At 47.3% G+C, this 69,321-nt stretch overlaps 7 protein-coding genes and 1 pseudogene across 13 annotated transcripts; 2 read left to right on the forward strand and 6 right to left on the reverse strand.

Moving 5' to 3' along the window:
- Window positions 1-1,366: 1,366 nt before the first annotated feature.
- On the reverse strand, window positions 1,367-2,266 carry LOC112872376 (probable CCR4-associated factor 1 homolog 11). Its single transcript, XM_025935458.1, has one exon. It carries the CDS (start codon window positions 2,264-2,266, stop codon window positions 1,367-1,369), a length of 900 nt encoding a protein of 299 aa, XP_025791243.1.
- Window positions 2,267-11,505: 9,239 nt separating this feature from the next.
- LOC112902791 (nuclear pore complex protein NUP107) lies at window positions 11,506-21,762 on the reverse strand. 2 transcript variants are annotated; one of them, XM_025971968.1, is made up of 25 exons: window positions 21,552-21,762; window positions 20,411-20,784; window positions 19,774-19,843; window positions 18,802-18,917; window positions 18,634-18,665; window positions 18,393-18,518; window positions 17,821-17,979; window positions 17,391-17,483; window positions 17,138-17,305; window positions 16,903-17,001; window positions 16,620-16,828; window positions 16,490-16,547; window positions 16,009-16,097; window positions 15,792-15,923; window positions 15,307-15,429; window positions 14,962-15,060; window positions 14,667-14,858; window positions 14,334-14,505; window positions 13,466-13,622; window positions 13,127-13,326; window positions 12,814-12,955; window positions 12,579-12,739; window positions 12,351-12,467; window positions 12,160-12,257; window positions 11,506-11,819 (listed from the first exon to the last, which is right to left on the reverse strand). In XM_025971968.1, exons 1-24 carry the CDS (start codon window positions 21,656-21,658, stop codon window positions 12,177-12,179), a joined length of 3,276 nt encoding a protein of 1,091 aa, XP_025827753.1. In that variant the 5' UTR covers window positions 21,659-21,762; the 3' UTR covers window positions 11,506-11,819; window positions 12,160-12,176. The 2 variants fall into 2 exon arrangements, with proteins under 2 accessions (XP_025827753.1, XP_025827752.1); XM_025971967.1 differs by having other exon boundaries at window positions 13,127-13,329; window positions 21,552-21,761.
- Window positions 21,763-23,968: 2,206 nt separating this feature from the next.
- On the forward strand, window positions 23,969-24,535 carry LOC112872377 (glycine-rich protein 1-like). Its single transcript, XM_025935459.1, has one exon. It carries the CDS (start codon window positions 23,969-23,971, stop codon window positions 24,533-24,535), a length of 567 nt encoding a protein of 188 aa, XP_025791244.1.
- Window positions 24,536-29,522: 4,987 nt separating this feature from the next.
- Window positions 29,523-34,419, reverse strand: LOC112903410 (glutathione synthetase, chloroplastic-like). 2 transcript variants are annotated; one of them, XM_025972669.1, is made up of 13 exons: window positions 33,848-34,419; window positions 33,247-33,521; window positions 33,040-33,115; window positions 32,795-32,925; window positions 32,104-32,226; window positions 31,924-32,004; window positions 31,527-31,607; window positions 31,381-31,450; window positions 30,991-31,112; window positions 30,635-30,774; window positions 30,364-30,556; window positions 30,113-30,239; window positions 29,523-29,957 (listed from the first exon to the last, which is right to left on the reverse strand). In XM_025972669.1, exons 1-13 carry the CDS (start codon window positions 34,133-34,135, stop codon window positions 29,955-29,957), a joined length of 1,710 nt encoding a protein of 569 aa, XP_025828454.1. In that variant the 5' UTR covers window positions 34,136-34,419; the 3' UTR covers window positions 29,523-29,954. The 2 variants fall into 2 exon arrangements, with proteins under 2 accessions (XP_025828454.1, XP_025828455.1); XM_025972670.1 differs by having other exon boundaries at window positions 33,247-33,416; window positions 33,848-34,417.
- Window positions 34,420-36,692: 2,273 nt separating this feature from the next.
- On the forward strand, window positions 36,693-40,667 carry LOC112902198 (annotated as a pseudogene).
- Window positions 38,692-41,357, reverse strand: LOC112902199. Of its 5 annotated transcripts, none has more exons than XR_003230512.1 (3): window positions 40,661-40,795; window positions 38,950-39,036; window positions 38,692-38,836 (listed from the first exon to the last, which is right to left on the reverse strand). XR_003230512.1 is itself a non-coding variant. In XM_025971138.1 (2 exons), exons 1-2 carry the CDS (start codon window positions 41,231-41,233, stop codon window positions 38,822-38,824), a joined length of 588 nt encoding a protein of 195 aa, XP_025826923.1. In that variant the 5' UTR covers window positions 41,234-41,357; the 3' UTR covers window positions 38,692-38,821. The 5 variants fall into 5 exon arrangements, 3 of the variants coding, with proteins under 3 accessions (XP_025826923.1, XP_025826922.1, XP_025826921.1); XR_003230511.1 differs by having other exon boundaries at window positions 38,692-38,842; XM_025971138.1 differs by lacking the exon at window positions 38,950-39,036 and having other exon boundaries at window positions 40,661-41,357.
- Window positions 41,358-45,250: 3,893 nt separating this feature from the next.
- On the reverse strand, window positions 45,251-46,771 carry LOC112872379 (probable inactive leucine-rich repeat receptor kinase XIAO). Its single transcript, XM_025935460.1, has one exon. It carries the CDS (start codon window positions 46,769-46,771, stop codon window positions 45,539-45,541), a length of 1,233 nt encoding a protein of 410 aa, XP_025791245.1. The 3' UTR covers window positions 45,251-45,538.
- Window positions 46,772-50,680: 3,909 nt separating this feature from the next.
- Window positions 50,681-52,613, reverse strand: LOC112872380 (receptor-like cytosolic serine/threonine-protein kinase RBK2). Its single transcript, XM_025935461.1, has 4 exons — window positions 51,723-52,613; window positions 51,325-51,540; window positions 51,064-51,222; window positions 50,681-50,884 (listed from the first exon to the last, which is right to left on the reverse strand). Exons 1-4 carry the CDS (start codon window positions 52,611-52,613, stop codon window positions 50,681-50,683), a joined length of 1,470 nt encoding a protein of 489 aa, XP_025791246.1.
- Between the last annotated feature and the right edge of the window lie 16,708 nt (window positions 52,614-69,321).

The following is a 69,321-nucleotide window of genomic DNA, read 5'->3' on the forward strand; positions in this document are numbered from 1 at the left end:
GGAAGATGAATCCAACGCAAGCAAAACATACACAACTAACTTAAAGAACGTTAAAACACGGCAAGGGCCTTGTACTTGGTAACTGGTACCATCTGCACAATTCTGGTTATTATCATGTCATGTTGCTCCACAGCCATTAACGCTCATACATTGTGCACTAGCAACAAACATAAAACCCTAATCCTCAGCATGTACCTTTTCCTTCAGTTGGTTCTTATTATTGCATGCACTGCTGGTGGAGACGGCACCTTTGCCGAGTGCAAAAATTTTTGCCGAGAGCATTTCGTCGGGCACTCAGCGAATAAGACCTTTGCCGAGTGCCACACTCGGCAAAAAGAAACACTCGGTGAACAATAGATTTGCCGAGTGTCAAGCGCTCGGCAAACAATAACACTCGGTAAAATCAGTTTTGCCTAGTGCCCTACACTCGGCAAAGACAGACACTCGGTAAAGCTCCGTCAGCTGCGAACGACAGCAAACGGCCATTAGCTTTGCTGACTGTCGGTATCGCGGACACTCGGCAAATGTGTGATTTGCCGAGCACTTCTTCTGGGCACTCGGCAAAACATATTTATTTTTTTCCTTTTTCCACCCAAACTTTTTCTGTTGTGATTCTAGATTACCTTGAACTACATATGCAAGTTTGGCACATTACTCGAATTGTTTGCTATATTTAGTCAATTTATTTCATTTGATTGAATTTCTTGGAATAATTCAAATTTGAATTGCAAGTCATTCAAAGAGTGGAAAAAATGAATTGAAAAATAATATTCATATTACTGAGCCTACTTCGACACCTTATCCATGAACAGACAAGAATTTCAAACATATCATGTTCACGAAGCATGACCACAAACTTGGGGTCCGGTTGTTTTTAAATTGTAGAAAATGCAAATTTGGTCAGAAAATCATGAAACTTGCCCAGATGTCATGATATCATATGTGGAGGCTGTGATAAAAATTTGGCTAGGTTTCGTGAAAATTTGGCTAAGTTTTTAAATCGTATGCTGCTGTCATTTCCTCTTTGCCGAGTGCAACACTCGGCAAAGGGTTTGCCGAGTGCTTATGTTATTTTGCTGAGTGTGTTCGACACTCGGCAAATGAGGCTTCTCCCGTAGTGATGCTTGTACACTGATGGATTGCCATGTACGTGTGCTACGAGCACTTTGTCCTTGAAAATGGCAGCAGCGTACGATCGGCGCCAATGGATTTGTTCCATACTCGAGCAATGCAAAGAACACTGAATTTATTGTAACACAATAAAAGATAAAAACATCTCCAACATTTTGTTCATCCGGTACAGTTCAACTAGCTAGTGCGACAAGTACTGGTTGCGATCGACTGAGTGGCGCCCGTCAAACACTCCTCAGTGGAAGCCGTCGATGAGCCCGTCGAAGCAGGCGCCGTGGTCATGGTCCCGGAAGTGCCTCCTCATCGCCGTGTAGATGCCGCAGGCAGTGTGGCTCTTCGGGCCGGCAAGGCACGGTGGCGCCGGGTTGGGCAGCGGCACGCCGAGGCGGGCCGCCACGCTCCTCAGGCCGCCGCGGCACAGGTCCGGGCGCCCGGAGTGCTCCGCCATGTACTTGCCGTCGAACACCCGCCCGCCGAGGAGGGCCCTCGCCTGCGCTATGAATTCGTGCCAGGTCCCCGGCAGCGGCTGGCCGCCGGAGAGCATCTTCACCATGTAGGCGAAGTCGTACGCGCCGCCGAACGCCGCCCACGCCAGGTCCCCCCGCAGCTGCGCCGGGGCCAGGACGGCGGCGAGCCTGGCCGCGAACGCCGCGGAGCGCACGCCGCCCTCGCGCGCCTGGCGGAAGTCGACGCCGCGGGACCGCAGGAACGCCACGGACTCCGGCGCGTGGCGGTCGCGGAGGAGGTCGAAGTCGGAGAAGATGAACTCCCAGGCGCGCTGCTCGCAGGGGCGGCCGGCGACGAGCGGGACATTCCCGTCCGCGTCGCAGAGCGTGATGCCGAGCCGGACGACGGGGAGCTCGTCCACGTTGGCTTTCACGAGCGTGTAGCGCTCGTCCGGGGTGAGGCCGCCCTCGCGGCGCCCTGCGGGCGGGCGGTGCACCGTGCCCGGGTACTCCGCGTCGATGGCGATGACGGGGAACCGCCGCAGCAGGGCGGCGATGGTGTTGAGCTCCGCCTCGAAGTTGGCCGCGGTCACGACCTGGATCGAGAGGCCCATCTCGGGGGCGTACCCGCCGTAGTACGGGAAGAAGCCGTAAGGCTGCGGGAACTGGAGGAATGGCGGCGGGAACATGGCTGGGAGTCGGCGATCGATGCCTGCGCGGCGGCGTTCCTTGCGACGACGGTGGACGACCGGCCGTCCGGCGACGAAGGAAGCTTTGCTTCTTGCGGTCGACGACGGATCGATGCGGGAGAGAGGAAGGTTGCTTCGCGCTGCCTGCTGCTGGCAAAGGATGAATCGATATGGTGGGCGGTGGCCGACTTAAATAGAAGGGAAAGAGATTGTGACGCCGACTCCGACGAGGACGCCTGCGGCCTTGCGGCGGAGGATTATTCTGACGCCGAGTCGACGTCATCACACGATCGACGCAGGCACAAAAGAAAATCTCTACCACCAGAAAGCATCTATTTTTCGGTGCTATGGCTGCATCCGACTCCGAACTCCCAAGAGGAGAATTGAAGAGAGATGACCATGTAGACGTGGGCACATGGCCGGATCGGAATTGGGGTCGCTCTTGCACGCCTCCATGCGCCGCTCGTCGTCGAAGCCCAGGATTGCCAGGGCATGATGGTTGCAGCCGAGTTGGTGTAGGAGCAAATTAAACCAGTTTGTGGACCAGTGAACAACAGCATGTGAATTCAACTGGTGAAACTGAATTTCAGGTGATCGATAAAAAAGGTTACGGGATTATCGGATTTACCGATGTTTTATCGCCGATAACAGGATTCTCGGATTTATCGATGTTTATTGCCGATAAACAGGATTATCGAGTTTTTTGATATTTCATCGCCGATAAACAGGTTTATAAGATTTTTTTTTCTTTTTAAGAAAATTAATGAATTTTTAGAAACAGGTAACAAAACTGTGCTTCAGACGAAAATCAGAGAAGATTTATTCAAGATCAACTCAGTGTGTGGAATCGATGTTCCGCATTAGCATCATCGATATCATTCCGTGAACTGAATGTAGCTCAATTAGCAGTTAGGTTTCTTGTGGTGGAATCTGCTATCAGGGTTTGAGTCCTCGACTCAATACTGATACTCAGTATTTTTTTAGATTTATTTGAGAAATTAGTGGTGTTGTGCTTTTAAGTAGTAGGCGATGCGTCCATCAACGGCGAGTCGCTAGTGATGGCTTCGTTAATCTCAAGATTTGCTAGCCTAGTCTCTGTGCAGAAATATTAGTATCTATGTCTATATCGTGTGGTACGCAAAAAAGTTATTGTTGTCATTCGAGCCGTCAATTACAATAAAACTAGAGAAGAAAGCTCAACACGTGTATCTCCAAATAAATAAATTAATCCAACGAAACTGAACACTGGAAAATAAAAAAGTATATATGGAAACATAAATTATCTTCGTAAAAAAGTAGATGGCAATTTGCAGGCTAGCTATATTTTTGCTGGAAGCCTGGTTGATTCTACCTGTTACATGTAAATTATTTGGTGAACTCCACAGTCAAAAGGAGTCAAAAGCAAAAGGAAAAAGGGGCGGGATTTTTTCCGCCCATACGCGCGCGCCAGGACTTCATCCTCCCGCACGACGCGAGATTCTCGCGTTCGTGCAGGACTGGGCGACGACGCCCACGTCACCGGCTTCGCCGGCGGCGAACCTCCTTCTCGTTACCTATAAATATATACTGATAATATTACCAATAAAGATTTGCTCCATTCACTTTTACCTTCTTCGATGGATCACCGCTGCTGCATCGCGCCGCCGCGCGAGTCGTCGCCGGCGATGGCGGCGGACCGCCTGTCCGGCCTCCCCGACGACCTGCTGCGGCGCATCCTCTACTTCGCGCCGGCCAGGGAGGGGGCTTCCACCGCCGTCCTCTCCCGGCGGTGGCCCGGCCTGTGGGCCACGTCGGGCGCCGTCAACCTCGACACCCGCTGGCCGCGGCGGCCCGCGCCCAGGGCCCCGTCCGGAGGCTCGCCGTCGACGTGGTAGCGGAGAGCCCTTACGAAATCCACAACTTCCTGCACGTCCCCGGCTATTACTCCGCGGAGGAGTACGACATGCTTGCGGGCGTGCTCGCCAACCCGGCGGCGCAGCACGTCGAGGAGCTCCGCGTCGGCGCCGCCGGCTCTCGCTGCGACATCGGCGACACCCGCGGCAGCTTGTACAGGCTCAGCCTCGGCGCCCTGCCGTCCGAGGATCTCCGGCTGCTGCACATCACCAACTGCACGGAGCTGGCCCCGCCGCCGCCCGGCATGGCCTTCCCGCTGCTGGCCGAGCTGGTGCTGCTCGGGTGCACGACGTCGCTCGGGGGCCTCCAGGACACGATCGACGCCGCGCCGCACCGCGCCGTCCTGCACCTGGAGCACACCCGGCTCACCGGAGGCGTACAATCCGGCGGAGAAACCGACGACGGGGTTCGGATCTTGATCGAGCGCTACCGGCTCAGCTCCCCGACGGTGACCGCCCTTGTGCTAGCCAAGTGCGGCTGGCCGGAGTCATCGGAGGGCAGCGTGGAGCTCGACATGCCGATGCTACGGTGCTTCAAGTACCATGGGCTAGTTGACCGATTCTCACTGAAATCGAAGGCACCCAACATGACCCGAGCTGATCTGCACTTCATGGATGATGGCTTCCATGAGCACGAAACGGGCAAACGCCGCAAAGCCTTCTGGAGATTTGTTCAGAATTTCGGCAACGCAAAGATCTTGAAGCTGGAACTGGAGCACCCAATAGAGTACATTGCTGTTGTTACGGAGAAGAGCCGCCGGCAGCTCTTGGCAGGGAAGTTGTTCAGCAACCTCGATCACCTTGAGCTAGAAGGACGCTAAAAGCCTGCGACCAGGATCACGGCGGTGGCGATAGCCAACTTGCTCCACTGTTGCCCGGTGGTTGTTATCTTAGGATCAGGCTGAGAAAGTCAGCAACAGAGAGGAGCGGATCATACATTCAGTCTTTCACCGAAAGGAGAACTCGGTTGGAATTCGACAAGTCTGTCGACCACTTCAGGCGCCGTCGAATGGTTTCGTTTGGTGGAGGTACTGACGAGAACTATGAGGTATCTGACATTCCTAGCTTGAGTGACCAGTCATTCAACTGTCTGAAAACATGTCTAAGAAGAGTAAGTTTGCGATTTCCTTGGAAGATCGGAACTGCTCCGGGGTCCAGCTGACAAAATTCTTCGCTGAGAGCGCGCCTTGGTTCTTGAAGAAATGCATGTTGGCGATGGAAACCACAAAATGTGCGAGCACATGAATCGCAGGGTCCCAATTCATCGAAAAGGAGGGGGTCGGCCAGTATTGCAGGCTTTGCAGTCCTACCCCTTGAAACGTGAAACAAGATGGATCGATGCATTAGTCACACTCACATATTGAAGAATAAATTTTTTTTTTGATATATTATGTTTGGTGTATATGTGTATGAGCCATTTTTTGGTCATTTTTGTAATTTAGCTTCATGAGAACATGACATGAGACCCTAAGAGTAGATACTGGAGTGCTGCTTTCTGGTAATTATGTTTATCTTCTTATTCTTCTGTTTCATGGCGCTTTAGGTAATCTCTCTGGTAAAATTTATAATTTGGGAAAGCCATGTACAATTTTGTTCTCTGTAGACCATGGACCCAATTATCGCCAATAAATTTGTAATTCCGGTCGACAAATGTGGATCCGTGTGTGAAAATTGGCTGAAATTTAAAACTTTTATTGAAATTCGTTCAACCTTCACCAACGTATTACGGAATTATTAACCCTGAATAGAGATGATTCAGCCCAGTAAAGCCCAGCTCAGCCTCCCCCACGGACTCCTCCGCGACGCCGCGTCCGATCGCAAAGACTAGCTAGCTATTGGCGCACGGATCTCCATGGCTAAGCGCCGCCGCCAACCTCGAGATGCTGCGGCCGCCGAAGGCCTGTCCAGCCTCCCCGACGATCTCCTCCGGCGCATCCTCTTCTTCGCGCCCGCCAGGGAGGCCGCGTCCACCTGCGTGCTCTCGCGGCGGTGGCGCACGTCGGGCGCCGTCAACCTCGACTCCCGCTCCTACCGCCCCGACCCCCAAGCCGCCGCCGACGCCGTCGATGATGCCGGCCGCCTAACGCGCAGGCGGTTCCTCCGCGGCGCCGAGGCGGCGCTCGCCGTCGCGCACGGGCCCGTCACGAGGCTCACCGTGCACCTGGAGGGCGCCAGCAGCAAGCAGGAGCGCGGCGCCGTCGCGGCGCTCCTGAACCGCCGGCGGTTCCGCGCCCTGCTCCGCCACCCGACGGCCGGCCTCGTGGAGGAGCTCCGACTCCGCGTCGCGGTCGTGCCCGCAGGCGACGGCCCCGGGCCTCCTCAGCGAGGTCTCTACAGGCTCAGCTTCCGTAAGCTACCCTGCGAGGCTCTGCGGGTGCTGCATGTCACCAGCTTCACCGACCTGGAGCCGCCGCCGCGGTCCGGCCGAGCTGCGCCTGCAGGGGTGCGTCGTCACCTTCAGCCGTCTCCAGCGCATCGTCGACGCATCTCCGCAGCTCGCCACACTGCACCTTGAATCCTCCTCTTTCCCAGCAGTGGACAAGAAACCTGCCATTCAGGAACCGTGCCACCGGCTCGTCTGCCCGACGGTCACCACTCACCACTCTCATCTTCGCAATCTACACCGACAGAGCTCCGCACCTGGAAGGCGGTTTGGAGATCGAAGCGCCGAGGTTGCGGCACATCAGGTATCATGGGGTTCTTTGTAACACCCGGAAACTCCGGCCATTGGCCCGGATACTCCGGGCGTGGAGTTTCTATTTCCAAATTTGGTCATCTGGACCCCACAATCTTTGAATAGAAAAGATCACTCTCTCTCCCTCACTCTCACTCTCTCCCGTTACCTCTCTCTCTCCCTCACCTCCCTCACGAGCTCTCCCTCTCCCCTAAGCTCTAGATTCCGAAATCCTTCATTTCAACTTGATTCCAAGGCCAAGGGAGCTTCACTCGGTGTGGGGGATCATCTTCTACAAGTATTCCACCTTGGGGCGACATCGTTTTCGGGTTTTCTTGCAAGGGGAACTAGCTCAAGGTACTAGAAGCTAGGGCTCGCCGATTTAGTTGTTTTAGGATGTTCTAGGTGATTTCCTTTGTTCAATCATCTCTATATGCATCTTTCAACTAGGATTCAAGAGGGTTTCAAATTTGGTGGGGTGGTTTTGCCAAAAATCAAGATTTCAGTTTTTGGGGCGAAAATGCTGTCAAGCCCAGATACTCCGGGAAATAGCCCAGATACTCCGGGTTTGGGATACTCCGGGGGAAAACTTCGGGTATAAGCCCGGATACTCCGGATTTGGGATACTCCGGGGGAAACTCCGGGTATAGGTCCGGAAACTCCGGACGTTGGAGTCCGGATACTCCGGATATGAGTCCGGATATTCCGGGTTTTATTAGAACTGTTGGATATAGAATTGGGTAAATTTGTAGCGTTTCTACTTGGGCATTTCAACGATTTTTGTTGCATATCGCATTTGCATACATTCTCATGTCATGTGCATACGTGTAGACGCCGCCGCCGAGGGAGTCGTGTATGAAGTGATCGTGGAGGCGAAAGAGCACCCGGAGCAAGTCCCACAGGGGGTTCGCAAGGATCCGGCCCAAGGCCCGTCTGCCCCTGACTCTGAGCAACAGCCCAAAGGCAAGCCCCGGTGCACATCCTACTAATTTGTAAATTACGACACCTATATATATATGTAGTTATTGCTTATGCGTTACGTTTAGGAGTTGATTGAAACCCTAGTTGCATGAACCCTAGGTGTCCTTGAGTTGTACTAGTATGTATAGGATGATAGAAATGCTATGCTTAATAGAACTCGGTAGAAGTCGAGTAATTTTTGGTTACTCGCGAGATATAGGATAGCTTTATGTTTCCAGATATGAGTTACTAATTTATGGATGGAAGTCTTGAAATGAAAGAAAGAATAGAATCTGAGACCGGGCGGGAGAGGTGTAGTTCCGCCTGTGTCGGTTAAGGACCGAGCCGTTGTTGGCCCTGCTGATCATGTTTGAATTGTACTAACCGCATGCCGGGAGTAGGAGGTAGTCGAAACCGGTAAGCCGAGTACTGCCTTGCTTCGGAAGTACAGAACTTCTACCCACCCCTTAGGGCGAGTCGAGTGGCCGCGGAGAATTGGGATGCATGAGTTTACTTTTGGTGGTCTCTCGTAGGGCTCGGCTGACTATATGCAGGTGGGGCGGTTCTGTAGTTCGAGGCGGGGAGGGGAAAGGTTGGTGCGTGTGGTCCGACGGGGCATACGCGTGCCGTGTTGGTTAGGTCCACCTTGCAAGGTTAAATCGAATCGATTCGCCGTCAGTCGCTCTCGGATATGAGCACCTTGGTCACTGCGTCGCAGCGTAGTGTTATGTTGGGGATGATAAGAAATATAGATGAGGATCCATATATTGAATTAAGGTTAATGCTTCACATGTGTGCTATAGATAGGTTATGCCAATGATTAGATTATAGTTAAGTTAAATAGAATCTGGAGCTAAAATGATGAAAGTAAGGGATTACTTTAGTCGCTTTTTCTGCAAAATAACCACCAGCCAAATGCTTTGCATGTCTAGATATGTGGGCTAAGTTATACCCACTGGTCGGGTAAGCCTTGCTGAGTATTAGTAGGCTCAGGGTTTTGTTGGAAGAATATTTTCAGGTCCCGCACACGTAGACTTCTGTCCGTGTTGCGCCAAGTTCGTTCGGCTGGACGTGGAGGGGTGGAGTGTTGAGGATCCAGGCGCGTAACTTTAGATGTGCATGGGATTGCACACTCGTGGGCTGAGTGCGCAATTCTTATCTGTTTTTGGATGTGGTAATGGGTAGATTCCGTGTTATCCAAACTTTGTATAAAAGGCAGATACTCTTGTATAATATTATGTATTTCGAACTCGGTTTGTAAAACTCTTTGTTGTTATCGTGTTGTCACTCGTGTATTTTCAAGTTATGTCATGTTGTACCATCTGCGCCCACCTTCGTGTGGGACTACCAGTGTTGTTTCGATCGGGACGTGGGTTGAGAAAGGATCGCCAAATTAAGCCGTTAAGCTAATGCGCCCGATGTGTTCAAATGACGGCCATTACGCTTAATTAGAGTTTTAATTTGGCGGTTCCGTCACATTCTTCTCGTTGCAGGCCAGCTCTTTGCTGAAAGTAGTGGCGGCCTCCAACGTAATCCAAGCAGACCTGCACATCACAACCATAAACAGGTACGTGGGGCACGGTGTCCTAGTAGTGCCCTTCTGGCAGTTTGTTCATGATTTCAGCGCCACAAAGATCCTGAGGCTGAAGATGGACTTTATGATTGATGACATCGCCATTGACGACGAGAATGATCAGCAGGATGATGGTAGCGACAACCATGAGGTTTCCGATATCCCTGGCTTGAGCGAGTGTTCGTTCAACTGCTTGCAGAGTAGTCTAAGAAGAGTAAGCTTGCAATTTTGGATGGAGAAGCAGTTCAACTGCTTTGGAGTACAGCTGGTCAAATTCTTTGCCAACAACGTAGTGCTGCTTGAAGAAATGCAAATTGACGACGGAAACCACAAGTTGCATGAGCACATGAATAGTAAGGCTAGAAGATGGATATCCGGAGACGAGGAATCAATGGTGGTCCTGGCAACCTTGCTCCATGGTTGCCCTGCGGTCCGTGACCTCCGGCTCAAGTTGAGCAAGGATCTGGTGATGCAGAAGTTTTATTCGATAGACCAGGAGGCACGAGCGGATTTCGGCAGAACATGATGAACTACTTTTGTCATATGTACTGCCATGTACTCGCAGCACACCTCGTCGACGACCGGAGCGTTGCGGAGCAAGACCTTGGCGAGCATCCTCTGCGCCATGGCCCCCTGGTAGCCGCCGGCCTCCGGCGTCCGGCGTCCGCTCGTAGCCGCTGGAGGAGATGCATGGTCGAGAGGCTGCTGGTGCGAGGGCCTCCGCGTGGGGCTTTGCGCTTCCGGCGGGATGACTCCGGCCGCGGCGAACGGCCGAGAACATGAGCCTATCCAATCCAGGGTGTTTAGTGAAAAGTTACAGGGGGTTTTATGCAAATATTCGGATCGCGATCCGTAATCGAGATCCGATTTAGGGGGTATATGTAAATATTATGGGCTTATATATAAAATATTAGATCGAAATTAGGGGGCCTTTGCAAATTACAGGGCCGGCACGTTTCAGCCGGGACGCCGCCCCGCCCCCGCCGGCGGCGGCGGCCTTTGCTTTAGCCCTGGCATGCCCTAGGCCATCCCTAGAGTTAGTTGCATCCCACGACAGCCTCCGTCCACTCGCATGTCTCCTTTGCTGTGGATGCAGAGTTCCTCTCGCCGCCGACGAGGGAGCTGGGTGCCCACGCTGTGGCTCCGCGAGACGAAGCAGGAACGGTTAAGCGGAGAGCGGGCTTGACGGCCATTCGCTCCTTCGTGGTGCCCATCGCTGCAACCACGACCGCCGGCCGGCCGAAGGATGCCGCAGTTCAGACGGAGACGACGACGACGATGTGGTTCCTTGCATCACCGGTGTGTGCATGCCAAGTGCTCGACGCTTTGCCTGCATGGGGGCAAATCCTTTTCCTGGTTGAAGGATGGACAGGAGTCCTGAAGAAACGACCGGGCCTTCTCATCGCCTGCCTCTGCCTTCGTCCCCTTCTGAATCCCCTTCTCGCGAGGTAGGCTGAGCAACCACATGAGTTGCTGCAATGCGCATCCTCTCTGTTGGTGCCTGCTTGCTGCATGACTGCGCGAGTTTTGTGATGCACAGCATGGCATTGTTGATGCCTTGCATTGCATTTCGTCCACTCTGAAAGTTACATGCACAGGCTCCTTCTCCAGAGAGTATGACTGGATCAACAATCTGCATTGGGATTCCTGGGAACATGTTCTCAGCAGCATGCTTCTGCAAGGTCAACCGCTCTCTGAACATGCCTGTAAACAAGGGTGAAAATTCCGAAGCTGCATGTGTCCGCACATGGAAAAACTTGACCGCCTTCCCCGTATTCTACAATGCACACGCAAATTTCAGTGATCGCATCAGCTTTGTAGAAGCGGTGGGGCCCACGTCTAGGAAGGGCAAAATGGTCTTTTCGCATGGCATTTAACGATGAATGGATGACGGAATGTCAATTTGGAAATGAAAGTTGAAGTCGGTGCCAAATAGAAAACGAAAATTTTTCCAGTGTCAAGAAACAAATGGCTCATTTTCTCAGTGTCAAATAGGGAATTTTCTCAAATATATATGCAGTAATATGGACACGTATAAGTTGGGAAACAGGGGAGACAAACGGGTATACTGAATAACGAGGACAGATCACATGGTACATAAGAGCAGAGCATATATTTCAACAGACTTTCACCAAACAAGGGAGAAAAAAATCAGTCTTTCATTAACCATGTTGGGTATATGCAGCTGCCTCTTGTACCGCATTTGCCAACAAAATGTGCATTCTCTTACAGATAATGGGGGCTAAAGTGGGACGGTTTTACTATCCATGATGTTACTGAGCACCTATACACTGAATTTCAAAGTATCCCCAGCCTTTCTCTAATGGCATCGCAGTACATTACAACAGGCTCTTCAGTGTTCCTCAATCTTGACACCACGATGTCCAAATGCGTGGGTGATTCTGAAAGTGATTCGCCAGTCATCAAAGACGCCCGTGATTTGGGAGTGATCCTCTGCATTCATAAGAAAAACAATGAGAATGACATGAATCTACTGCAGCAGTAGGATGAGCACCAGTTGAAAGCAGTACATAGACAGAAAAGGCGACTGGTTACAGCACGGCTACACAAGCAAATATGTGGAAATAAAGGAAGAAAAAGCCTTGCAATCGAACATTTGGTATCAGTTTATTTTATTGAGCTAATTCCTCTAATCGCCTGAACCAAGTATTGCTTGGAGCATCATGCGGTCCAGTTTACCCTCCTAATCACGAGTACAAAATTATATATTTGCACAGCATTGATTTTATTGTTTTCCTTGCAAACTGGAGAAGACTACCACTGTGATTCGCACCTGAGAACATGAAAGACTTAGCCATCAGAAGATAACTGCTGCTCCTCCTCAAGCTCCATTTTAGATATCAAGCATTCCCTCTCGAAAATCAGGAATTCCTAACAAATATTGAAAAGCAATTTCGTCAACATACCACAAAAAAGAAACTAAGCACATGCTGGACGAATAAACCAAAGGTCACAAAATTAAACCTGCAACTGTTGCTGGCTGAACAAATGCAGCATTCTAGATTCAGACGAACCAACCAACTCAATAAGTTTATCACAATCATCTAGAGAATCACCTGCTGCCGAGAGCGAGATACATGCCTGCAAAATGTAAGCAACCAAGATTGATGTATCATTTACTAAAGAAGCATATTAACAGCCATTTATTGGTAGTGAAATGCAGTAGCTTGTCGAATTGATTTCCTAGATCACCTGCATGGATCGTAGAATCGTTTCAGGTAGGCAGCATCTTCGACACAGCCCTCGAATTATGTATGCAGCAGTGCTTTCCACAGAGCCATTCCCATCAGAGAACCAAGCATCAAGCCGTGAAATCGCCATCGAAACTCCAGGTTGAAATCGACTGAGTTCACCTGCCACAACAGATCATTTACAACTGCTGCGTAAAATATTTCCAATCACGGTCTCACTTCTTTAGTGAAGATACCTTTAAAACCAGCTGCCATGATTGCAGCAAGAAGGCCTCCATCACTGGCTTCATGAAGCCCATATCCATCACCTTCTGCTGCTAGGCAGCGAAGAGCAACCTCAATACAGCAAGGGTCTCTTGATGAGACCTGCACGTCTACCTGTTCAACGGGTTATATTTTCAGAACTAGAATTACTGGAAGCTGAAAGTCAAAGTTGTCCTCAAACAGTTCTTATTGTGCACTATAGCTATTTAGATTGACTAACAAGCAACAAGCTAGGCTTCACTTGTTTATGCTGGAAGCACAAAATCTGGAGGGAATGGACCCAACCTTCAACTGGCGATGCAGCACATCCTCTTCACTGGCAGTTGAATATAGTGCACTAGTCAAAGCTGTGCATGATGTTGCATCTGGTAACATGCATTCTCCAGAAGGTAGGCAGAGCATTGCAGATGCATGCAACTCAAGGAAAATAGGCTCTGAGGGTTCAAATGGACTGCTCTCGACAGCATCCAACCATGGTCTTTCATCTTCTGATTGCAACAGAAAAGAACATCAAAAACAGGGAAAACGAAGTCGAATACTTACATATACTATCAGAAATTTTGCAGCACAAGATATATATTTTCACACTGACACACCACATAATACAACCATTTATAAACTTACTCTTTAATAACAAGAATGCCAATTCCAGTGTTTCTTTTGCTGCAGCAACAGCTTGATCATTTTCCTCTGCTGAAAGCATGTCAGGAGAAACAGCAGCATTCTGCATCTCAACTTTAAGCCAGTTCCGGTAAGTCGCATCAAGGGAGTAATATTCATGCTGTTCAACCAAACAAAAGAGTATATTTGATCAAGACTCACGCATATACATAGAAATAAAAATATTTAGGAGTAAAATGCACCGCTGGTCCTTGAACTTGGCTCGGGGTGTCATCCCGGTCCCTAAATTTTCAAAATGCACATTCAGATCCATAAACTTGCTAATCATATCATGTGAGGTCCAAATCATAGTTGTTTAAGCTAAACTGAAAGTTATATAATTTGTTCAAATAAAAATTATATATGCACTAAAATAATTCATACCAATTGTATAAATATATTCAAATACAAAAGATCTGTATAAAAAAATTGTAAACCAAGAAACTCATATGATCAAACTTGTCAAAAAAAAAAGAAAATAAAAAGGACAAAATTTGGAGGGAATATTGGGAAAGAAAATATTCGGCATAAAGTTTTGAAACAAAATTTTGGAAAAAATTAGAAAATATAAGAGTTGAGCAGAAAATTTCAAAAATAAAATTTAGACCCACATGTAAGCTCCACATAAGTTGAACACCTCCACTTTATAACTTAAAAATGATGATTTGGACTTCACGTGATACGACTAGCAAGTTTGAGGACCTAAATGTGCACTTTGAAAGTTTGGGGACCGGGATGACACCCCGAGCCAAGTTCGAGTACCAGCAGTGTATTTTACTCAATATTTAGCATAAAGATAGGATGCACATCAAGATGTAAAATAGAGTCTTACCCAATCTTCAAACTCCTGTAAGTTATCAGATACCTCCTGATCTTCCAGCGAAATTAAATTTTCCTTTTGCTTTAATGGTTCAGCTAGGATGGCAAGCAACTTGTGCGGCCCTGCTGGTAGTTCAGGGACTCTCCTCATCGATATCAGGGAAAACTCTCTAAATAGTGTATTGCTGATGGATAAAGAAATCAAACATAAGTTCCATGACAACAAAGTTTTAGAAAATAAAATGAAACTATTTTGCATATACATTTGCAAAAATAAACATAGTAATAGCATGAAAAAGAGAAGATTTCAAGTTTCACTTGCACAACAACAAATAGAATCAATTACCTATGCATCAATGCCCGAATCAGAAGCTTCCCAGTTATCATTTGAAAGTCTGGAATCGAGGGTGGTGGTGTGAAACAAAGCCACTGAATAACCATTGCCTTTTGAAGTGACTGCAAGTGATGTTGATGTGCAACATCAGAGAAATCCTCATCATACTTGCTGGGTTTTGTTTGACGAGATCTTGAAAGCACCCTGCATTGAACTTAAAAAATTGTTTGAACATATCTACGAGAATGATAAAAAATATGAGGCTTGGTGAATTTCATTGCAACATATATCCCCAGGATCAACAAACCTCTCAATGATCTCTTCGAAACAAGCTTTGGATACATCTCCAGATGAGAATGGCAGATACTCCACAGCAGAGAGGAAGAGCTTGTACATAGTATGCAAACTGTTGCCAGAAAAAAAAAATGTGAGCTTGTAAAATGAATTCATTGAAAATTGCTGAACTCATACATCAAATGCTGCCCGATGACTTCTCAACAACCATAAAAAAAAAGATTGAACAACCGAAAATAATACTCATATAACATGTGTCTGCATAATTATGTCTGACAATGAACAACCAAAAATAATAATGATATACACAGATACTAAACTGCAGACAATTAGACAGATAAACATATGATAACAATACCTGCTATTTAACCTTAATTCCATCATTTCCACGAACAAATTAATGCAAAGGTCACGTTGAAGCTGAGAAGCATATACTCCAACCAACTCCTCTTGATCCTCTGAGAACAAATACCTCACATACCTGAAGTCATTGAATTTTTGCTGTTACGATGATAAATTAAACACGAAGAGAAGGTACACACAACATTTGGATTATGGGAGAACGTAAGATTCAAAAAAAAAAGGCTCAGTTTAATCTTTAGATAAGACAACAGTAGAGGTAAAGGATTAAGCCCTTGGTAGATCTGTTGGAAATTCATGCTACTTATGCAAACTCTGTCTTATGGAAATTATTATGTTATACTACCACCAAACACAACTGAAATTTGAAATCAACCAAATGGATATGAAGGACCAGAAATATTACTTGATTAAGGCCCAAGAAGTTAGACAAAAATGGATCTCATACAACGCCAAGATTAGTACTTCATCAATAATACTTACAAGTTGATGATGAGATCACCGACAGTAACCAGCTTTTCCTCCAACTCGTCTTCCATTTCATCACTGAAAATGTATCTCAGTACAAGAACAACATGTGCCCCGAAACGTATCATCTCTGGGTCATCAAGGGGCCTAAAAAAACAGAGGTTATTCAAATTTCATGCAATAAACAGATTAAGTATTTAGGGTCATCACAACAAAGTCACAAAGACCCTACCTTGCAATATTTTGGTCCTCTTCAGCAGGGGACAACCATGACCACAGAAGGTCAAGAAGATGAGCTATATTTCCACTCATGAGATTCATCTGCAATTAGAAAACTAGGGGGCTGCAGCTTCAATTGGATAATAGTTTATCAATTTTAATTAGAGGGCTCTTTCACTGAAATGTGGTTTCCTAAAGTTACTGAGATAGAAAAGAATTACAACCTAGAAATTTCAAAGAGGGAAAAGAGGAAACAAATACATTCAAATGCTTGGAACCACACATGTGTAGATGTTTTTAATAGAAGACCTAGATAAATGTAGGACAAAATGTGGCATCTTGTCAGAACAGCGCATCATAATTAACCCAATTCCAATGCTAACATGTGGAATAATTCGTCAGGTTCAATTCAGTAATTCCTATTAGACAAGCTTATATACAATGCAAGATGCACAAGAACACAGGTAGTTTCCATCCTTGGAAATAAATATTACCTCGATTTGTCGATGCTGCTCCCGGCATGCTCGAGACACAGTTTCATGAACAAAGTCACTGTATCACATGAGCGATCAATAACATATAAGTAGGTAAACACGGATAGGGAGTGCTAAATAATTTTAATACCTTGAGTGGAGTTTCTGCAGAAGTGCGGTGATATCACGAGGTTGTTGATCAAGAACATGGTACGGCCAACTTTCTGGACCAACTGAACTTTGGGCTCCATTCATATCATCATCAAGCTGTTTTTCATCTGGTCTACTGGTTTGGTACTGAGATAATTCTAGATCCACTTGAACATCCAGCCAGGATCTAGCCATTGCCCAACAAGCTGACTAGGAAAGAGAATAAAAAGATGTATCACACACCAGCAGTCAAAGAAAAGTATAACATTAAATCAAGAACATACCTCCCAGTCAGTACAGATTGGCAACACACGCTTTAAATTACTGCACTGTAAAGCATATACAGCCATCTCATAACGGCCACCATCTTGTTCAGCAATTTTCTGAAATAGTACCATCAATTCTGAGTGAGTGTGGAAAAGCAGCAAATTTAAAGAATAAAGCAGACCAGTTGTTTAACATGCACAGCACTACATGAAAAATAACAGAAAGCATACTCTGAAGATGAATAGAGTTCACCTCTGAAGCACAATATGATGCCCATTTCCAAAGACGCCACTGCCGTCCAATGCCACTTTCCAATTCAATGGCTTGTAGTGTTCTGGACATTCCATTCTTGAGCAATGCATCCAGGGAAGGAAACATATCAATGCCACCAAAAGGAGAAAGAGTGGCAGCTCTCCATGCCTGAAAATATACTCAAGAGTCAGGCATCACAAAAATAGGTAGAGATGACATAATAAGAATACATAGTCTGCACTGACTGATCTACCTGGCCAGCAGAACGGCACAACTCAGATGCCTCTTCTAATCTTCCCGCTCTTAAAAGAGTCCAGATATCTTCTAGAAGCAATTCATCTTGCTTCTGCTTGTAGACAAAAGACAACGCAAATTACTATGACTAGACCTGAGACGCTAAACAAAAAGGACCTCAGAAAATAAGCAATGTTTTCTATATAGTGTCGTTAGGCCAATGTTTTTGCTTTAGTTCAGTGAATAATGTTTCAAAAAGGCGAGATCAACCAGGGATATCCAAGTAAGGTTTTGCTAAAACAAGGAAAGGATGGTGCCAGAAAGGTCAAATGAAACCAACCATAATGCACATTTCCAACATTAGCATAAAAGATTATATGCAGCATAAACATTAGCCCCTCTGTGAGAGGATCTTCACACTACATTTGGAATGGGTGGCAATAGCCTACCTTATCATCGGGAAGAAGTTGGGCTGCTTCACGAGTTGGAGCATCAAAGTCCACATGCTTCACTATAGTAGAATCATTATTGTTTCTTTTGAGGTACCTCTGTGTACGGTGCCAAACACCAGAACTTGGTAGATATGAACCAACATGAGACCCTCTCACCTATATGAGTGTATGACATAAATAAGCACAACCATTAACAGATGCCATCTTATCAATTTGCTCACGAATATAAATTGACCATCTAATGGCTAATACCAAAACACTCCCAATGGTAAAGAAATAATTTAATTAAAAAGGGTAGGGCAAATCATTACGAATGAACCATGGATATATGATGGTTATGTTGTATCTCGATACTTAAATTCTAACACTATACAAGACTTCATGCGTGTAAATATAGATTGCTACTCATTTCACTCACTTGGCATGGAAATTCTATGATTTATATTAGTAAAAGGTTCCTCCATTCTATGTCAATCATATGTAACTACAGAATACCACAAGATACAGAACACAAAATGGATGATATTAAAGTCATTTTGCAACAACAAAAAAAAACATGGTACTCTTGCCTTCTTCTCCAAATCAAGAGCTTCAGAAGCAAGACCTTCAAGCCAAAGTACGATCCGCAGACACAGTTGCGCTGTAAGATCTGCTGCAACAAGGCGGCAAGCCTCCTGATGGGATGTAGTTGGTGACTGTTTACAAATATAGTGCAAAAACCAATTTTAGGTAGACAACATCTGAGGACAAAAACTGCAAATGAAAAAGGACTAGAATCCATTGGTAACTATAACTTTATATGCATCGTACCACAAAAAGCTCTCCGGAAAGATCCTCATTTCCTGTTATGAAGCATATGAAATTTTCAAGAAGATACTATAAGTGGTTACTCAAAAAGTATTCATTTACAGTCTATGATACTGCAAATGAAAATGTTAGAAAAATGATACATTTAAGTATCCACATCGAAACTATTACCTTTGCCATAGAGGTACCAAAGAAGCGACCAGGAAGCAGCTTCATCCAGTAAAAGTTGTGCCTTTTGCTGCATAAGTTTATCTTCCACCACCCGAAGCTTTCCAGTGGCAGCAGATCTGAAATTTGAAAGTATTACACAGATATTCCAAAGGTAGTATCTAAGCTATAATACAGGCATCCAATCATCCCTTGACAATAGCAGCTTCGTTCTTTATTTGGAAAAAAAAAGGAAAAGAGCTGCATTCATTCTGTGAGAGGCTATTCAACTTAGTTGTAAAGAAATGGATGGCAAAAGTATACAGGGGAGGAACATGGTAAAAGCTATGCTCGGTGGTCAGAAATATTGGTATCTCTTGCCAACTCTTGACCAGAGATACAAAGCACCTGAAGCTGAGGTATATTTCAGTGCCTTGCACAAATAGAATGATGGACTTGAACTCTATAGATCTTCATGCGAGATGGTTACCCGTAAAGAGTCAACAGAAAAATAAAAAAAGAAAGGCTTTGTATACTACATCGATAGAAAGTGAAATCGTTTTCCAGCCACTTTTTTCTTCATGTTCCCAACTCACGATTAAGAAAGTTTGAGCTGACTGACTTTTGTGTGACAAATTTTCATGATGTGATCCCAAACTATTAAATACAAACAAAAATAAAAGAAACAAGCATCCTACAACATGTTTTCCTTTCCTTGAATCTTTTAATTTTAGTCATGAAAAAATATCTATTAATTTCTTCTTAACCATAACGGGTTTAACTGAAACAATACACAATATTTTTTTGAATCTTCATTGTCAAGATTCAACACTAAAGTACTTGGAGAAATGAATGGTTTTCACCGATGTTGGAATGATGGGAACAATATTTAACTATGTAACAGTTAAACTTTAAGAGGCAAAGAGTCACTTCTAAGAGTTTGGGAGAAGTAAAATACTAAAATATAACAGACGATAGTATGTTTGCAATGACAACCTGATCGACTCGGAAGCATTTCGACACGTCCTCTCGAACTGTAGAATTACATCTGGAAAGGGCATCAAACCTGCAACAAAAAAGAAACCACAAACACAATTAAGTACTTGTAAATAAAATCAGCAAGGAACTGGAATCTTGAAGGAAGTAAAGGTGGTTACTTTATGTCATACAAATCAAGAATAATAAAAGCTAAAACCTACAGACATGCTAGATTCAGGTTGCCAATCCTCGCAAACATAAGGATGCAGGTTCTATTAATCATCTGGTAAACAACATGTAATTGCATAACATGTGCTACAATGCACAAGACAAAGGGAGAAAAATGACGACAGAAATTGCAACCACCCAGTAATAAACTACCATTTTGTGCTACTTGAAAATATGTGCAATCTATAGTCTAATTAATTGTTCATTGGCCAATGTCAAATGAACTGAAAAAAGAAAACAATGACATGGATCAGAAAGCATAGTGGTTGACAATTAAAGTAGAACTAGGTATAAATAAAGATTTGGAAATAAAGACATTATTAACATAGGAATCGTCCTAAAAAGACATATGAACAAAAACAATAGCCCATGCCATAGTAGCTGCTACTCCAAGTAGATCACTAACTAGATCAGGTACTCCACTAACCTTGGATCGCAGAATCAAGGAGAGATGCAAACATTGTAAAAGATGTTTCTCCTTCATGTGGCACATACATATCATCTTCCATCTTGACTGGTTTCAGCGTCTGCCTCACCGCCTGCCTCCCAGAACTGTAAGCTGCGTCTGACGCAGAACCACCATCTAGCGATGCACGTCTTTTGGCTGAACTGAACATTCTCGACCCATCCAAACCTTCAAAGGTGGAATAATCCTCAGCCTCCTGCTTGATGTCTTCAAGGAGTAAACCAGCATTAGGCCGCCTCCGGATGCTGCCTTCATCATATAACAGCCTTGCTTCAGAGGATTTTGAGAGTGAGCTCCCCAGCAGCGGCGAGACATTTGAAGAAGATAACCTCTTTCTGTAAATTGCAAAGGAAAGGAACATGATTAGCTGGTATAGCAACCACTCCCAGTAAAATTACAATTACCTCGCATATCCTCATAATAAACCATAACCCTCTTGTGGCATTTGAGCTATACGAAGTATTTCAGCCATACATACAGGGCGGGGCGGGGGGGGGGGGGGGGGGGGTGGGGGTTGGGGGGGGGGCATAGGTAACCAGTAAGGGCACCGAGCCTCTGAGTAAAGCCTTCTCCTGTACTAGAAAAAATTTAGTTTTTCTGCAATGATGGTTCAAGGGAAAATCATCTTCCACATTGTGAACTTGTAAGCACAAAGGGTGGGTGGGTGGGCAGGTGGCATCCATGCTCTATAAAACTACACAATGCCTCAGTTGTGTCACCAAGTAACTAGTTGGGTTTCCCCTGGGCACCAATTTTGCTTTCTAAGTACGAACCAAAATGCTGAGGCTAGTATGTTCTCACGAACCACGGCCAAACGATGTTCCGAAATGCTGCTGCGAGATCAGTACGAAGCAAACTAAGACGTTTTACCACCGGCGAACCCTTGGAAGCTCCAGTTGGCAAGCGCGGCCCCCAGAGCACACGTACACAACACCCCCCGAAATCAACCAGCATCCTATCCCCCCCCCCCCTCCCGTCCATTTGAACCCGAATCGTCGCCGACCACAGCCGCGTCGACTACTCGGCAAAGCCAGCCGGAATCGCAGCACTGGGAGCGCGAATGGAGGAGAGGGAGGAGGGGGAGAGAGGAAAAGCGCCCGACCTGTAGCGGCGGTACTCCTCCCGGCGGCCGGAGGACTCCGGGTCGAAGTAGCCCGGCAGGGGCGGCGGCCGGGACGAGGGCGGCGACGGCGACGGGTCCACCTCCATGGACGCGGCTGCCGCGCGGATCGTGCGGGTTCAGCTAGGGTTTTGGCCCCTCCCTCGCCGGAGTCAGTGTGGCTGCGCGCCGCGAGAGCTCCCTCGCTCGAACGATTTCTCTCTCCCCCAAAGAGAACGATTTCTTCGGCCCTTAGTAACTGGGCCGGTTTGCGTGGGTCTCTTATGGGCTAGGCCTCCCTGCGTGCGATAGGGCCTGGTTCAGTTAGCGTTAATGGGCCGAGCTCACATCGCGATCTGATTTCCGAGTGCGCGTGCGGAAATCAAGAGACGCGTCACGTCTCCCTCGATCGAGTCTATCCATGTCCATCGTCCTCTATCGACTTGAGCACATGATGTCTCGAAAAAAAAAAACGTGCGTATCTAGAAAAGTTAAAATGATCTAGAATTTTGACATGGAGTAAAGCAGGAAGTTTCTAACAGCGGGAAGAAAGCTAACGTGCCCAGCATTCTCGGCAGCCCTCCTCTAGCTAACGAACGAACGGCGTGCATCGGTCGACGAGGCACACACCACTCACGATGCATGTCTTTGCGTTGGTGGTGATTACCATAATGTATGTATCATCAGTGCTTATCGCCGGCCAGTCCACGTCACCAGAAAACTGAGACACGTATTCATCGTCGTCGGGGGTATTTTATCCGATCGAGAACGATGCTTGCTTGGTGTTGGTGTGTGGCTTAGGACGTATCGAACCAAAACCAAAACCAAAAAGGTGGTCTTGGATCATGACGTGCACTCACGGCAAGCAGCAACTAACTTTATTTGCACACATCAGCCGGTTAATTATCAGCCTTGAAGAGAGAACCTCGCTCGCGCTTCCAATTCTGTTGGCCGCCTCTGGGGACTATTGATAAAATAAATATGCCAAGTATATTTCAGTGTATGCAAAGGTTAAGATTGTTGAAACATCAAAGCGTGACTTGAATTGTATATCATACTATATATCAGTCATAACTATATATATCATCTTTTACAGCGTCTCCAACAGTACGATATAGGATATTTCATAAATACTTTGCTCCTTATGCTATAATGAAAAGGCAGAGCACCAGCCCAAGTTGCTCAAAAAGAAAAACGGTATATATATAGTCTATATGCCTACTACATTCATTCAAGTTAGGCAGCTAGCTGTACGTACATGTTGTGGCACGCGCGCGCAGGAGCAGCTAGCAGCATGTAGCACATTGGGATGTGGTCGCCACTGGCCGGCCACGCGCGATCGAGATAAGAGGAGAGATCAGCAGCAGCAGCAGCTAGCAACACCAACCAGCTTGCGATCGAGCTGTCGCTTGGCAACTTGCCGCCAATGCATGCATGCATGTTCAGAGGCAACCGGCAGGGGCCTATCGCGCGCGCGGGGCTCATCTGGCAGGCTACACGTACCACTGCCAGCCCATCACGTTGTACTACGTATCTAAATATATATTACATCCAGATACATAACAAAAAAAACGATTTACAATTTGGAACGGATGCAGCAGATGCCGCTTCTCCAAAACCAAGCATACGCAAACCTCCAGCGACACGGCTGGTAGTAGCCGCCAATTTCAGTTCCTGCTACTACGACCGGCCTTTTCGTTGCGACCATGCAACGCATGGCGTTACCTGAACGCCTGCATCTGCATGCGCCGGAGTCCGTCAGCCGTTCTTTCCGAGCCAAGGATGGAGGAGGAAGGATTCAAAACTTTTCGCGCGCGCGTGCGTCCAAGAAATTCCAACCCATTCATCGATCAGTGGCATGCCACTTGAGCACCAGCTGCGGCACCCATGGCGGCTCGTGCCCCGCGCCCCACCCGGCTGCTCCCCAGCTCAGCGCGGCCGGGGAGGCGCCCAAGTACCCAGCCCGCGCGCGCGCGGGGCCCACGCCCGCATGGTCCCAGCGCGTCAGCGACGGCACGCGCGTGGCGGGGGCGGGCGTCGCTGGGAAGCTTCTTTCTCTCCCCCGCCAGCTCGGAGGGAGGGAGACCCCCGCCGCCAACGGCCTCGTTGCCGGCGCTCGGTCCCGCTGGCAGGCGGGCCCCGCTCCCGCGCCCCCCAGCTGGCGGGGTGGGGCAACTGACGGTGGGGTACACGTCATGGCGGGGCCCGCGCGTCAGTTAGGATAGGCACCGTCGCGTGGCGCCGGGGTGGGCCCAGGAGGTAATTACGGGTACTGCCACTGGCTCCCCCGCCGTATATAAAGGGCCCCCAGCCCCCCCGCCTCCTCGGGGAGTGTCCTTCCTTGTTCCGTTGCGCACCACCAGCTCGCCGCGTTCACACGGGCCGGTGGGGCGGCGGGGGAGGAGCGGAGGGAGGGCACGATGCTCCGGCGAGCGGGGCCGGCGGCGGGCGCCGGGAAAGGGCGGTGGCGCGGCGCCGTGGGCGCCTGCACCGAGGGCCTCGGCTCCGACAGCGGCGACGTCGGCGGCGCCGAGATCGACCAGCTCCCGGCCGCCGCCGCCGGCGGCGCGGGCGTCGAGGAGGCGCCGGGCGTGGAGCCGATCCAGGTGGCCGTGCCGCCGCCGGAGGAGAAGAGGCGGCGGCGTGGGGGACTCCTGCCCCCGGCCATGCCGCGGGCGGCCGAGGGGCTGGCCATGCGCGCGGAGCGCCGCGGCGGGCGGCTCATCCTCACCGAGGTGCGCGCCGCCGAGAACGAGCGCCGCGGGCTCTTCCGCGCCTCGCGCGACGGCGGCCGCCTCCTGCTGCGCTTCGCTGACTCCGCCTCCAACGACGACGACGACGGCAGCAGCGGCGAGCCCGAGGCAGCGGGAAGCAGTGCCGCTGCTGCTGGCGGCGGCGGCTTCAGCGGCGGGGAGCTATGCCAGGTGGCGGCCGCCGGCGCGGCCGGCCGGACGCGCGTGGAGGTCGGCGCGGTGATTGAGATCTGAGGCCGAGGCTGCACCCTCTGCTAGCTTGTTAGCTAGGCACCATAGCTGCATTCCATTTCCTCTCTTTCTTGCACCTGCTCTCCATTCAGAGATAGGGATAGTGTGTGTGAGTATGTGAGTTTTTTCGTGTGAGATCGTTGTATTTTATTTTAAATCGTGTACAATTAATCAGAGGCATTTCTCTGGTCTTTGTTTCATTTCTCAGATTTGATTTGTGTGATGTACAAAATTCATCATTTGCCTGAGAGATTCAAGCACTACTTGAACACGCTTGCAGAATGCAGCAACTACGGCTATTTTAATTCGGAACGATTTCGTATGAACGAGTGCAAAGGAATAATGTTGGAGTAGAGTATAATCTAATTGAAAAAGGAAAACTGTAATTATCTAAAAACAAGGTGGAAGGAATTGAAGCAGCAGTAACCATTTGTCTTAAAAATGGTAAATCAGTCAGCGCCTAACCGCAGGCAAAACAAGTATATGTTGATGGTGTTAGTTTGTGGATGAGTTGCACACAACTGCAGGCCGGCTATAACTGTGCGATGCTCTTTCGTAGTAAAAATAGGTGTACATAAAATCAGACTGTAAGATTTAGCTGTGTGCGACGACCAGTGTGTTTATAATCCTTGCTTTCATTTTGGCAAGCAGTAGGTGCTGCTGACAATGCAATTTATAAGTATCGTGTGCTTAGAGCAAGTATTATAAAGGCTCAATGCTGAGGTGGAGGAGAGATGAGATGAGAGAGAGGAGAAGCAGGCTGTAAGATTACAGCTGGCTTCGACACAAGGAAAAAAAACTTTGTGAGAGAGATAAGTGGGTCATATATTAACGGTGAAGAGCTAAATATTGTACAAAATAGGCTGAGAGATAGGCTGCAAATATTTTTTTTTAAAACTAAAACTGTGGGGGGGTCCCCACAGCACTCCATTTCAAAACTTATATGTACAAAGATACAGTGTTAGAAATACTTACAAAACGGAAGTAAAAGAAAGAAAAATTACAGGATACTGTCTAGCCATTGAATAATTATTTATCTGAAATCATCCCTAACTCTATAAAAATGTCGGATGATCTGTTCTTTGAACTTCAAGGTCCAAAGGGTCAGAGAAGCACTGTTTCCTTCAAAAATTCGGCCATTTCTTAAATTCCACAACTCCCACGCTGCTATGATGAAAATTTCCATGAAGTAAGGAAGCTACATAGCCTGCTTGATCCTTGCAATTGTATCATGCAGACAGTTAGATCTTTGCCAGTGAAAACCTATCTTCTGCCAACATGACGTTGCAAATGGACAATCAAAGAACAAATGAGATATATCTTCTTCCACCTGGTCATTGCATAGTACACAAAAGACATCTGGCTGAACTATGAAATTGCGGCGACTCAACATCGCTTTGGTGTTTAGCCGATCAGCTAGAATAAGCCATGCAAAAAACTTTAGTCGAGGAATGCACTTTGATTTCCACAGCCATTTAAATGTAGGAGGGACATCCATACGGGAAACTCCAAGGGCATAAAACTTCCTTGAAATATATATACCATTACCCCAGATGAAATTCCATTTGTCTGCAACTGTGACATCATATTGTATCTCCTGCAGTTTGCTTTGTAACGATTGATACTCCTCAAAAGCCTGAGATGAAAGTGGTAGACTGAACAAATCATCAAGATGCCCAACTTCCATAATTCCTTTCACCGAAATATTCTGATCCAGGGCGAATGAATAAAGGCAAGGGAATTCAAGTGAAAGGATTCCATCTGTCCATAAATCATCCCAAAATAAAACTGTCAACCCATCTCCAATCAAGCATCTGGCAATGCCTCTATAAATCACATTCAGTCGTAGTATATCTTTCCACCAGAATGATCCTACTTTTCTTGTTCCATGAAGTACTTTAGTGTTATAATATTTTGCCCAGATCATTCTTACCCATGGCACATCAACCTTAGAATAAAATTTGTGGAGGTGCTTCATCAGGAGAGCATCATTCTGTAGTCTGAGGTTAATAACACCAAGTCCACTTTTTTCCTTGGGCTCTAGGACCATGGGCCATGCTGCAAGGTTTCCCCCTTTCTTAGTTTAATCATTTCCTCTCCATGTACATTGTTTCCTTGCCCTATCTATATTTTCAGTTACTCCGATTGGTAATTTTATAGTGCACATGGCATAGGTTGCTGATGGAGTGATCACCGAATTAGTCATCTGAAGTCTTCCAGAATATGAAAGCAAAGAAGAGCAGACAAATAATCTTCTTTCTATTCTATCCATTAGTGGAGTTAGGTCCTACATTTTTGTTTAGTAGTCCCCATAGGTAGGCCCAAATATGTGAAAGGCAGGGATCCAACCTGACAACCAAGAGCGTTACTAATGTCGCCATCTTGCTGTCTGCCACATTGATGGGAATTATGGATGATCTATTAAAATTCACCTTAAGCCCAGTTGAATCAGCAAACTTGTTCAACAAATCCTTCAAGCATAGCAATTGAGTGGCATCAGCTTGCATGAGCAATAGTGTATCATCAGCATACTGTATAATTGGAAAGTCCCCATCTGGTTGAGGTATTGGAATGGCTGCAAAGATCCTTACAACCAGCAGCCGGCTGTATTATTAACCTTGCACTTATGGGCCAATTATTAAAAGTTTGCAGCTGTTGATTCGGCAGTCAAAAGGTTAATAATAGGAGGGCTGGCTTTAGGTCATAGGAACTCCGAGCACAAAAAGAATTAATTAGAATTTAATAGGAAAATTCATTCCCACACTTCATGAGGGCTCCAACGTTTGGTCGTTGAAACCCAGTGCAAGCATTGATGTTCGCGTGAGTTATTAGTGTGCTGAACCTTGCTAAACTGATCACCAATCAAACATGCTAATTTTGGCTAAACATTAGGCTTAATTTCCATGCATGGTTAGTTGTTTGACAACAAAGAGAAATTTATTGTTGTTAATGTGATTCCAAATACTCTAAGGATCATTATGTTTCACATTTGTAATAATCATGGATGAAAATAACATACGCACATGCACACAGTCCCTATAACCTACTGTAAGATCAGACGCTTTGGCTACAGATATATCCTTCGCAACAATAAAAGAGAATGAGTAGAATATAAATATAGCTGCAAATTAAAGCAAACTTGTGGTGCCGACAGAGAGAAGAAGCTGCCGGACTACATTTGCTATCGATCACGCAAGTTCCATCCCTCCAACGTTACGACATTGCTGTATTTTGGACAAAAAGGTTCATGGGTATGATCATTCTGTTGCGTGACACTATGCGCATCCTCTTCCCTTTATTTTCCGGATAGTTCACAACCTTGCATAGCCCTGGAGTCGGAAACAGGCTCACAGCTAGGCGCCTTTCCAATACATGAGCATAGATTTTATTTTATTTTATTTTTGAAACGAGCATACATTGGCAACGATGTAGCTAAGCTCTCCCAGATATAAGATATCTACGAAAAAGAATCTCTCTCCATTTTTTTTAAAAACATACACGTTTATAGCAAGCTAATTAGATCCTAAACGTCAAATAGTTGAAAAAAAACAGAGGGAATACATGGTCTAAAATTTTAATACTCTAGGTGATCACACGACCTTGAAATTTTTGTCATAAAAACCCTTTTGATACACTAGTACGGAGCGGTGGATATATGTGTAATAACCTGCTCATCAATGCCCAAGAGGCCAGAGAGCGTTGCTACGTAGCTGTGCCTGTGATGGCCTGTGAATGGCAGTTTTGGCTTTTGTGCGATGGCGATGGCGATGGCGTCCAGGCGGCTGGGGCAGTCTGCATCCCAAAACAGAACTTTTCTGGCTTTATGCTCGCTATCCTCTCGCCATCTCCAACGGAATCGACAGCGACAGATAGATGGTTGAGCGCTTGACTATGATGCTTGCGTTCTAGAAACACGTTGTTCGTTGCTATCGATTAGTTAATTTAAAGAAAAGTCCATTTTACCCCCCAACTTGTCATCAAATCTGAAAAACAACCCCAAACTAAAAAATTAGAAATCTTGCATACCTTAACTATTAAAACTAGACAAAACTACCCCTTGACCAGGTCAAAGCAGTTTTATAGGTGATTTTGCTGATGTGGCAATAGGACCCATATATCAGACCCCACTTGTTATAAATTTATCCCCTCCCCCTCTCCCTCATCCATCCCCTCTCTCTCGTGACCCGTCGTGGCGTGCAGGAGCCCCTAGCCCATAGGCGCCGCCCCCGCTAACCTGAGCGGGAGGAGATTCGGACGTCGCCGCCGCCGACCCGTGGAGGAGGCCTCAGGCGCCGGCGCTGCCGCCACCGCCAGCCCACGGGGGAGGGGCCTCGAGTGCCGCCACCGCTCGACCGCGGGGGAGGGGCCACCAGCCGGCGCCGCTGCTCAACGGCGGGGAGGAGCCACCGGCCGCCGCCGCTCAACCGCGAGGGAGGGACCACCAGCCGGAGCCGTTGCTCAACCGCGGGGAGGAGCCACCGACCGCCGTTGCCGCTCGATCGCGAAGGGCAACAAGCCACCACCCGCCGTGGTTAATTATGCTCAGGAGCAGAAGGAGAAGAGAGGGAAGAAATTCCAGACATGTAGACCCTATTGCCACATTAGCGAAGCGACCATAGAAAACCGTTTTTAAAGCAGTCAGAATTAGTTTATCCGGTTTCTATAGTTAAGGCATGCAAGATTTCTAGTTTTTAAGTTTAGGGTTATTTTTCAAATTTAGTAACAAGTTCAAGGGAGTAAAACAAACTTTTCTCGTTAATTTACACCCCTCATGTATGAAGTGATTAATGACGTAGGTGGATGGAAAAAAAATTATTCGTTTTCACGTATCTTTCCATAGGGTGTACAGTATTTTTCAGATAGGCTACACGGTAGAAGCCTAGCAGGCTGTACAGTGTTGAAGCACCGCAGCCAACGGGCGCGGGCTATAGGAGTCATTGCCACACTTTGGCCCACTGGGCCGCAGTACCAGAACATTCTGCAGTACAACTTCCATAAAAAAAAACTGTATTCAATTCTTACTCAAGATGCAACCTCGTTCCTTGGAAGTTTCAATACAATTATCCTTATGGTCAGGAGTCAAGGTCGCCAAAACACAGAATGGCACCATTCAAATGAAACATCAGGCTCGGATGCATCATCGGCTCTATGGTGCTTTACAAATTCATCACACTATGACAACATAAGCTTCTTGATCAATCCCGTTCCATTTTCTCATCTAGGGTTTCTTCGAGCAAATACCAATACCATCTTCTCCACCCAAGGTGTAGCATCTGTTGTCTGTTATTATGTAAGCTATGCACAGTTTTTCTCCAATTGCAGCCAAGATCAACTTGTGCCCAATGACAGTGAGATCTTTTGACTGTGTGTACTGTCACTAGTTCAGGTCAGTTGTCACTTGTAACTCTGCCTTTTTCCTGTCTCACTGGAGGAAGACAACATAAGGTTCACTTAAAATTTTGAAAAAGGAACAATTTTTTTTCAATGTTTGTATTATATTCGTCTAGGATATTTTATCCCTTCATCACAATAATAAAATAATCAGGGTTCACGAATAAGATAATTATGAGGGGCAATCACCTCATCAGTGAGGAGAATACTGTCTAAAACAGCAAATCCTGCAGCAACACCACCTTCATTTGATGAAGAAACTTTGGTGCGCATTAAGTAACCGGACTGATTATTTAAGATCACCTTATCTTTGTTCCTGGGATCGAACATCAAAATATTAATGTCAGAATCAGAATGTGTAATTTCATTAGGGAAATGAGAAGGTAATAATATGGAATATTCATAGAGCACAGATGCTTGAAACTTCAATAGGTAATTACCGCAGGTAGGCTCCGTATATCCCTAGCTCAGAGATTGTAAGGTCCTCAAAGCAATCACCGCCCCTAACTAGGGGAGTAAGAGAAGCTTTTGGAAAAATCCTCTGCATCAGTATGTATGCCGCAAGTGACTCCCCCTGTTCCTTCTGGAGCTTGATCAGCATGTCTCGCAAATCATGACCATATATGTTGTTCCCTGAAATAAATAATCAGGAATTAGGATCCAGAGAAGATTTAGCCAACTGGGTGATTTACAAGTGTTCCGAATACATACCTCCGCCTTCTCGCTGAGGCTTCAAGACAAAAAGGTCAGGTTTCTCTATTGCTGATTTCACAATCTCTTCATTATCCAAGCTCCACAAACCTGCGAAACTTTTACGTAGTTTGGCAATGTCCTCCTTGTTGTCAAGGAACCTGAGACATATCAGATAGTGGTTTAGATTGTGCTAATGCTCTAAATCACAATAGACAATGAAATGCAATCCAGTCAAGAAGCTTAAAGTAAGTTTATAGCACTAGAAGGTAAGATGTCCTGTCAAGTTGATATGTACTTGTTTCCTGAGAAGAACTAATGTACTTTGCGCATCACCGAAATATACCAGCGAATCATCCATTGGTACTAAGAATCACCTTTCAAGGACATTAGGTTTTGCTAATTCCTGCTGGATCTTTTTTGTTCCTACTAAATGGTACGATATTGAAGGACACTTTATAGCGGATGACTGTTCCATCAAAAGTCTCGCTCTCCACTCCTGGAATAAGACGGGAAAATGACAAAGTAAGACTGGTGCGTTATCACAACAAAACCAGTTATTATGCATCCTCAACTCATGCTGTACACAAGAGTGAAATTCATGCACAAGAAAAGTATGTTGTTTAATAAAGGAAAAGGAAGCAAAGAGCATTGTAACAATTCAAAGAACTCTTATGATTTTTAAACCAGCAAAATGCGCTTTCAATCTGATCTAGAAATTTGCATCTATAGAAATATTTTGAATTAACAAATGCTAGATTGCATACCGCTTCCGAAGGGTAATCAGCTGGTGCATACCCAGCTCTGAAATACACAACAGCAACGGCACGACCATCTCTGCAATTCACAGATTTGCATACTAAGTACTAATAGCAATAACAAGCCTTTCTTCATGTCTGTATGGGATACTTACATCACAAGTGTTCCATCCGTAAGCACCTGGCCTTCAGCTTCAACCTGAGCCAATGTTTTCCTTATAGTTGTCACACCATATGTGATAGGTAGTTAAGGAAAGCCCTATTTTCATGCTGTCAGATGTGACAATTAAATTAAAAACAAATAAAAGCATACGGTTACCAAACCCATTAATGGTTCTCTGAAGTTAGATCAACCAGGCAACATGTTGAAAGGATTGTGTATAAACAAGAATTCAACATCTTGTTAGTTTTTACCAGACACAAGCCACCAAACCATGGACAAAGAAACTTTGTGAGACGGATATAGCCTTCATAGGTAAGAACTAACTAGACCTTTTTAAGCTCAGAGACTGACGATAGGAGTGACAAGGAAGCAAACATAAAAAAGGATATGATTCCTTCAAATGACTGACAAGCCAGTATTGGTCATACATATTTCTTTCTTCAGGTTGAACAACCATCAAAACAACAGCGCTGGGTGGCCGGTAGAAGAGAAGAAATATGTTAACTGATGCTTGCATTTTCCTAGTAAATCTGAATAATACAACTCATACTGCATAGAAAAGTGTCAACCTGTCATTGTTATACTCAGCCCATGCTTTGCCCAACGCTTCAGCAAATTGAGTAGCGGCCCAATTCCGTGGTATCCTTTTAGAATCTAGGCCTAAAACTTTTCCATAGTGATTGAGTAAGGTCCTGTAGTTATCAAACAAATGTCACTTATCAGGTTAAACATACATAAGATCGAAATAAGGAAATCTTGTCATTATTAGAAAATAATAAACTCATCAAGTGGCACATTAACTCATCAAGTATGATACTTGAATCTTTAAAGTGGAACATCATTAAAGATAAGGATTTTGTAACTCTAAAATGAACAAACACTGTTTTTTTATGAGAACAGAACAAACACTGTTTACATTTGTAAAGATAAGCTGAGGATTTCAAAATATGGAATTCAAATGTAGCTGATGTTTATGTAAACACCTCTGTAAAGCATGCCGTATGAAGCTAATGTTTATGTAAACACCTCTGCAAAAAATGTTGGATGACTAAGTTAAGGAATTTGTCCCCAGTTCTCTTATAAGCTCAAGAGACAACCTATATGGTCAGAAAGTTTTCCATCTACAATTGGATATGAACATATCTCAACATCCACCATATTTGTTATAGTTTATAGAAATTATCAGAAAATATAAACTCATATAGGCGCAAAAGGAAGGATAACTATGCCAAGACAGAGCAAGAATGCACATAACCTGACCTGTGAAGTTCACTGACGAGGGAGCCAAGGCCAGGAAAGGACGATGAAATTGTGTTGAGCTCTATTTGAAGCAGCGAATTGGTTTCAGAATCCAGCATATAATCAGATCGGTGCAATCCTAAGCGTATATCCTAAAAATGCGTTAAGCACATGTCAGTAGCTAGCTAAAAAATAAGAAGCGGCAAATTGAAAGACACATTTCCCAAACTTGGGATTCAGAAAATGATGGGGAACAGATTGCTTACCTCTTTCTTATTTATTGCCTTCATCTTCTCATGAATTTCTAGCAGTCTTGCCGTGAATTCGTCAACCTGCTTTGTTCTGAAATTGGAAAGCGATAGGTTACTATTAATATGAAAACCCACATAGCTGGGCAAGTGAAAAATAGGCTGGCTATTCAATCACCCGACTAGCAGAGGATGCATGTCTTCAGTATATAATTCAAAACTTGCCTAGACAACGCAGCTTGCAAGAACTCCCCATCCAAGCTCACACGATCGACGAGCTCATTGAAGATGGGAGCCAGCTCGCAGGCTTGCTTCCAAAAGGATGCCGGGAAACGCGCTGGAAGCAGCGAGAATGGGGCATGAACCAGGCCGACACCAGGTACTGTTCCTGATCTCTGCAATTGACAAAAACAAGGAGTTGTGCAGCTAATTCGGAACGACAAAAATCTGCAGCTAATGTTGACACGCTGCGTGCTCGTTTCCATGGGTAAGATCAGAATCTGCCACGGGGAGAAGGTGAACTTTAGCAAGTACAGTAGCTCACTAAACTGCCACCTGGCAAGCTGGGAGACTACAATAGCAGTATAGCACAATATTGCGAATTCTATGCCAAGGAGCGAATGAACGAACTGCGGCAAATTCGGAATGTGCAATTAGGGGAGAATCATCCGAGAACCGGAGGCAAATTATTCGGATTCGGCAAATCGGATGCCTAAAGATCCGAGCTTCTCCGCAACGAAGCACCAAGGTTGCGTCACATATCGGAGAGCACTCGCAAAGAGCAACCTTTCGCGCGGGGAGGCAAAGGCGGGTTGCGGCGGCGTACCGGGTCGGCGCGGTCCCCGACGACGTGCCCGTGCACGGCGCACCAGACGGCGGCCTCCTCCACCATCTCGGCGAGCACCGCCGCCCGCCGCTGCCCCGCCTCCTCCGCCGGCGCCACGCCCGGGGCAGCCTCGGCGCTCATCGCGGCGGCGCGCGCCGCCCGGCGCCGGCGGGGCGCCGGCGGCGCGAACGAGGACGCGGCCGCCGAGCGCGGGGACGGGAGCGGGAGGCGGCCGCCGTGGCGGGGGCGGACGGCCTGGTGATGGTGGGAGACGCAGGAGGAGGACATGGCGGGATGATTTGGTGGGGAGATCGAAGGGGGGAGCCTCCTTGGCAATGGCGCGATTTGTGATTTGTCCGAGGGGCGCCCGGGTTCGTTCGGGCGTAGGGGATTCCGGGATTGAGAAGCTTGGAATGGATTCGTCCGATGTGGCGGGTCCGAGTTGAGTTGGGGAAGCTCTCGGACTCGGAGACCTCCTCGGAGGCGTCCAGCCGTCCAGGTGCTTCCTCCCGAGTCTACTCTCTCGTACGTCACCAATGGCCTCTGCCATCACGGCTGCGAAGGATGATCTTGTGTCCCGACCGTGGTCTTCCTTTTTTCATCCTTGTTCGTCCATCCAAGTTTCTTATCTTTGACAACGACGTTTTCCGTGAGCTAGTTTTTAATTTTCACCATATGTTTATCTATAGGAGGCACCTCAAATATTTTCAAACCACTGAAATCTAAGTTTGTAAAAAGCCATTTCTGTGGGTTAAGGAGTTCTTTTTTTGACTAAGGGTTAAGAAGTTACGAGCATGGGTTTTTCAGGATTCCTCCAGTTACAAAAGAGCTATGAGTAGTAGAACGTACAAGCAGTGAGATCCGGTTAAGAAAGAGCGATGGATAGCCCTTGGAGAGGTATCACAACGCGTTAGTTTAGCATGGTAAAGACCCTTAACAGTGACATGTCGAGGAGGAACACACTTAGCGGTAGGCACGAAGCGATATAATTTTTATTAGTGGTAGGCATGAAGCGACATAATTTTTATTAGTGTTTCATCACGCGAGAGAAGATTGAAGTGATAAAGAAGAAAGAAGGACGACCATTTGGTCCGAATCATATGACCTAGAATATGGATAAAGAGAGGAAGTATCTACTCTCTTTGTTTGTTTAACATGAAAAAAGTGTGTCGATATAATAGATAAGAAATGTAAGAAAGCTCTGAATCTTAGAAAAATATGAGAAAAAGCAAACTAACACAATTTGCATCCAGTAGTAAACTCCCTGATGGCGGACAATTCTACTTACTATTATATGCATAAATATTAATATTATTAGCATTTCTCTATTGAGCTAAAGAAACCTTCGCATCTACATGGCAACCACGTCTCCTCCTCAATTCATGCCAACCACACCTGGTCGAGCAACGTGCACGGATCGCATCTACATGGCAACAACCTGTGCCACATCAGCTCCTACAGCCACGTGTCCTATGCCGCACTATGGGCCCTCGTACCTGGGCCGGGGACGTGTCCGGATCCATGTAAGATACGGCTTCTCTCTCTACTCACTCCGTCCATAAATAAAAGCAGACCTCGAACTCGACCCATGTCACGTCTCGAACTCGATCCCGCTTCGCTTCGGCCTAAGCCTCCGATGACGGACCTCCGCTTCGCTACGTCCGAAGTCGGCCTCTATACATATATACATGAATTTGGATCATAATTTAACAAAATTGATGGCTGAGCGAGATTCTGCTCACCAGCGGGGGGGCGCAGAAACCGCTCCAGACGCCGCTGTGATCTGAGATTCCGGGGAAAATGCTGAATGAAATTTAGGTATTTCAGGCTCTGCACTCTCTGTTTCAGATTACCGAAATATGGCAGAGTCCCATCAGTACTACCCGTCCAGTCGCCTTGTGGTTGGAGCCAGCAATGAGCTGCATCCATTAAGAACTTTAACCGGGGAACTAACTGCCTAGCAAAATCTCATCTAGGGAGTGTTTGGATCCAGAAGTCCGCATTACATTGGATATTTGGATGCCAAATAGAATGATTAAATATAAGATAACTATAAAACTAATTGCATAAGTTGGTGCTAATTCACGAGATGAATCTATTAAGACTAATTAATCCATCATTAGCACATGTTTACTGTAACACAACATGATCAAATCATGGACTAATTAGACTTAATGGATTCGTCTCGCGAATTAGCCTCCATTTATGCAATTGGTTTTGTAATTAAACTATATTTAATACTTCTAATTAGCGTCTAAACATCCGATGTGACGGGACTAAAGCCTCCATTTATGCAATTGGTTTTGTAATTAAACTATATTTAATACTTCTAATTAGCGTCTAAGCATCCAATATGACGGGACTAAAACTTTAGTCCTAACAAACTATATTGCACAAAGCGATCCCTTTTCACCGGGCTGCATCCCTTAAGGTTGATCCTGGGTTCCCTGAAGCGAAGCTGCACCCGTCCAGGTACCACTTTAGCCTCTGATGCTGCAAGCATGTCATTATCTTACCTCTGTTTATACGTGAAAGTTAATTTGAGATTGTCTGACCAGAGTATTTGAATACTTGCAGCGGCCATCAGCTGTATTTGTAGTCAATCAGTCAAGAAGACAAGAACAGCATGAAAGACTATGAGCAAAGGAAACCACCACGCAATTCTAAAACATGGTCAACTTGCAATGTAACATGGTCAAAGGGTAGGTCGCAGAGTACAGCTGTCATGATTCTACAGAGTCAACATGTTATCACAGGACTAATCATACGCGCTATCTTATCCCAAAGATAATTATATCAGAATGTGTTTATCAGCAACATACCGTGCTTGACCTACCAACCTGCCAGTGTGTTCTTCTGTTGATATCATGGGCCAATAAAAAGGGTTTGCCTTCCTGGGCACCTGCTCATGATCCTCATACTCACAGGTTGCTACTTTGCATCACAAGAGCAATTATAGCCCGCAGCTAGGAAGGCAACTCTTTCTTCATGAAACCAAGTATGTCATCCTTACTTTGCAATTTGTGTTTCTCCATGCAAATTCCTCTTAAAATGCTGTAAATGGAGTTCTGGAAAACAGTAGTTCATCATCATCCTTTCTTTCCGCAAATGTCACTAACGGCAGACAGTGGTTATACTGAAAAGATATTGACAGTCAGGATTTCAAACATGTGCAGATTTTTCTTTGCTTTACTATTGGACTGAAATAGCCAACATTTTACAGATGTGAATAGTATATGTTTTCCCAATCGCTATAAGCACTATTACACTATCTTCATTTACTTAAAACTCACAGTTCGTACATGTTTCCCAGTGCCAACGATGCTTCCTATTGTTCTGTTGACTCTGGTGCTCTATGCGCTTCAGCAAGCATCAAGTTCATCAGTTCAGCCATCAGCAGTAACATTTGGCAATAGGACTGATGGGGGTACCTTGCTCTCATTCAAGGGAAGCCTAAGCAACCAGCGGGGTGCCCTAGCCTCATGGAACACAACCACTGACTTCTGCCGGTGGCAAGGAGTCAGTTGCAGCGTTAAGCATAAGCATAGGGTCGTAGCGCTTAGACTCTCTTCAGGGGGCCTTGCTGGGACAATCTCCCCTTCCATTGGCAACCTTACATTCTTGAAAACTCTAAACCTCAGCGGGAACAATTTGCATGGAGAAATACCATCAGAAATTGGCCGTCTATCTCGGTTGCAGTATCTTGACCTGTCCAACAACTCATTTCATGGTGAAGTACATGGCAACTTGAAGAACTGCACGAGTCTTGAAAGCATAGACCTTGGCTCAAACAAGCTCGCTGGACGAATCCCTGCCTGGTTAGGAGGCTTGTCGAGTCTCAAGGCCATACACCTTGAGAAGAACAACTTCAGTGGGACAATCCCACCATCACTGACCAACCTCTCAGCACTGAAAGAAATTTACTTTTTGTACAACCAACTTGAGGGCCCCATACCTGAGGGCCTTGGCAGGCTCAGTGTTCTTGAGTTCTTGTCGCTTGGCGTTAACCGCCTCTCCGGCACCATCCCTACAGAAATCTTCAATCTTTCCTCACTTATCCACTTTAGTGTGCCTCAGAATGAATTGAATGGCGTTTTGCCTTTTGACTTAGGAAATCGCCTCCCTAAACTCCAAAACCTCCTCCTCTCTGAAAACCACTTCACAGGAAGCATTCCATCCTCTCTGGGCAATGTGACAGGCATGAATACTCTAGTCATAACAACGAACAATTTCACTGGAAGCGTGCCTCCTGAGATTGAAAAGCTTTGCCCAGATTTCCTCTCTCTCGAGAACAATCATTTTGTGGCAACTAACACTTGGGGCTGGGAGTTCATGACATTCCTGACAAACTGTACACGCCTCCGGATATTAGTCATTGACAACAACATGTTTGGTGGCATGCTGCCGAGCTCTGTTGCCAACTTGACAGCCCACCTCCAAGTGCTATATGTTGGATTCAATGATATCTCTGGAAACATACCATCTGGCATTAGCAATCTCGTCGGTCTAAATCAGTTGCAGCTCAGCAATAACCGATTTACTGGCATCTTGCCTGACAGCATTGGAAGGCTACATTCTATGCAAATTCTGGGATTTGAAAATAACCTATTGACAGGGTTCCTGCCATCTTCGCTCGGGAACATGACACAGCTTCTACTTCTTTATACAAATAACAACATGTTTGAGGGGCCTCTTCCAGCAAGCATAGGGAGACTCCAGAAGATAACTGCAGCAAACTTTAGTAACAATAAATTCACAGGTTCACTGCCATTGGAGATTTTTACCCTATCATCCCTAACAATATATCTGGATCTGTCAGCAAACTATTTTGCTGGCCCTCTTCCACCTGAAGTCAGCAGCCTGATGAAGCTTGCGTACTTGAACATCTCCAAGAACAATTTATCTGGGCCACTATACCTGATGGACTCAGCAATTGTCAGAGCTTGATAGACCTTCGGTTGGACAGTAACTCATTCAATGGTAGCATCCCTGCATCTATCAACAAAATTAGAGGTTTGATATTGCTAAATCTGACAAAAAACAAACTCTCAGGTGAGATTCCTAAAGAGATAGGACTCATTAGCGGAATGCAAGAGTTGTACCTTTCACACAACAACTTGTCTGGGCATATACCAGAAAGCTTTGAAAACATGTCATCCTTGCACAAGCTAGACCTGTCCTTCAACCAACTGGATGGTGAAGTTCCAACACATGGGGTGTTCAGTAATATGACTCAATTTTCATTAGATGGGGAATCTAGGGCTCTGTGGTGGTGTCTCAGAAATACAGTTGCCTACATGCCTGCGAAACTCCATGGGGCACAGCAAAGGGAAAACTTCACCTCATTCTAAAAGTAACTGTCCCAGTTTCCAGCACGGTTTTATGCTTTGCTTTGGTACTTGTTTATATCACATTAAGGAAGAAACAAAAATCTCAGTCTACAGCATTGGAAGGGTTCCACCTGATAGATGATAAGTATCCTAAAGTTTCTTATGCTGAGTTGGTCCAAGGAACAAATGGTTTCGACGCAAATAATCTTCTTGGTAGAGGAAGGTATGGATCAGTGTACAAGTGCAGTTTGCAGCTCAAAAATGCGATGACTACAGTTGCCGTGAAGGTGTTTGATCTACAACAATCTGGCTCTTCCAAAAGCTTCATATCTGAGTGTGAGGCACTTAGTAAGATCCGTCATCGCAACCTGATTAGTGTCATAACTTGCTGCTCAAGTTCAGACTCGAACCAGATCGAATTCAAAGCCCTTGTGTTTGAGTTCATGCCTAACGGAAGTTTAGATAGGTGGATACATCTAGATGTGCATTCACCACAGCCATTGAGAGGTCTGACATTAACGCAAAGATTGAATATTGCCGTGGATGTTGCTGATGCAATAGATTATTTACACAGCAATTGTGATCCACCAATTGTTCACTGTGACTTGAAGCCAAGCAACATTCTTCTCAATCAGGATTTTATGGCGCATGTTGGGGATTTCGGCCTTGCAAAGGTTCTTTCTGATTCAACAAGTGAGCACCTGATTAACTCAAAGAGCACAGTTGGAATAAAGGGAACAATTGGATATGTTGCCCCAGGTAACTAGATTTTCTGACACTCCATAATCTCAGAACAATTTTTTTTTCTTGCATGTTGAATCACTGGAATTTATGAATGCATTGTAGAATATGGGGAAGGCGGTCAAGTTTCTCCATGTGGGGACACATACAGCTTTGGAATTGTCATCCACGAGTTGTTTACAGGCATGGCACCTACTGATGACATGTTCAGAGACGGGTTGACCTTGCAGAAGCATGCTGAGAATATGTTCCCAGGAATGCTAATGCAGATTGTTGATCCAGTCATACTCTCTGAAGAAGGAGCCTATGCAAGTAACTTCCAGAGTGGACTGAATACAATGGAACACATCAACAGTGTCATGTTTTCCGTCACAAAACTCGTGCTGTCATGCAGCAAGCAGGCACCTACGGAGAGGATGCGCATGAGCGATGCAGCTGCCGAGATGCGCCGGATAAGGCACCGCCATGTTAAAACAAGGCAAACAGAGGAAGATCCCATGCCAGATGCCGGGCTCCTGGCAAAATATAGAAAGCCACTGCACCAATTCTCCTTCCTTGCCGTTTTAGCTTCTCACAGGATTTAAAATCCGATATTGCTGGGTTTGTGATAAGGTAGTGTGGAAATGCAGGGGAAAGAAATATTGTGTGACTGATGCTATTTGTATGTAAATCAGTGTTTCTTTAGGACAACTATTACTGACTGTACTGCAGTGCCAATTCAAAAGGAGGCTATGCGTCTCACCTTTAGTGCTCGCTGCAATTCAACTCCATTCCTCATCAGGTCCGGCTCTGTTTTTGACTGCTTACTGGAGTTCTGTAATGGCATCATTGTATTAAATTCAGCAACCATATCTGCAATCGAATGGACACGCAAGCCGCAGCAACTCAAATGGTCACACTTCCTTAGTAACCGTGCAGACGCCGGCGTGAAGGCAAACTGTCGAGCACTTGGCGTGCAGACGCAGACGCCACCAACCGGTGCACGGCCCGTGCGGCGAGGAACCACGTCTTCGTCGTCGTCTCCGACCAAACTGCGGAAGCCTACGGCCTGCCGGTGGCCGTGGTTGCAGTGGTAGACACCACAAAGCAGCGACTGGCCCGCTCTCCGCTTAACCATTGCTGCGCCGTCTCGCGGTGCCGCAGTCTGGGCACCGAGCTCCTTGACGGCGGCGCCGGCGAGAGGAACTCTGCCGCAGCAGGTAGTCGTGAGTGGACGGAGGCTCTCTTGGGATGCAAATAACTCTAGGGAAGGCCGACGGCATGCCGGGGCTAAAGCAAAGGCCGCCGCCGGCGGGGCCGCAGCGCCGGCTGCCATGTGCCGGCCTCGTAACACCCCCTAATTTTGATCCAATATTTTATATATAAGCCCCTATTATTTACATATACCCTCCTAAATCGGATCGCGATTACGGATCGCGATCCGAATATTTGCATACAACCCCCTGTAGCTTTTCATTAAACACCCTGGATTGGATAGGCTCATGTTCTCGCCCGTTCGCCGCGGCCGGAGTCATCCCGCCGGAAGCGCAAAGCCCCACGCGGAGGCCCTTGCACCAGCAACCTCTCGACCATCTCCTCCCGCGGCTACGAGCGGACGCCGGAGGCGGGCGGAGCCATTCGCCGCGCGACGGAGCTGAGCCGGCAGCGGTGTGGGGCGTGGTGGCCCGGCCCTCACCTCGCCTCCGTCTCCCCCCGCATCGCCGCGGCATGTCAAGCGACGGCATCGGCGATGGGCTGCCGGAGCGGCGCCGGCGGATCCTGCGGCTGTTCGAGACGTCGCTGGCCAATGCTCCTTCCTTGTGAGCTTCCGTTTCTGATTTCGCCGGTCGGAAAGTTGCTCCCACTGTTTCTGCAACCACTGTTTTCTGATCACCGGGAACCTGCTGCAGAGTGCCCCAGAACTCTGATAAAACTATTTTCACTGAACACTGATTCTCGAGATGGTGATGCTGGTTACTGGTTCTTGATTCCCTTGTTACTGAAATCTCATTCATTTCTGCAGGAACTGTTTCTGGTCACTGAAAACTGAAGGCCACCTACCCAAAAAAAAATCACAAATCAGAACGCTCATTAGCGGAGGGATGGTGATGCCTCGTGATGCAGAGCAGTGACTTGTTGCCATGTGCATTTGTGTTGTGCAAGTCTGCAAGGGTAAAAAGGTCATGCTTCTACTTCTCCTGGTGCTGGGCAACTGTGCAGGCATCATTCTGTTCCTATGGTGCTTGCCATTCCAAGAGGGGAAAAGAGATTTGAGAATTCAGATCATGGTTAGGCATCATTCTCTGATAAAACAAGAGAAGCAGCATCGACCAACGGATGACGATCGCACGGGCGACGGTTTTTACGCTAACGTGGGCAGGCTGGCCGGGCGCCGAGCCCGCCACGATTGTTATTAAGAAAGAATTATTTTCCTACCATTACACATAAGGAACTCGCTAATTTTTTCTTGACGGAAGCTTGCGGAGGCAAGCTACCGGGCTTAGGCCGTGTTCGTTTCCTAGGGTCTAAAGTTTAGACCCGTCACATCAAAGAGAATCTTATCATTTAGAAGTATTAAATAAAGTCTAATTACAAAAATTTTTGCACAGATGGGTGCTAATTCGCGAGACAAATTTAATGAACCTAATTAATCCATAATTTATCACTGTAATGCTACAGTAATCATCCGCTAATCATGGACTAATATACCTCATTGGATTCGTCTCGCGAATTAGCCCTGGGATTCTGCAATTAGTTCTATAATTAGACTTTATTTAATACTTCTAAATGACAAGATTCTCTTTAATGTGACGGGTTTAAACTTTAGACAACACACCCTTACATAAAAAACATCCGGTGATATCCACAAGTTCTCAGCGTGCAACACGGCAAAGGCCATCCCCTATGCATGCATGCACCACAAAGGCAGCCCATTCAGGGGAAGAAAAGCCATAGAAAACGCACGGCGATATCCTTCATCTCCTTCCGCGGTGACTTTCAGGTGCCAGTTTATCGGTCTCCTTGGCATGCTGAAAGATCCTCAGTTTACCAGGTCCTCAGGAACAGGAATGCAAACCCGGTGAATTTTGACCTCTGATGCTTTCATTTTCAAAAAATAAAAACAAAGAAATTTGACCTGACGCCGAACGCCACAGCCTGCACGGATGCGTTCATCCGTGCATGTACAAATCTGTTCAAGTTCACGAGCCAAGTGAGCATTGACTTGCATCTGGCTGTTTCCAAGCTTGAGGTCGCGTCCGGTCGATTGGGTTGTTGGCGACCAGACCACGGCGCAGGGCGGCGTCAGAACCTCCGACCCCGACAACCCGTGACCTGAAACCAATGGCCACTGCCGCCTGCTGCAGCTCCTGCTGCTGTTCTGCTCCTCCCCCTGTCGCCATCTCGCATTCCGCAACGGGCCCGTCCTACGGTTGCTGCTGGCAGCCCACCAGCGGCGCCCAAGCCCGGCCAGGCCAGACAAGGTGCTCGTCCTCCATCGCCTCTCTAGCGTGCCGGCGACGCAAAACAGCCGGGCACGCAGGGTTCAGGCTTTCAGAGGTTCACGGCACAAAGATGGCAAAGCCAGCAGAGGGCACTACTCACCTAGTCGCCTGCCACTGCCGGACACAAAGCCACTGCGTGTCTGCAACAGTAGCATGCCATGGCATTTGAATCTAGTAGCATTCTACGAGTGCTAGGAGCATAATTTCCCAATCAGAGTGCTCATTAACCCTGTTGCTCTAATTGCTCCTGGACTGGGACTGATCATTAAGGATTTGGTAGGTCACGTAGCCGTGCCATGAACTCATGGGACATGGACCATGATGGTCTGCTCGGCGCCATGGCAGCACAGGCGATGATGCCCCATGAATCATGATGCAGAGCAAAGGCATGTCGCCATGTAAACATTTGTCTTGTGCAACGCGAGAGTAAAGTGGCATGCTTCTCCTAGTGCTAGGCAACTATGCATCCATCATTTCGCTCTGCTCATGTGGTGTCTGCTACTGCTTTGTGAGCAACGCAAGCAAAGGCCAAGACCCAAGAGGGAAAAGATCTGAGGCCATGATTCAGAGTTGGGAGCTGAAAAGTTGCTACAGCCTGCTCGATCGATTACAACGAGATGTGATGCTCAGTGACAGCCAGATTAGTTGCAGCATCATTCGGTATGGCAAGAGCTATGAAGGCCAAGAGGAAGATAGGGTTGGAGGCCATGATTAAGATTTGGGAGGTGAAAAGTTTCTACAGCTTGATCGATCGATGTCAAGGAGATCAATACAATGCTCAGTGACAGACTGACAGCCGGATTACTTAAGCATGATTTGGTACGAACTGAGCTATATGAATTCCTCGGATTCCAAGAGATTTTTGGGGCACTGTCACTTTTGCTCTCTACCACTCTGCTAGTACTTACTATCTTTGTTAAAAGGTTAAAACAAGGTACTGGTAGAGTAAGACAGGCAGGCAGGCAGTTAAGTGTTGTATGCACAGCTTTGCAGGAGTTGAAAGGCTACTGTAACTGTAACGCCGGATGGTTCTGGTCAAATTCTGATTCTTCCTGGGCTCCCAAAGTGAACTTGGAAACAGGAAAAGATGAGAAAGTTAAAGGACGTAAAGGGAGGAGGGGGGGGGGGGGGGAGATGGTGTTCATTCTTCAACTCTGCAAAGCTAATTCTGAAAAGGAAAATGCAGAATCTTGGTTCAACTGATGGGTTAAAATGATCTGGAGCGAGCATTTTATATGGACCAGGGATCATGAGAATCTCTCCTGCTGAATTTGAGCAACTTTTGGCCTTTGATTTCGAATGGACCAAAAGGACAATTCAGAAACAATCATAATCCTTGCATTTTCTTGAGGAAAGAAGGGAGAGAATGATCTCATTCTCCAACCGTAAAGCCAAAGTTCAGAAAAGAAAATGCAGTACCTTGAATATACGCATCTCTTGAACAGTTGCCAACAAATGCAAGGTAAATTAAGAGAGTTGTAAATTATGTGGAGCAAAGTTTATATGAATTCATAGGAGTCAGACCACAAATGTATCGTGCAAAATTTGAGTCACTGAGAATCCAGCATCAAGACAGATGCCTAAGATCAGAGAGTGATCATTCTTCAACTGCAAAGCAAAGTCCAGAGAAGAAAATGCAGAACTCTTCTGTTGTGTGTATGCATTCAGAGGACAGTGGCAGCAAATGCAAGATGAATCAAGATTGCTCTGAATCATGTGGAGTAAAACTTATATGAATTCATAAGAACCATGGGACAAATGTTTCCTGCAACATTTGAGTAACTTAAGAATCTCAAGATCAATCCAGATGACAATGCTCGAACTTTTTGGGTTTTCATTTGATCTGAGAGTTGAGACGAAACAACAGGAACCACCTTAATTCTTACTTTTCCTTTACACAAACTTTTTCCTATGTAATTTGCAACCACTTAACATTGGCAACACGCCCGATCCACCGTCCACGTGTCCTACCGACAAAATCACAGCCCTATATCTCCGGATTAACCGCAAAATATACACCAAGAATTATTACTAATCACTTGTGGGTCTCATGAGCCATGAGACCAGCCTGATCACCATTACCCACTAAACCCAACAAAAACCTCAAACCCCATCTCCACCCAACCCATGTCAGGAACTCACCCTCTCCGGCCGCCGCACTGCGCCTGCGGCCGGCGCCGCCCCCTGCCGCCCTTTGCCGGGCACGCGGCCACGACGGCCGGCGGCGGCGCGACGCAGTTCCAGTGCGCGCACACGGCGGCGCTGGCCGGGACGCCGCCGACGGCGATCCCCGTCAGGAAGTTGTCCTGCAGGAACAGCACCCGCATCCGCCCGGCCTCCGCCGCCGCCGCGACCTCCCGCGGCACCTCGCCCGCGAAGCGGTTGCCGTTCAGGTACACCGCGCCGGCGGTGGCGAGCTCGGGCGGGACGCGGCCGGAGAGCGCGTTGTGGCTGAGGTCCACCGTGGCGCCCGGCGCGACGCGGCCCGCCGGCCGGAGCTCCCCCGAGAAGGCGTTCTTGCGGAGCTGCAGGTACCCGATCCGGAACGCGAACACCTCCCCGGGGACCTCGCCGGAGAACCAGTTCCCGCCGAGGTCGAGGAACGCCAGCCTGGGCAGCCGCCGCAGCACGGTGCCGACCCGGCCGGAGAGCCGGTTCCCCGCGAGCGAGAGGTACACGAGCGTGCCCGGCAGCGGCGGGACGCCGCCGGACAGGCGGTTGCTGCGGAGGTCGAGGTGGACGAGCGGGGCGCGCACGGGGCCCGGGACCCCGCCGGCGAGCGCGTTGTGCGAGAGCACGAGCGTGCGGAGGTCCCTGAGCTGGAGCAGCGCCGGCGGCACCGCGCCGGAGAAGGCGTTCTTGCTAAGGTCGACGGTGCGGAGCCCGGGCGCGAACGCGCGCGGGAGGGGCCCCGAGAGGAGGTTCCCGGAGAGGGCGAGGAACCGGAGCGCGGGCAGCGCGGCGACGGCGGGGGGCAGGGCCCCCGTGACGCGCCCGGGGACGAGGGAGAGGGAGGCGAGCGCGGAGAGCCTGGAGAGCGCGGCGGCCGGGAACGGGCCCGAGAGGCCCGGGGCGCCGGCCCGCGGGTCCCCTAGCGCGAGCGCGACAACGCGGCCGCCGTCGGGGGACGCGGAGCAGGACACCCCCGCGAAGCCGCAGGGGTCGGCGGTGAAGTCCCAGGACGCGAAGAAGCGGGAGCCCGGGAGGTCCGCGAGCGCGCGCCGCACCGCCTGCAGCGCCAGGTAGTCCACCGGGTGCAGCGTCGCCTCCGCCGCCGGCGCCGCCAGGAGGAGGAGGAGGAGCGCGGCAGCGAGCAGCGGGGGGAGATAGTGCGGGCGCCGCGGTGGAGGCGGCGCGCGCGCGCGGGCCATGACGGCGGTGATGCGAGGCGGTGGTGCTGGTGGCGGCAGCGGAGCGAGCTCAGTGGTTGAGTGAGGTGGTGAGCTTGGGGAGGACGGGACGGGGAGGACGCTTTGGGGACGGGGCGCTCTGTTCTTTGAAGCGCGTGCGGGCGAGGCGGGTGGGGCCCACGGGCAGAGGTGCCAGTCTGCCGGACGCAGACGGCTGGGCCCGGGGATGTCCGGGTCCCACGTGGCAGCGTCGGCCGTCGCGGGACGAGCCGTGCTTCGGAAGCCGTGCGGGGTGGAGGAGGCAGGGCTCGGAGCTGGAGCGGAGTAGAGTGGAGGTCAATGCGAGCGCGGCGTAGTGACACCGCCACGTGGGCCCGGCTCGGGGCTTGGGGAGGAAGCCCAGGCCTTTCGTGGCAGCCACGTCGGCCCCGTCACACTAGCAGGTGGGTCCGTCCCTCCCTTGGCCCGCCGGTCAGAAACCGAGGAGCGGCGGGGGAGCCTTGTCTTGGGGTGGAAGCCTACAGGGGGGTGGCCAGGTGGGTGCAGCGCCGGCGCACCACCACCGTCGATGACGAGCGGGCCCCGCGCAGACGCGGCCCACGTAACAGTGAGAGCCGCACGTGAACACAGCGGTAGCAGCTTGGCGTCCTCGCCGGCCGTGTCGCCGCGCTGGCGGCAGGTACACGGTGGCGCGTACAGACAGATAAGCCCTCCTCCTGGGCCGTCCGTGGGCTCACTGGGCCCAGCTCCCTTGGGAGGAGCAGTGGGCCCGCCCAGTGGGGGAAAAGCGAGCCGCTTTTGACAGTTGTATTGTATGCACCGTACCGGTGCAGAAACAGAGGCCCAGGTCAAGCCAGTCAGCCAGCTCCGCCTCCTCCTCCTCAGGCTGCCAGGTGGCCCCCGCGGCCCGCGCACGAATCTCGGCGCGAAGCTTTCGTGTCCTGGGAAGCCGAGACGGGAAAGGGAAAGAAAAATAGAGATGTGGATGCGGTTGGCAATGGCAGCAGCAGCATCTTCGTCTTGCCATTGTCATGTTGCGCTTTGTTTGGCCCTAATCATGGGTTAGAAGCTCGCAGTAGACTAAAGAAGAAGAACCCTAAAAAAAAGAGGAAAAGAGTTGCACTGCAAGAGGGGACAAAAAGGTTGGCGTGGGCTAGGGCACGAGGCGTGGCCACGACCGTGACCGCCCTAGCTTTATCCAAACGTCCTGTCGTCTCGCGTCGCATGGCATGGCATCGCGAGCGGCGCCGCCCCTTTTCCTTTCCCAGCAACTCGAACCAGGGCCTGCGTGCGCCCCGGTGCTAGCTAGGCTGCTCCTCCGGCGAGATCGGAACGCCGCCACGGCGCAGGGTTCCTCTTCTCCCCCGTGTTCTTTCCAGTAGCGGCCATCTTCGTCGTCGAGCACGGGTAGTGCGAGCGCGTCGCAGGCGCGTGCACCGCGCACCTGTTGTTGCTGCCGCATTTGGCCACGTAGGGGAGTGAGGGGCGGCGCCAGATGCCAGCGTGTCGGGGCTTATTTGGTTTACTTGGCATTTATTTCAAGTCACGTCACATCAGATGTTTAGATGCTAATTAGAAGTATTAAATATAGATTGATGGTAAAATAAATTTTAAAATTCTAGATTTATTGACGAGACGAATCTATTAATTCGAATAGATTCATCCTACGACTAAGCCTAGACTTATGCAACAGTTAGTTTATATTTAATCTTCTAATTGGCATCAAAATATTCGATGTGCTGTAGTTTAAAATAAATTCTAGGAACCGAGCACCGTCCTGGCAGGTAGGTTACGAAGGACACATCGCCTTCGGACAGTGAGAACTCTCTCTGCGACTCTTATCTCCGTCTACCCTGGCGCCGCGGCAATCCGGCGACGCCATTGCTGATTGCTGCTACCTGCAAACGCGCGCAGGGAGGGAGATCGGAAGGAAGGAAGGAGGGGAAGCCAGCCATTGAATTGAATGTGGGTGCGGTGGCGCGGACCAAACCCAACCGACCCGAATCCCGCGCATTCACGCGCGCCGCTGGCTCGATCTGTGGCCACATCAGCAGCAGCTGGTGCATGCACACTGTAGCCACTCACTCGCTGGCTGGCTCCACTGCTTGCCGACTGCTGGCTGCAGCTGCAGCCTTGCAGCCCAGAGGGAAGAGGCGGATCGGAGCAACAGGCCTGCAGTAGCATCTGCTACCGCGCCACAACCAGATCGAGCTCATCTCACCGATAATTCGGGCCTGTTTAGATCAGGGCGTATAAATATAAAAAAGTTTTTTTTCAAAAGAATCTTATCAATTTGAAGTACTAAATGAAGTCTATTTACAAAACTTTTTGCACAGATGGGTTGTAAATCGCGAGACGAATCTAATGATGCTAATTAATCCATAATTAAGCAATAATTAGCGGATGGTTACTGTAGCATCACTGTTGCAAAACATGGATTAAGTAGGCTCATTAGATTCGTCTCGCGATTTACAGCCCATCCATGCAAAAGGTTTTGTAAATAGACTTCATTTAGTACTTCAAATTAGCAAGATTCCTTCAAAAATTTTACGTTTACGGCTTTTTTGCGTTTATGCGCCGGAAAGTAAACAGGCCCTTCATCTCTTTAGCGAGGTGTTTACTGTGTAGTGAGGTGAGGCACCATGAATGCGGTGGTGTTTGCTGTTTAGCTGGGGTTGTTTCAGGTGCAGTAGCCTGTTCCTGCCCTGCCTAATTAGTGGTATTCGGTTTGATGGCTGTGTTTGGGATACCGGCTGCTACGGGATGAGACAAGATCTTCATTGTGAGTTGATTTTCCGCATATTCCAAGTGTGCCCAAACCGGTTAATTTTCACCTGTAACCAAAGCTCGAAATGTGCGAGGCTAAATGTGGCCACGGCTAGTTCACTCAACCATGATAGCAAGCGTGTGCGCAATTTAGTCCCACCTTAGTAGCTTAAAGTGAGAAAGACCAACTTAAATAGCTAGCTCTAGAAAGCATTGCAACTTTATCTTATCCTTTTTACGCGAAGTGAGGATAAAACCGTAGCTAGTTCTATAGCAGCAACTAACCTCGTGACTGCATGCAGAGTTATATCCTTAATTGATTGATTATGGCGAGTAGGTATGGTTCACTCAGTGTGCAGAGTGGGTCTGAGCATTTTTCTAGACTAGGTCGGTACAAAATGATTGAATTCAGATATGCCGAACAAGTTACTTAGGTTCCGTTTAGATCCAAGTGCTAATGGGTGAAAGTGCTAAATTCTAACACTAGCTCATTCAAACAGAAGTAATTCAATTGCTGTGGACAGAGTAAGATCGTTGGTTTCATGTAAGCTGGGGTTCAGGTGCAGTAGTTCACTAATCCTGTTCATTCTTGCACCGGTAGTTCGATCGGCCAGTACATACGTGATGACACTGCTAGTATATATGGCGCAAGGACTTCCATTACGCCATCCGGGTACACTGGCCATAAAGTGAGTGTGGGCCACGCACGCTTAATGCTGCCAGCTTGGCACCAGGTGAAGGCGTTGAACAACGGTGTTTGGTTCGCAATTGCCGCTGCTGCCTGCTGCATTTTTCATAAATGCACATAATTTGGGATATCCAGGCACTGAAACACATCGATATCGACAGCTTCCTTATTTTGCTCCATTGTGCAGCATGTACATTCCGAATTATTGCAAGTGGAGGCATGAAAACTAGAAGGTTTGAAATATTTATGTGCACTAAAAATTCCAGGAGCTACGTCATATTTTTTTTTCTTGTTAAAAATCTGACAAGCTCTGAATTTTCACTTTATTCCCATTATTGCACCAAAAAAAATTGACAGCTTCCTCATTTAACGACCATGTACGTACAATGCACGACTTAATTAATGCGTTGCAGTGTTTCCCCTATGTACAAAATATACACCCCAAGCACAATAAAAAAAAAAGCCATGCCTAGACTTCAAGGAGGACCAACATGTGTCCGTGGCGTGGATTCCCCGTCCAAGTCGAAGGCGAGCGCCTTATGGCGGCTCAGATCATCCAGGCACCCCGGCGCTGCATCGTAGCCGTCCGTTTCGTGGAGCTCTCCTGGATGGTGGCTCCCCCTATGCCGCTCCCCCCATGGATGCGCCTGCGTCCTCTCCCCTGCTAGTATCTGCACCACCTGTGCAAGCAAAAGTAAAATATTTCTTTCCGGTCACAAAGAAATGAGGTTTTGGGCATCGTCATCAAAATGTGATTTTGAGTAGTACTTTTGTTAAACATAGAAAAAACTAATTCTAACTCCGTCATGCATTTCTAAGGTGATGGTTTATAGCCGGCCAAACTTGAGTATGTACATACCTTGCTCATCTGCGGCCTGTGGTCTGGGGAGCTTTGGACGCAGAGCTTGGCCGCCCACGCCACGCTCCTGAGCTGCTCGGCGTCGTACCGGCCGCCCAACGCCGGGTCGGCCATCTTGGGCATCTCGTCTTCCTCGCCGTCGACCAAGTACTGCTTCGCCTGCATGCGCAGAGCACCTCGCAGCATGAGAGATCGATCAGTGGAGACGTCAGTGCGTGCGCCCACGGCCACTGATCGAGCTGCTTGTTGATCGAGTGGTACCCATGAGACGAGGCTGAGCTTGGCGGCGTCGATGGCGCGGCGGCCGGTGAGGAGCTCGAGCAGCACGACGCCGAGCGCGTACACGTCCGTCTTCTCGCTGAACACGCCGTGCGTCGTGTACTCCGGCGGCACGTACCCGAACGTGCCCTCAAACACCGTCACCTGCAGGTGCGTCAGCTTCGCCGGCAGCCACCTCGCCAGCCCGAAGTCGCAGATCTGAATTGAACACAAAAAGTTTTAACAAAGCACAAAATTTTTCAAAACTAATTTTAAATAAAGCACAATTTTTTTCAAAACTCATTTTTTAATAAAGCACATTTTAATTAGTTCAGTATAAGTTTTGTTTAACAAAGCACGATTTTTTTAAAGTATGAGATGATCTGAATGGCTGTGCCTACCAGTGGCTCGTAGTTGTCCATGAGGAGGATGTTGGCGGGCTTGATGTCGCGGTGGACGATCCTCCTGGCGCACCGCTCGTGCAGGTACTCGAGCCCGCGCGCCGTGCCCACCGCCACCCGGTACCTGGCCTCCCACGGCATCGGCTCCGCGCCGCCGCTGCCGTGGAGCATCCCGGAGAGGCAGCCGAGGCGGGAGAAGGGGAACACGAGGTGCTCGCCGCCGTCGACGCCGACGCCGACGAGCCTGGCGATGTTGGGGTGGCTCACGTTCACCACGTGCCCCAGCTCCGACAGGAACCCCTCCATGCGGTCGGCCCCCTGCGCCGCCGTCAGCTTCTTCACCGCCACCAGCTCCCCGCCGGGGAGGCTGCCCCGGTACACCTTCGCGAACCCGCCCCGGCCCACCACGTTCTCCTTGCTGAAGTTACGGGTGGCCTTCCTGAGCTCGGCGAGGGAGAAGGTGCGGAGGGACGGCTTGAGGACGCAGAACTCGCGCACCGCCTCCTCCTCGGCGCGGTCCGGCTCCGGCGGCCGGCGGACGCTGAGGCGCCGGAGCGTCGACGACACCGCGGGGCCCAGCGGCGGAATGCGGCCGGAGAGCTGGCGCTTGGCCCGGGAACGCCACGCCTCCGCCACGGCCTTCCACGGCGGCGGCCCGTCCTGCCGCGCCGACGCGGGCGCGTCGGCGGCGTACGTCGTCGCCGTGGCGGCTGGGAACGTCGTCGTGTTCGCCGCCGCTCCCGCGCTGCTGGTGCCCATGGTGGTGGTGGTGGTGCCGCTGCTGTTGCTGCTCGTCGTGCAGCCGTCGTCGAGGACGCACCTCGGGGAGACGGACTCGTCGCTGTTCCGCCGCCACGGCGCGCCGCCGGCGCTCTTCTTACGCGACATCATCAACTTCTTACGCTGCGCATGATTCCGACGAATTTCAATTTGTGGACGAACAAGAACAGCTCGATTCACAGCTAAAAATCAAGGAATAATCCAAAGGGAAATCTTTACCTGGGGAGGCACCTGAACCGTAGATTGGTGGCCACTGAGGCTCAAGAAACCTTGTAACAAAATTCTGCTCTGTTTCTCTGCTGAGTTCCCGATGAGAAGCAACGATTTTTTTCCTTCTCTTTTGATTGCTGTCTCAGGATTTTGGGGGATTGACAGAATGGAGCCATGGAGGTCTTGAGCATGCATGGAAGAGGGCCAGGCTAGCCTAGCCAGCAAACAGAGCAGAAGGGAGGCGTTCTGGCGCGGTTTCTGCGGCAGGCCTCATGTTGGACTCAACTGGACAACGCTGCTGGACTGGTTGTTGGCACAAGATGGCCGGCCAAATTGAGGTTTTGGGTTGGGCTGTAAAAGAAGCGCTAAACATGTGGAGTTTAGAACTGTTCTGTTTGACCGTACCGTCTCCCTACTTTTTTTTGGGAACACAAAGAACTCTCAGTTGTTCCTAATACAAACTTCTGTGAATTCATGCTTTCGGAACATACCTTTACATGCTTACGTTGAAAACTTGAAATTAGCCACCAAGCAAACATGTTGCAAGTGTTGATGTTCATCAATGGGAGAAAGAGAGAGAGCTTGTTGGCTCATGGGCCTTATCTTTGTTGGGCGGAGCCAATGTCAAAAAAATAAAAAAATCTTGGCCCAAATGAGCAGTGGCCCATCTATGATGGAAGGAATCTGAGCTTTGCTCTGCAATTTGTCATGCTTTTCTCCAAGCTCGCTCACACCAATTTAGAGATTGACTGAATTTGAGGAGAAATGCATGACAAAACCGATTCATATGGTCTCCATCTCTCTATCTACATATGTATGGATCTGTCTTTTTTTCAGGGCTGGGGTATCGTTATTATCTGCGTGTGAGATGCTTTTAACTTGCATATCCTTGACCTCCATTGTGCGTGCCGTTCGTGAGATTTTGGAGAAAACCAAATCCAAGCCTACGCTCTAATGCGAAGTAGTTTGATTCAGAGAGAACGGATCAAACTCCGCGCATGGGTAAGGTTCGCAAGAACCACGAGTGAAATTGAGTCAGAAAGTAAATCTCTTCTCGAGATTCATTTGGGTTAGCTTTTGCTGAGAACCAATGTGCACAGCCAGCAGGATTCCACCCGCATAGTAGAAAGATGCGGGCAGCAGAACGAGGTCACACCAATGTTTCTAAAGTCGTGCCAGAGGATTTGTTCAAGATGAAGAGTGCTGATATCATTGTTCATGTCAAATACCTACTGCCGTTACTTGATCTTCACGCCGGATCAAGATCAAAGCGTCAAAGAATGGTGGATTGGAGCACTTAAATTACTGCCAAAGAGCTTGCGAAGAAGGAAAGCAGCGCTGCTCATGTATATAGCCTGGAACTTGTGGAAGGAGAGAAACAGAGGAGTCTTTGAAGGGAAAGAAGCTGAACCAACTGATGTTATGCGCTTCATCAAGGAGGAGATCGACCTCTGCGTTACAGGCCATCTGGTGCCTCGGTTGTATCTTCAATTCTATGATTAGTCCTTTAAGAGTTCGAGTTTCCTTGCTTTTATGTAATAGCACTCGTGCAAGACTTTGTGTTCTCATACTCCTTTTACGACAGTAGTGCTCCTGTTGACTTTTCAAAAAAAAAAATCTACAACCAATTGGAATTTCTTTTATGGTGAATGTTTTTTGAAAAAATATTGAGAAAATTGTATGCCCTTAAAAGCTATTCTATGGGTGCGCAACTCCCAATGGAAATCATAAGATAAATATTCCATAGACAGCATCACAACGCAAACATGGAGGCGGTGGCTCAGGGAGCGCCGCCGGCTTTTATACCATGTGAGGATATGAATGTGCAGTTGATATTGTGATGATCTTTGTTGAGGCTCATGAATTGTTTTATGTACTATATGGTGGCTTGCAACTGATGGAATGAGGCTGAGTTGTAAATGTCCTCAGTTAGAACAGATCAGAGAGCTGAAAAAGGTAGGTCACCGGCGAATGGAATAGCTCCTTGGCTCTAAGAAAAATTCGGCTCAGTTTCTTGGCTCTTTTTCGATTGAACTTGCTTATTTGGTCTAAAAACGAATTTTATGTTGGTTCTTGTGCTAAAAGCAACACGAAATGACTCTTTTACCCCTGGCACCGAATGAAACACTTCCATATGTTATCTGCTCATCCAACGGCCATGAATTGACGATCGAGAATGCTAGTAGCTAGTAGGCATTGATGGACACTTCCATCTGTGATCTGCCATTTGCCCCGTCAATCAAGGGTTGACTTACTATTAACATGGTTTGATACATACGTATAGGACCGGTATATTGCACGCTTCATTTCTCATTGCCCACACGAGCATTTGGGAGAGGCACACAACACGTACTACTTATAGATCGATCGATTACGGGTTGCGTCGATCACAGTTTACAAACAGGAGGGGGACACGTACGGTGCGCAGCGCGTACACGTACGCGTGCAGGGGTTCAGCAGGCTGATCTGAGACGGTTGTTGCCCCGGCCGACGACACTCGACAGTAGTAGTACTTGCGGCTGCGGTTGGTTCGACGATCATGCCGATGCCGGCCGCCGGGATCTTCTCCCGGCCGGGTCGATCATCGCCTCGGAGGATTGATCCTATGCAGGCCGGCAAGCCATTGCCGACGCTAGCTGCTTGTGCCGTACGCACGCGTAGGCAGGCTCTCGAGATCTCGCTCGCTCCTCGCCACGCCGGCCGGCCAGTCTTGCATGGCATGCCATGCCTGGTGCGAGCTGAATCATTGTCGTACCGCGCGCGTCGTGCATGCTTCTACGCTGCTGCATTGTTTCATTTGGCGCTAGGGATAAAAAAGTCATTTCACATTGTTTTTAACACCGTTAGCTTATTAACCTAACGGAAGGGCCGAGAATCAAAACGAAATTCATTTTTAGGCCAAATAAGCAAGTTCAATCGAAAAGGAACCAAGAAATTAAGCTGGACTTTTCTTAGGGCCAAGGAACTAATTTACTCAACCTTATTTTTGCCTCTTGCGTAGGCCAATGTATCAGCCGTGGAGATTTATCTATTGCAGTTACAAAATAGGATACAGGCAAGCAAGAAAGATGTACAAATTCTATTTTTTTAATGAAAAGAATCAGGGCTTTCCCATCTATTTTTGTCATGCCCTTTTCCCTAGACACTCACGCCAATATAGAGATAAACAGAATTTGAGGAGAAATGCATGACAGAACAGAAAAGATCATCCTACGACACACATCTCTCTATATATTTCTACCTTGTTTAGGTCAGGGAGATCTCATCTGCATGATAAATTATTCGTATGCACATAGTCTGTCTCCAGTTTAACTTATCAGTGAGATTTTGGAGTAAACCAAATGCAAGCTTACACTTTGTTAAGAAGTACCTTGATTCTGTCTAATGGCAAGAACCCAAAGTGTTTGATCGGGTGAACCTGGATTACAAACCGATCTAATTCTCTTCTATGTAATGACATGAATCCTGCAGTTCTGCCTCAAAGTTGTTTGGGCTTCCTGCTGAAAGCCAATGTAGTAATCACCAAGGTTCCAACTTTACGCCAAGCTGTTGGTGTATTTTTAAATTGAAAAGTTGTACCGTTAGTCATGGAAGAGTCACAGGTTTAATTGACTTGTGTTCTTGGGTCTCCTCCATTCGTGGGAGTATTTTGAGCAGAGTTGATTCAATACTGAGGTAGAGATTTTAAGAGACCCACAAACACAAGTATCCTTGTTGGAACCGATACAGCCTACTACCTTGCAAGTAGCAACTTAATTGTTGCTCTGTATTACCATTTTGGATTTGAGAAGAACACCACCCTCTTTTGTTGACCTCTTTTCTTCTTTTGGGAGCTGAATGAGAAGAATTTACAAAATGACTGTTTTACAATCTGTCCTTCTACATACCTCATAAAAAGCGGCTGCGCATATTCATATACTCATGTGTCTTGAACTTACGACATGGTAGTAGGAATCTGATTGAGGCTCTCGTATCATGCTGCAAGCCGGCTGTCGTACCTATTCAGAATAAACTTTTTTCTCACCCTATATCTTAATCGTGACCTGGACAAATATACATATCATGCATCGACTACTGTACACAAGTGCACAAACAATGTTAGTAGTCAGCTGAGTGGTGTGGCAGTGCCTCTGCTTCGCCATTTGCTGCATTACATGTTTTCTTCTTCGCTTTGCTGGGATGCATGGGCGGTGCGGAAAGGCTGAATTTGAGGAGCAGTTCATGTCAGAACAAATAAATTTTATTTTTGTCCGATTGATGCTATCTACTCATATTGACTGATCAAGGAAAGCCAAGCTACCATTCATTCTGTTTGTATAAGGCACACAAAAAATGGAATCAACTATGTCAACGCATCGATCCTCTGCATTTTGCAGAGAACCATTGTCCGATCCATCAAGATTCCGTCCAGTGTTATGTCTGATCCATCCATGTCCAGACCAATGGCAGCTGATGAGTGGTGTGCCAGTGCCTCTACTTCGTCATTCGTGTAATGTTGTGTTGTGCCCTGGTTGCCTTCCATGAACCCTGCAGCACGACTGCACGGCGTTACATGTTTTGTCTCGTTGCTTTGCCAGGACTAATGCAAGTGGGTACCCAGTGGTATTTTATAGGTCAACTAAATAATTACGATGGCATACCATTCTAATTCATTTCTCCTCCTAAATTAATTACGCATAATGCCATCCTAATTCATTTTATCAAGTTTTTAAATTGACCTAATAACCTAAAATAAAAATAAATATAACTTGCATCCTTTGCCGGGGCATAAACGCATGTATAGTGGAACAGGGTATTGGGACATAGAGCAAAAGAGGCAAAAGGGAATACCGTGGTTTTGCTTGCTGAACCCAGCAGTTGACACCAGCAGCGTGCTTACCTCCTGATGGAGAGAGCTCATTTGAGCATGTGAGATTGCTAAACCAAGAGGGTTCAGGCTTCAGAGTAGCCGCTGCCACCGAAGGCAGCCATGGGTTAGAGCTCACGTGTTGTGGATGCTCTTCTTGACTGGCTGCTTTGAACTTCAGCAATCTGTCATGCACTTGTTGCTTTTAACCCAAATATTGATCTTTTCTCCTTTCCCAGTGTCCACGCATCACACAAAACCAGAAAGATGTTTGAATTCGAGGAGAAATGCATGACAAAATGAGGTGAAGCTTACCATATGGCTTTTAGAAGGGCTCTGAAGAAGGAGAGGTTATGTCTTTGGTTTGATCTAGTGGCAAGGGTGATACCTGTTCATTTGAATGGGAGGAATGATGTCTTTGTTTTGAATGCTGCATAAGAGTAATTGTTTCACCGTGAAATCCATGTACGTGGATTTAATACGTAATGAGGGAATACCGTCGAAGTGTATATCTTGGAAGCTAAAATTACCTCTCAAGATCAAGGTATTTCTGTGGTATTTGAAGCTGGGAGTTATTTTGACAAAAGACAATCTGGTGAAGAGAAAGTGGCAAGGTTGCACTAAATGTTCTTTTGGCTGTGCTAATGAATCCATAGAGCACCTGTTTTTGGAATGTCACATGGCAAGGTTCATTTGGAACTCTGCTTACATTACGTTCGGTATTTGGCCACCTACCAGTGTATCGAACTTATTTGGTTCTTGGCTCAGCAATTTTTCTTTGAAGCTTAGAAATCAGATTCTTATTGGTGCACCGGCTCTTTGTTGGGCTATTTGGTTGAGTAGGAATGATGTGGTGTTCAAAAGAACCAAACCTAACTCCTTTGTGCAGGTCATTTCCAGAGGGACGCACTGGACAAGGTGCTGGTCACTGCTATCTAAAGAGGAAGAGAGGATGGCTTTGAAGTAAAATTTCTGCCGTTTGGAGATCAAAATAATGGAGATTTTCAGCAACTTCGGGTGGAAATTCAGCAATATAATTGAAGCATGACTGAAGCTTGTTTGCTCTTCTTTCTCCTTTGTGTAGCTGAGTTTCCGTTTTGCCGTGTGGCACATTATGGTCTAAGTACTTTGTTTCCATGGGCCTGATATTTTTCCGTAATCTAAAAAAAAGGTGGAAGATGGACTAGCTATTGTAGATAATATATAAAATCTAGATTTTTGTGGCTCCGATTACCATGAAAGAAAATTAGAGGTGCTTGAACGTGGGAGGAATGTCGACCTACGTACACCTGAGGCCCCACGGTTTTGTGTTAATCAGCTGCGCAGGGGAGTATAAGATATAGGCCGCAGGAGTGTGTTCTGACTTCTGCCAAGGTTTATTACAGTCCTACAACAGAAGATACTCCTATCTACAAGGATAGCCGCCTAGCACATGTTTATTACAGTTACATGTTTATATCTGACAATACGTACCAATCGCTCACTAACTGGTTAATAAGTTGATTTTTGTTGAGGAGGATCGGACTACTTAGGAAGATACGTTCTTATATATTACACATCCAAAGTAGGGAGGCAATACGTCTTGTATGAGTAAGAATGGGAAACTCCGTATGCTATCATGTCTGACTCAGGAACAGAACACAACAACAAATACCTTATCACTGAACAAACAAATCAAAAGGTGAAAAGGATGGACGACACTAGCTTAGAAGTGTACACATTTGCAATGACCTATAGTATATGTTAAAACCCGTGCCGAAATATGGTGCTAGCGAGCAAAATACAGTGCACTAACAAACAACAATGCAAGATTTTGATGGAGGAGTTCTGGCGCAAAAACAGGCGCAACATTCTCCGGTTGTCCCCAAGTAGACTGCGGAGAAAGGCTCTGGTGCCAAGCCTGGCTAGCAAAGCACGGTTATGTGCAGTAGTATGACGCCGAGAATCCCCATAACAAACAGGAAGACGGAAACAGTAGGGAAGGTGTAAAGACCCATAGTGAATGCGGCATACATCCCCAAGGAGAAGGCACCGACAATGGCCAGGGACGCAAACATGAGGCAGCCCGCCCCAATGTAAAGGTAATATTAATTCCCCACCGCTGCAAACCCAGCGTACGTGCAGCAAATCGTGGCCACGCTCGAACACAGAAACGCCACGGCATCGATCGGAGGCGAGGAATCCTCTGAAGCCAGCCTGCTCCGTGTTTGCCGATTAGTGGTGTTTCCTCTGAAGGCAGAATATCGACTGATGTCCATTAAGCACTGCCAGGTGTAGAGTCGTGTTTCCATCTTGATCCGCCCTTGCATTTAGAATGGTCCTGGATGTTCTGCCGTACTGACTGCAGACATCCTCCACTACATACATTGTAAACGGCGACGTGAAGGAAGGTCTGGCCAGAGGAACTGCGTGACCATAAGGAGTGTGGACATTCATCGAGCAACAGGTCAATGATACCAAGCCTCCCCTGTCCGGCTGCGACGTGAATGGGCAGCGAGCCCTGTTTATCTGGAAGGTTAGCAGCACTTAAGAGAAGTCGCCCGATGTCATCTGTGCTGGTCGAGGACGCCAGGTAGTGAAACGCAGATTCATCTGCTCTTCTTATAAGGTCTCCGTCGTTCCAGCCGGCCATGTCCCTTTCCAGTGATCCCACTGCGATCAAACCGGATGCTGCATTCGTAGTTGGATCTTCAGTTTCGTCGACAAGACTGCCCGCGCTTTGTTGGTGACCATTGAACGCCTCTTCCGTGTGGACAAGGAACCATGAGCGATCTTCCTCAGCCACGAGTTCCACTACAGGGTGATTCAACGATCTTTGAGTATTGCCCACACATGAAGGCAGTGGGCAATACGACATTGTTGAAAACAATACTATACATAAAACCCATATTGGGAATGGCTTAAGATGCTACGCTGCCTATTTCAGGCCACAAGCCACAAGGTCTATGTAATTCAGATGCATTGCCGGCTAGGACAGCGTGCTCCCAACACCACATTTCCATCAATGTTTTCTTTTGCTCCCACCGTTTTGTAGGTTTCTTTTTCCCCAAGGACTTTGTGGATTTTCGTTTTCTTTTCACATCAACGTGCTTGTCTTGCTGGAAATTCTTTGCTGATTTCTTGACATGTCGGGATTCTCCAACTCACACTAGATATGCCCTAAGTCATTCTGAGAGAATTGTAATGGAAAACAATAAAAAATCGTCTACCATCCCAAAAACACGATCAGAAATCTTGTAGTGTTTAGTAGTTCTCAGGTCAACCAAATCCTTGGCATGAATGATGGGAACTCTTGATTGTGGCTTTGCGGTAGTTTGGTGTTCTGGTGGTCATGAACGTACAATTGATGAAAAGCATGCAATGTCAAAGTTACACACGGAATTAACCGAAGTTAAAAACCTTCGAAGATCGGAACAAATGACCCTCACTCGTCACTCTAGTACTAAATCTTAGAGTATTTTATATCATACAATTTCCTACCTATATGCGGAGATGGATAGTATATAGTATAATCCTGACAGTTTAGAAGCATTTGGAATTCAAAGAGTAATAAATCATTCTCAAAGTTGATGCAGTAATTTAGAACACTGCACTGAAAGTGGAAAAAGCGCCAAACGTGGTGCGCCTAGGGAGAAAAAAAGAGACAAAAATCATAAGGGTGGAGCAAAAGTTGAGCGGCCTCAGAAGGTTGAAGGTCGTCGCGCTATGCCCTGCAGGAGCAGCTGCAAACCGCTAGAATGTAGTGTTAGTTTGATCTCCTAAACCCCCTCGGATTCCCAACGGATCCGAGAGGGTCTTGCTCTCTCACGCGCCCTGATCGGGGGCGTACCAGCACGTTCTCGCTGGTGGGCCCCCGTCGCACTGCGCCAAATAAAAGGGGGTGGGGGCCAGCGGCACAAGGCACGAGAATCACCTGCGCCGCCGCCACCCCACCTACACATCCCTAACCGATCTAGACGGGAGGCGTAGCAGCGGCGGGAAGCACCTCCGGCCATCACCGCGGCATCCCTGCGTCAACCCGAACCGCGCGCTCGACCTCGACCTCGATCACCGCAAGCACGCACGCCTACGGCCGAGCGACCCCGGGCACCCGAACTACATCACCATGTCGGGCACATCCGCACTCAACGCCGGCTTAGGTCACGAAGGTATACTCCGTGATATTCCCTTCTCTCTCTGTCTCTCTAATCATCTCTATCTCTTGATTAAGCCATCATACAGAGCATATCCTAATCTAATTAACGCATTAGCCGATCCTAATTATCAACAATGGTATCAGTCGCCTCTAGCTATTTTGCGTTGATTAGAATTGGAAAGTGAATAGAAAAGAACCCTAGAAAAGATCCCCGGAAACATCCCAGTGCAACCCGTGAAACCCTAACCCTAGATGCAAAAGAAAAAGAAGAAAAGAGGCCAACCGGGGAGAAGATACTTACCCTCAGTTGGCTCACCGCCGGTGAGCCCGCCTCCCCGGCCAGATCCGGCGCCGTCACGCCGGAACCGAGCCCGACCCGAGCCTCGGCCCGGGCTAGGGCACCACAGAGAGACACCTCGACGGCGGCCCGTTCACCTTTCGGTGAACGCGCGCGCCGGCGAGGCGCCTCACGGTGGCGCCGCCACCGCGGCTGCCACCGCAGCCGCCGCCCGCCGGTCGCCGCCAGTCGCCGACGGCCGCTCACTCGCGCGCTCGCGTGGAGAAGAAGGAGCAGGCGTCGGGGAAAAGAACAAATGGGCTAGGGTTTCGGGAGAGCCGGCGACGGGGGTTTTTGACCGCCCGAAATCAACGCGCATCCGTTGATTTTGATCGAACGGCTACGATCGTCCCGCGCGCGAGTGGGCTAGATTCGGCCCAGGCGGGAATGGGAATGCGCGGCCCGGGCCCAGGTTGCCTTGGCCCGAGCGCGAGCGTCCGCACGCGGGGGGTGCGCGGGGGTGCGCGGGGGACGCGGGCTGGGCCCTTAGCAGGCCGAGCGCATGTTTGCCCGCGCGAGTGAGCCCGGTCTTTCGTGCTGGGCTTCGCAGAGTGAGTGGGCCGTTTGGGCTGCTTGCAACAGAAAGAATAGTGCATCGTTTATTCAATTTCCAGAGGTATTTCTCCAATAGAATTTGATTGAATTTGATACATTTCAAATTCAAACTTGAATGAACCTTGATGCACTGTTTATAAAAGATAATTTTAGACACATTTTGATAGAATTACAGTTTTCCGCTGCAAAGATTTAATATTTTATATGCTTTTGTTTAATTGCCTTGAAATTTAAATTTGAACCAACGAAATAATTTAAATTCTTCGAGGCAAATAGATATTTTTCTGAATTGTAATATTATTATCTTTTGACCAACGTTAACAAGTAATAATATTGCAATTATTACTGAATTACTTTTCATAGATATTTTTCATGTATTATTTCTATTTATGCCCAACGGTATTCTAGATTTAATACAAAAAGAGATTATGCCTTAATTTTAATAGCTAATTTTTCTGTATTAATTCTAATTCTGCCCAACGGTGTTTTAGTTTTAATACACAAGATTATTGCATATTTCATGACCAACGTCGTATTTTACATATGCAATAAATTTTAATTTGACCTTAATTTAATGTTTTCACCACTCATGGATATTTTTCAGGAGGAGTATCAATGATGTTTTCCATCAGCGATATTCCAATATTAAAGGGAGATAATTACAATGAATGGTACAGAAAGCTGGATCTCTATTTCATCATGGGTGAATTAGATTGGGTCCTAGCTACACCGACTCCGACAGAGCCTGTGCTTCCTGAAAGGGAGGACACAGACACAGATGCTTCTTGGAAGCAAACAGAGCTTGCTTACAAGAAAGCAAAAGCAGAGTATGAGAGGCTGTATGCAAAATGGTTCCCTGCCAACAAGAAATGTCTGGCAGTGGTAAAGAATACGATTGAGCCTGCAATCATGGGCTCAATCCCAGATTGTGCCACCGTCGTAGAGTATCTTGAAAAATTAAAGAACCAATACACTGGTTCTTCAAAGACTTATGCAACCCAGTTGATCAAACAACTGGTTTCAGAAAGATACACTGGAGGCGGTATTAGAGAACACATTCATCGCATGGTCAACCTAAATAACAAGCTAAAGTCATTGGACCTTGCCTTCAAGGAGGATCACATTGTCCATCTGGTCTTTGCTTCGTTACCAAAAGAGTTTGACACATTTGTTGTCAATTACAACACCCAACCACAAACTTGGGACATAGAAAAGACTATTGCGATGTGCGTTCAGGAGGAGGAAAGGATCAGGTCCACCACTGGAGGATCCTTAAACTATGTGAACAAGAAGAAGCATGCCAACTTCAAAGGCAATTTTTCATCTTCTTCTTCAACCTCCTCTAAAGGTAAAAACTCTCAACAACACAGACCGCAGCAGGGACAGGCTCTCGTAGATAAAGATCAGTGTCTCTACTGCAAAGAAAGGGGTCACTACAAGAAGAACTGTCACAAATACTTAAAGATGATCATGGAGAAAAGAGGTGAGAACGTTATTTCATTCGTAAATGAATCCTTGTATATAGAATATTCAAAATCTACTTGGTGGATTGACTCAGGAGCAACTGTTCATGTTGCAAATTCTTTACAGGGATTCCGTTCGACGAGAACCACTCAAAGAAGCGAAAAGCAAGTTAGAGTGGCGAATGGAGATCAGGCAGACGTTGAAGCAGTAGGAGACGTTGATTTGGAACTCGACACTGGCTTCATTATTGTACTTAGAGATGTTTTATTTGTTCCTTCTTTACACAGAAACTTGATTAGTGTGTCTCGCCTGGATACAGATGGTTATTCTTGTCTATTTGGAGATGGGAAATGTTTGATCGAATGTAATGATACAGTAATTTCCACTGCTTTTAGAAAGAATGATCTTTATTTGATATCGTTGCGCGAAAGCGTTAATTCCGTATGCGATAACAGTGCGAATGTATCCTCGCCTACACTCGCGAATAGAAAACGTAAGAGAACTCACGATACGTCATCGAAATTATGGCACTGTCGTTTAGGCCATATTTCGAGGGGGAGAATAGAAAGATTAATTAAAAACGAAATTCTTCCTCCATTAGAGTTCTCTGACTTAGAACAATGCATTGAATGCATAAAAGGCAAATTTGTTAAGAAAATAAAGAAAAATGCTAAGAGGAGCACAAGTGTATTAGAAATAATTCACACAGATATCTGTGGTCCGTTTAACGTAAAGAGTGTGGATGGTTATGACTCGTTCATAACATTCACAGACGACTATTCCCGTTATGGATATATTTATCCAATTAAAGAAAGATCGGAGGCTTTGGATAAGTTTAAAATATTCAAGGCCGAAGTAGAAAACCAACACGATTTAAAGATTAAAATCGTAAGATCCGATCGTGGAGGGGAATACTACGGTCGACATACCCAATATGGCCAAGTTCCAGGACCTTTTGCGAAGTTTCTGATGGAACAAGGCATAGTAGCCCAGTACTCGATGCCGGGCGAGCCTCAGCAGAATGGAGTGGCTGAAAGACGCAATCGCACCCTAATGGACATGGTGCGAAGCATGATCAGTTACTCTACGTTGCCAGTGAGTTTATGGATGGAGGCACTAAAAACCGCCATTCACATTCTCAACAGAGTTCCAAGTAAATCGGTGCCGAAAACGCCGTATGAAATGTGGACAGGAAGAGTACCCTCACTAAATCACCTGAGGGTGTGGGGGAGTCCTGCTGAGGCAAAAGTGTTTAACCCGACCATTGCAAAACTAGATTCAAGAACGGTATCTTGCCATTTCATTGGCTATCCAGAAAGATCAAAGGGATTTCGTTTCTACTGTCCAGACAGATCGACGAAATTTGTAGAAACGAGGCATGCAGTTTTTCTTGAGGATCAAATGATCCGGGGGAGCGGCACAGCAAGGAAAATTGATCTTGAGGAGAAGAGGGTGTATACACCCAATCCCGTGATTCAGGAACCCTTTTTCTCGCTGCCCGTTGTATCTGCACCACCAGTGCAAGTCACTGCGATGCCGATGCCTGTAGTGACTCCTTCTGTGGTGACGATGAATGAGGAAGAGGAACCCATTCATCAGGCTCCTGACGAGCCAGTTACCGCACAAGAAGAGGAGCACCAGCAGCCCCAAATAGATGAGGCACCGCAGGCTCAGGCTCACGGGAGACCTCAAAGAATAAGAAAGCGCGCTATTTCTAATGACTATGAAGTCTATAATAGCGAAGAGATCCAAATGGAGGACGATCCCACTTCATTTGAAGAAGCCATGAGAAGTGAACATTCGTCGAAATGGCTTGACGCTATGGAAGACGAAATAAAATCGATGAGTACCAACAAAGTGTGGGACCTAGAGGAGATTCCTAAAGGAGCCAAAACAGTAGGCTGCAAATGGGTCTACAAAACCAAATATGACTCCCAAGGGAATATAGATAAATTTAAAGCACGACTCGTGGCAAAAGGATACACACAAAGAGAAGGAATTGATTACAACGAGACTTTTTCCCCAGTCTCTTGTAAAGATTCTTTCAGAATCGTAATGGCTCTCGTAGCTCATTACGATCTAGAATTACATCAGATGGATGTGAAGACAGCATTCCTTAACGGAGACTTAGATGAAACCGTCTACATGGCACAGCCGAAAGGTTTTGTCGTGGAAGGCAAAGAAAAATTGGGATGCCGTCTAAGAAAATCGATTTATGGGCTAAAGCAAGCTTCAAGACAGTGGTACTTGAAGTTTGATAAGACAATAAAAGAATTCGGGTTTAAAGAAAATGTCGAGGACAATTGCGTTTACGCAAAGTTCAAGAATGGGAAGTACGTCTTCCTAATTTTGTATGTGGACGACATTCTACTGGCAAGTAGTGATGTTAGTCTACTGCTAGAAACGAAAAAGTTTTTATCCTCGCATTTCGAGATGAAAGATCTCGGTGAAGCAAGATTCGTCCTAGGAATCGAGATTCACCGAGACAGATTAAAAGGGGTATTAGGACTGTCTCAAAAGACATACATAGAAAAGGTCCTGAAGAAATTCAATATGCACAAATGCAGTGCCTCACCTGCACCTATAGTTAAGGGCGACAGATATGGGGAATTTCAAAGCCCCAAGACTCAATATGAGATTGATCAAATGAAAATGGTACCATATGCTTCTGCTGTGGGAAGCTTACAGTATGCACAAGTGTGCACACGCCCTGACATAGCTTATGTTACCGGGTTGCTTGGCAGATTCCAGAGTAATCCAGGACCAGAACACTGGAAATTGGTAAAGAAAGTTCTGCGCTATTTGCAAGGAACAAAAGGCCTCATGTTAACGTACAAGAGAACAGAATCTCTGCGTATCGTAGGATACTCAGATTCCGATTACGCAGGAGATGACAGAAAATCCACGTCAGGATATGTGTTCACCCTAGCCGGGGGAGCAATATCGTGGAAAAGTTGCAAACAAACCGTCACTACATCGTCCACAATGTATGCCGAGTTCGTTGCGTGTTATGAGGCCACAGGGCAGGTGAACTGGCTAAAGAAGTTCGTACCCGGCCTGAGAATGGTTGATAATATATCTAAACCATTACAGTTGTACTGCGATAACGAGCCCGCAGTAATGTACGCTCACAACAACAAGACAAGTGGTGCTGCCAAACACATAGATATAAAGTATTATGTTGTGAAAGATAAAGTCCGAGATCAGATCATAAATCTTGAACATATAAGCACAGTGAAAATGCTTGCGGATCCGCTAACGAAAGGCTTACCACCCAACGTGTTCAAGGAACACGTAGCTGGCATGGGGCTAAGGGATAGCCTATGATCTTCGGACTACAAGGGCCCAAAAGGTTAAAGAATCCGTCTCCGAATGGAAGCGTGGATTGTAGCTGCTAAATCTATCGACAATTGATCGTGAACGATGAGGCATGCTCTATACACAAATCCATGACGAAACGCGAGAAAAGTAAAGGAAAGAAAACACAGAGTGAGATCAAGGGGGAGACTGTTAGTTTGATCTCCTAAACCCCCTCGGATTCCCAACGGATCCGAGAGGGTCTTGCTCTCTCACGCGCCCTGATCGGGGGCGTACCAGCACGTTCTCGCTGGTGGGCCCCCGTCGCACTGCGCCAAATAAAAGGGGGTGGAGGCCAGCGGCACAAGGCACGAGAATCACCTGCGCCGCCGCCACCCCACCTACACATCCCTAACCGATCTAGACGGGAGGCGTAGCAGCGGCGGGAAGCACCTCCGGCCATCACCGCGGCATCCCTGCGTCAACCCGAACCGCGCGCTCGACCTCGACCTCGATCACCGCAAGCACGCACGCCTACGGCCGAGCGACCCCGGGCACCCGAACTACATCACCATGTCGGGCACATCCGCACTCAACGCCGGCTTAGGTCACGAAGGTATACTCCGTGATATTCCCTTCTCTCTCTGTCTCTCTAATCATCTCTATCTCTTGATTAAGCCATCATACAGAGCATATCCTAATCTAATTAACGCATTAGCCGATCCTAATTATCAACATGTAGTAGGCCGCAAAAGAGCAAAACCTTCGTGGCGCTAGCAGTAGTCTCTTGGCCTTCCACAACCACAACCGGCCGTCCTCCTAGCTAGCCTTGTTAAATAGCAGTGGATCGAAACGGTGCTTGGACGTTGGGTGCATTGACCAAGTGCTTCGTGACTACATGCCCCTCCTTTTCTCTATGTTTACTCTATGTCTGGGAACTGTGTTTTAAAATAAGAGAATTTCACATGAAAGGCCATTTCACAATGTTTTTTTTACTCATGTGTTATGAAGTAAGGGTGCAAATTGGTGACCTTTAGGTGCACCTCCAACCCTATTTAGTTTAAATATTTAATTCAAATATTTATGCTAATTCTTCAAATTGATATCCTATTTTGTAAAGTAGCACAAATATTTGAACCAAACTGGATTGGAGGTGCATCTAAAGGTCACCAATTTGCACCCCTCTTGTGCAGCATGGACAAACATAGCGGGTGGGGGAAATATGTTTCGGCATCTTGCTCAGATACATTTAAATTCAGCGCGTTTGTAACCATACTTTACGACAGTAGGTGAGAAGACACTTTCTCGATGATAAACCTTGCACCGCGAGATTGGACCAACACGGATGTCAGATTTGGATGTTTTCAAGTCGTTTGTGCCATTTTTTTTTACAGGAGATGGAATCTCATGAAGCCAACCCAACTCCCCGGACCTATAGATTGGTACCTACCGCCTGGTGCTCATTATATTGTAAAGTTGGCCGGTGTCACAAGGCAGGTGAACAAACTGCTATCAAAACAAACAGATAAATAAAAAAGGTCATGAATAACCCTTGGTTATCCATTGTGGAAAATATAAACTACTTTCCTAATAACTTCAATTTTTTATTTAACATAATATAAAAATAAAAACACCACCCGGTCCTCCAGCCCCCATCATTTTGATTGTCTCGATGAAAGTAAGAAGTACGCAATTATTATAATTATGGGGATCTATCGTCTGATTGTCTCCTCTAAAGTGAGAACTATGCAATTATTATAATTATATTAATGAGTAAAACGCACCGTAGGTCCTAAATGTATGCTGTTGTATCGGTCCCTGAACTCTTAAAATACATATTTAGGTCCCAAAATTATTTAAAACCGTTCATTTCTGATCCCAAACACGACGCGTGAGCTCGATCGCTAACATGACATGATACGTGAGTACGTGACGCCTCGTTGTCAATCATATGTAAAAATTTCATGCATAGTCC

Source organism: Panicum hallii, chromosome 8 (assembly GCF_002211085.1).
Source record: "Panicum hallii strain FIL2 chromosome 8, PHallii_v3.1, whole genome shotgun sequence".
Lineage (NCBI taxonomy): Eukaryota > Viridiplantae > Streptophyta > Magnoliopsida > Poales > Poaceae > Panicum > Panicum hallii.

Excerpts from the sequence above, each read along its gene's own strand:
- LOC112872380 (XM_025935461.1), bottom strand. The coding sequence starts at position 52,613 with ATGATGTCGCGTAAGAAGAGCGCCGGCGGCGCGCCGTGGCGGCGGAAC. Across the intron at positions 51,541-51,722 it reads TGGACAACTACGAGCCACTG|ATCTGCGACTTCGGGCTGGC; the intron begins GTAGGCACAGCC and ends TGTTCAATTCAG. Across the intron at positions 51,223-51,324 it reads AGCTCAGCCTCGTCTCATGG|GCGAAGCAGTACTTGGTCGA; the intron begins GTACCACTCGAT and ends CTGCGCATGCAG.
- LOC112902199 (XM_025971136.1), bottom strand. The coding sequence starts at position 41,233 with ATGGCAGCCGGCGCTGCGGCCCCGCCGGCGGCGGCCTTTGCTTTAGCC. Across the intron at positions 40,515-40,660 it reads AATTGCAGCGAGCACTAAAG|CAATATCGGATTTTAAATCC; the intron begins GTGAGACGCATA and ends TCACAAACCCAG.
- LOC112872379 (XM_025935460.1), bottom strand. The coding sequence starts at position 46,771 with ATGGCCCGCGCGCGCGCGCCGCCTCCACCGCGGCGCCCGCACTATCTC.
- LOC112872377 (XM_025935459.1), top strand. The coding sequence starts at position 23,969 with ATGCTCCGGCGAGCGGGGCCGGCGGCGGGCGCCGGGAAAGGGCGGTGG.
- LOC112903410 (XM_025972669.1), bottom strand. The coding sequence starts at position 34,135 with ATGTCCTCCTCCTGCGTCTCCCACCATCACCAGGCCGTCCGCCCCCGC. Across the intron at positions 31,608-31,923 it reads GTCAGTCATTTGAAGGAATC|ATATGGTGTGACAACTATAA; the intron begins ATATCCTTTTTT and ends ACTACCTATCAC. Across the intron at positions 30,775-30,990 it reads AAACCTAATGTCCTTGAAAG|GTTCCTTGACAACAAGGAGG; the intron begins GTGATTCTTAGT and ends GATATGTCTCAG.
- LOC112872376 (XM_025935458.1), bottom strand. The coding sequence starts at position 2,266 with ATGTTCCCGCCGCCATTCCTCCAGTTCCCGCAGCCTTACGGCTTCTTC.
- LOC112902791 (XM_025971967.1), bottom strand. The coding sequence starts at position 21,658 with ATGGAGGTGGACCCGTCGCCGTCGCCGCCCTCGTCCCGGCCGCCGCCC. Across the intron at positions 16,098-16,489 it reads AGCAGCATCGACAAATCGAG|ATGAATCTCATGAGTGGAAA; the intron begins GTAATATTTATT and ends TTCTAATTGCAG. Across the intron at positions 12,468-12,578 it reads CGATTCTACGATCCATGCAG|GCATGTATCTCGCTCTCGGC; the intron begins GTGATCTAGGAA and ends TACATTTTGCAG.